Raw genomic sequence first — 72,089 nt, forward strand, 5'->3', positions numbered from 1 at the left:
TGTACTTCAAAACGCTGGTGTCCTTCGATTTATCAAACCCTTCTCGTACCTGTAATAGCGATTAGAGGGACTTTCTAGGTGTGCCAAACATGACCACTGCATATTTTTAAACACAACTCCTGAAAAAGTATTGTCTGTATTTATGTCACTAAAAACACTATTGGTCGAGACATAGATGACCTACAAATTAAGCCTATTAAAGCAGCACTTGATCTTATCTTTTGTTACCCGTTCTTACCCATCTGTTCATTACCTGCTTATCTACGGGAGTTTTCCCAAAAAGAATAAAGCATGCGAGACTTAGTGTCTTACACAAATCTGGTGACCGAAATATCTTTTCTAACTATCGTCCTATCTCGATACTTCCTGTATTATCTAAAGGCTTAGAAGAATTTATATATCAACGTGTCATGTCTTTTTGTGAAAAGTAGTCTATATTATCACCGAATCAATACGGCTTCTGACGGGGCATGTCCACAGAACTGGCTCTCCTCACACAAAAAGAACTCATACTTAACTAATTTGAAAAGAAACTGTTGACACTGAGTGTTTTTATTGACTATTCCACAGCATTGGCCAGAATCAACCACGAAATACTCTGTGCGAAATTCCGTCATTGTGGTTTTTGCGGAACCTCAGTTGACTTTCTGAAATCGTATTTATCACAAAGAAAGCAAACTTTAGTTATAAATGCAGCCAATCCTCCTTACTAACCATGACGTCAGGTGTACCTCAGGGCAGCTTATTAGGGCCCCTACATTTTAATATTGATATAAACGAGATGAAAAGTGTCAGCAAATGTGTGGACTTAATATTTTATGCAAATGACACTAGTATACTTTTTCATGGTAATGATTTGGGTAAGCTTGCAACCACAACCAAACACATTCTCAACGACATCTTCATATAGAGTACTGCAAATTATTTATGAACAACACAAAGAAATTCAAAGCTGTGGTGTTCGCACCGGTTCAAAAGGCTGTCTGTCAGGGTTTGAATATACACCTAAGGGCCGCAAAAATGGAGGTTGTCAAAGAAGATTCATCATTAGGAGTAATTTTAATGAAAATCCTAATTGGGACGAACACGTTAGTGAAGTAACTAGAAATGTGGCTAGGACATGTGGTACACTCTCTAAACTTCGACAGATGTTTTCAGCAAACATTAAACTTTTACTCTATAATACGTTGTTTTTATCTCACATAAACTATTAGTCTAGTGTGAGCAGATCAATGCAAAGAAAATAGGAACAAAATATTTTTACGGCAGAAAAAAGCTATTCATCATATTGTAAATGTACCATACAACGCACATACAAGTGAATTATTCAGAGAATATAACATTTCACCGATCGATCACATACACAGCTTTAACCTTATTATAAAATACAAACAAAGCTTGCTATCAATTAAAGCTTGTTTTCTTCAACTGTCTAACATCAGGAAAACTACTCAGCGTCATTATGACATTCGGAAAAGGCCTTCCTGGTTCGTTCTTTATTCACGAACTAATCATGGTTTGAGAAGACTTGAACACTGTATTGCTGCTTGTTTTAACATGCTTTAAGATAAAAGCATTGCCAATTTTATTACACATAAAAAACAACTTACAAAGCATCTCATCCAGAATGCCAGCGGGTAGTTTAGCTTTTTCTAATTGCCCGGCTAAAATACTATATGTGAGAGAAACACCCTATAATAGTGCTCGTGTGTAACATGGCATCCTATAATGTTTGCTTTCTTTGCCGTAACTTTTCACTCGTCAGTGTTTCCCTTGTACATCAAAACTTATGCTTTTCGCGAATCCAGTGTTGTACACGTTTTATATTAAATTTGTAATACTTTGTTAGCCGTTTAGCAACGTGTGCATCGTTTCATGACTGACCGCACGCTGTTTTCTTGTTTTATTTGTTGTTTTTCTCTCTTTGTGGTTGGCTTATTTTATGTCAACCTGAATCTAATGTAATTTGATGCCTTTTCTTTTTATTTCGTAATATCTTGATGTTCGAAAATCGACGTCAAATTGCTTTTTATGTTTGTGCTCTGCAGATATGTAATGCCAAGTGAAAAAGGGTTGGAGCCTCGTCAAGCTGCTAACATAACAGCTTTTTGCTCTTATTCTTGCGTTTTCTTTCCGCAACTCTGTGAAGAAAATGCTCAATACAACTGAAACTGAAACTGAAATATGCGGCGCCATCCCCTCAACCTCTGGGCGTTAATCACCGTCTTCTGTGCGGAGATTTAAGTATATTTGCGCAAGTATTCTCTGGATTTGCATTGTTGACACTTTACCGAAAAGGGCAAGCGAATCATTGCCACTGCGACTAGATTGTCCTGAAAAGAAAATAGCAAAGGTGGGGCTTGCGGAATACTATCTGGTAAATCAAAACGCTCAGAGAGTAAGCGAAAGCCCTAGAACCGTATCTGCATGTTTAATCGGTGCATTCAGCTATATAAAATATAAAATAATTAGTCTCTTACCTTACCATTGCTTTCCTCTCGGTGCAGAATGATTTCTTTCCTTATTGCAGGGATTTCAATGACGGACATCGCCTGTTCTAGGTGCGAGTGGCCAGAGCCTATGTTCATAAATCCCCACACAGCAGCCTCATTGACTTCTAGCGTCTTCTTATCCGTTAGAAGAATTGGATCTGTTACAAGGTCAGTGGTGACCTTTCTGTTCCCGCCGCATTCAACGCACTTAAACGTATAATTGGGCCGAAAGCCTACTCGGCGCTCTGTCTGCAATTCAAAGCATCCTCCTTGCGGACTGGTACAGCGATGGTGTGAGAGTTCTTGTATTGCCTTTATGAAATGAGTGACCAAGACAATTCTTGATATGTTAATGCACTCCGACGAAACATCATTTGAAGTACTCGTATTGCTGAGATTTGGTAACTGCTCGTTCCCTTCCAGGCCTCCCGAATACTGTACAGAAAATTCATCCCAGACGTCAGCACTCAGTTCCGGCCGCGAAATGGTACACTCATCAGAAGCATTGTAACTATTCAGGCATGTCATAGTTGCTTGTGCTTTTAATTGCGAAGCATTTCTTAGCAACGGTGACTTTGGGTGTATCTATCTATCTAGCCGCCTACGACTTTTAGCTCTCCTGATCGTTTTGATACTGCTATCAATACCAAACTTCGCATGACTCAACATGACTGTATGGAGAACACAATTTATTAGTCACAACATAAAAATCATGATATGTATGCCATGAATGTCAAGATTTACATTTCATAGTGCTGCAGTTCTTGCGGTGGTTTCGTTCGCAGGACGTGTTGGAAAACTTGTATGGTATGACATGATTGCATGACGAACACAAGCGACAGACCCCAACATGAAAATCATGATGTGCATGTCATGTAACAACAAGACTACTTGCCACGCTCATGATGCGCTGACAGCCGTTTCACGAGCTTCACTTATTACTAATTTAGTATTACGGGACGTGAATGGATGGCGAAAGTATGGTACTGTTGCCAACATGAAGACATTAGGTGCGTGCCATGTAACAACATGACTACATGCTACGCTCATGATGCGCTCGCGGCCGTTTCGCTAGCTTCACTTATACGAAATTTGTTATTACATGACGCGAATGGATGACGTAGGTAAATGGCACATCCAAACAGGATAATCACAATATGCGTGTAATGTAACAACATGACTACATACCACACTGATGATGCGCTCGCGGCCGTTTCGCTAGCTTCACATATGCTGAAATTGGTATTACGTGACGCCAATGGATGACGAAGGCATGTGACTGGTGCAAACATGATAATCATGAGATTCGTGTCAACTGAGAACGTTACTATTTGCCAAACTCAAGGCGCCAGTCCATTGCGACGTGATGCTATGCGCGTGCTTGCCGGCGTTCATTTCGTCGCGTCACGTCGGCGTTGCCACGCCAGACGCCGGTCCTGCCATATACTCGCCGGCGCGCGCCGCTCATTGTTGCTTTGACGCATGTGCGTTTCAGCGCGTACGGCGTCCCTCCGTCAAGAAAAGAGGGAGACGTAGTGTTGTCTGGGTAACGCATCGGCGGGAAACGCAGCATGTCGCATTTCGCGCCGGTTTCCGTCGGGCCGCGACGACGGACGCTTGTGGCACCTGGCGTCAGACTATACGGTTCTCGCGTTTTGCTAACGTTGCGCCGCTGTGCCTAACTTGCTCACTCGTCCACGCTACATTAGAGTATATTGCGCGCTTCATGATGAGCTCGCGGGCGTATTGCTAGCTTCATATATACCGAATTTGGTGTTACGTGACGTCAACACATGGCCAAATATATGATTGAAGTAAACATGATAATCCTGACACGCGTGTCATGTAAGATCATGACAACATACCATGCTCATAGCGCGCTCGTGGCCGCTTCGCTAGCTCCACATGTACTAAATTTGGTATCACCTGACGTGAATGAATGACGAAGGTAAACGACACATAGAAACATGACAATCATGACAGGGAAGCCATGCACGTCATCATTTACCTCGACCTCGTAACGTTGTGCTGATCTTAAAGTGACATATCAAGATTTGACATTCGTGCTTCGCATATCATCAATTCCTTCTGTACGTGGGATATGCCACTTTTTTTTGCTCTGTTAAAAGGGTATAACAGGTGTTATATGGATGTTATAAGTATAGATGAAAATTTGTATAAGCATTTTGAACGTTTCTGAAGGGCTGAGCCGACGTTTTTGCCATTGTCATAGAAATCAAAATCTCGCAAACTAGTTTTCGACAGAAAAATAAAAGAAAAAATACATTCCCTATGGCAAGCATAGAAGCAGTACACGGCCTACTACTGCCAGAAAGAAACCAAGGAATGCGAAGCTTACCTTTTCATTGTCAAGACATTCAGGTGCTTTTGACGTTCCGCTGATAATCCTGTTCGCTTTCGCAAGAGAGCCTTCCCGAGCTTCACCACGGTATGTAAGCGCGAATAATTTAGGTGCAGGTGTTAAGGGCAAACAACTCACTGTTTGAAGCAGTATCACGCACGACAAAGGACCTAGATGAAAGGCAACGTTCTATTGATCTACCTCTAAACAAGACTGGCTGTAAGGTGACATTGAAGTTGTGGTGTTGGTTGTAAAGACAAACGCTCGCTTCTTACTGCAGTTCTTGAGGAAAAAACAGCGCAGCGTCTAAATACATTTGTTTGAAAACAAAAAAACACACACGTATACACACGCACATTGGTCCGTCCAACAGCTTTTACTCACACACACACACGCACGCCCTACTCTCTCGCCAACGCACTCACTCACATAATCTATTGTGTCTCAGTGAAATAGTATTGAACAAAACATCAATCAAACACTTTGCATCGCTTCAGTTGAATCGCATGGCCTCTGCTAAAAATATAATTTTGATTCATTTTAGCGACCGTGCCAGTGAATTTTACAGCATTGGGCGAGTGTATGTCTTTTACAGGTGAAGTTGCTTATGGCGAGGTTTGTGCGTCCGTCGTCGTGCGTAACCACCGGTGGCACATACCCGAGAAAGCAGTGCTAACAATGTCCGCTGGATGGCGGTACGCAAATATGATGAATACAATATGAGAAGTTGTGAGATGGTCGTACTTGGAGTGTTCACTAGTTTGACGTACGGACAGATGGACGTACAGACGGACGCACGGACGAACAGACAAAGGGACGGCCTCACGGAAAAACATATGGACACACTGACGGTTACACGAATAGATGGACACACGGACGAACGCATGGATGGATGAACGAACAGAATCACGGACGAACTGACGAACGCTTCGCCTCATCAATCATCATTCACTTCGTTGATATGCTGTGATTTTGTGTGTGTGTGTGTGTATGTGTGTTGCGCACACTGTTAAAAAATATCGTCAAAATGACGGGAAAATTTTGGCAGCTCTATTTCTAAGCGCTTCAACGTCAAAGTGACAGCAGGCCATCATTTTTAAATTACGGTGTAGTTGTTTTCATTTTGACGTCTCCCATGTTAATTTGAAATGCAACCTAGTCGTCAATTGGACAGCATGTTGTCATATAAAAATGACAGTGTTCTTGATCATTTTGACAGCTCGCCATGTCAATAAGAAATACAACCCAGTTGTCAATATGACAGCTTCACCGCTGATCTGACTGCACCAAGTCATTTTAAAATGACGATGTTCTCGGTCATTCAATCATTTTGGTGTCTCGCATGTCAATACAATATACGACCCAGTAGTCACTTCTGCAGTGCTGCGCAATCACATTAACTGCATGCAGTTAATTTCAGATGACGATGCTTTTTATTGTGGCACTTGGCGTGTTAATGTGAAATAAGAACACTGAATATGACAGAGTGATGCTCTGATGTCTGAATGCTTTCTTGTAAATTGCAAAAACGTTTCTGGGTTTGGCAGCCCAGTTTTATCAGATTATATGCCCGTTGGAATTCCTCATTTACTTGAATGTGTCAGTATGGTCCTCTAAAGTGTGTCTCACTTATAGCGGATTCTGCAAAAGATACTGCAATACAATTGGCACATGTACTTGCATATTTATTTGAAATACAGTCGCAGCATTAGGTCACCACCACAAAATGAAGGGCACTGCAGCACCTGTTATTTGAAATACGGTCGCAGCATTAGGTCACCACCATACAATGAAGGGCACTGCAGCACCTGAAAAACGAAATGTAATACGATGATTAATAAAAGCTTTACTACATACTTGTTGAGTTTGCACAAAATACACACTAAGTGCTTTATGTAAGTACAAATAATTGTACTTACATAAACACATAGGGAGCATAAGACATAAGGAACAACGCGATTGCCAATAGCGATCCACAGCTTGTAAGTTGTAGTTGCAGCTTATTTGAAGCAACTTGCGAAACTTGATTGTTAAAGCATTAGGAGCTAAACAAGCTAAACAGGGACATTAAACATGCTACATTTGAAGTATGACATTAAGACCCAGTGCTCATTCATATTCAATCACAAAGTTTGTGATTGACTCCGGCTTATAGATGCTGGTAAATCATTTAAATAAGCGCGGACAAAAAGGTGCTGATGTTGTCTAAATGTTCTCGCGTCCCTCCAGCTTGTACATGCTGCTAGGTCACATTGCTACTAGGTATAAACACGCGCAAGCACAGAGACCGGCAGAACACAACTTCAAGGACATTTGTAATTTCGTATAACTATTTTGTCAGCAACCAACGAAGGTCATTAGTAAATGCGCTGTTTAGCATAACTTTACTACGACTACCGCAACGTTAAGTTTATGACTAAACATGTACGAAAATAAGCGTTTTCGCCACTGTTTAGCCAACTGTACACATCGTTTCACGTTATATTCGTCTCAAAGTCGTTTTTTTACTATAGTACAACTTCGTGACAATTGGCTAATATAAACCATCACGTTTAACTAAATGCTACTTTTCTATAAAAAAATCACCAGTATGTACTATATTGTCCATTAAGGCAGCATAAAAAACCACGGAAGCGTAATAGTTTGTAACACTTATTTGAAGTAAAAACCATACCAACTTTCTACAGGAAATATTTTCTCCGAACCAAATTTAGAAAGAATAGCTTTTTATAACGCGTTTCAAGGTTTCTAGCTTTGCGGAAAAATTCACATGTGGGTTGAGGTTATGAAAAATTGTTTTCACAAGAAATGTTTGGGAGGAGGACTTCCTGCTTCATCTAGATTGTTCTCAATTTCATTCAAGCCAATCGCCGATGGTAAAGCCCCAAGGTTGGGCCAGTTGATGAGGACTGGCCGTATCGCAAAACAAGAATTTACAGTTTTTTGTGCCAAAAAACTGTGCCATTTGCTCCATGCTCTAAAGGTATTCACTACATATCAGAAAAACATATTTCCCTTCACTAGACGCACATTTCTCTGTATTTGCCATTCTGGCGCAATATTATTACAGATGAATAAAAACCTGATTGAAAGAAAGGGCTAACAGAATTAACGAGATTACAGTGACCAACTTACGACCTTAAAATCAGAGGGCTTTAATGAGGCTCAGCAGCGTTGGCACGATACCACAGTTGGGTTCTTTGCCTCGTCTTTTTGGTGGGTTTATCTGCCCGAAATACCTGGAATGAAATAGAGGACAACAGAATACATTTGCCTTAACTATGATTGCCATAAACTCTACCTCCAGATCTGTAAAGCTATGAACGTGTGAACTGCCTATGGCATGTAAAACAAAGTGTTCTCAAGCAAACGGACACCACACATTACCTTTCATCATAACCTGTTGCAAACAATGCTATCACATTGGCTGGCTTAAAGAGACTGACAACTAATTTTTAGGGCACAGATTTTCTTTTGCGCAACGAAAAGTTAACTTGTCAATGTCTAGCCACCGAATGGTTATGTTGAAAATGCCATGAAACATTTCTAATCAGAATTTTTTAATCTTCGGCGATTATGAATTATTATACACACTTTACAGCACATGCTGCAAGCAGTGACTGCGAGAGTGATTTGTGTTTGAGCGCGGCAGTTTACGCACGTGCCACGGCTCTACATGGGCCACTGAAAGCCGCGAAGGCAGCGCCGTTTCTCACCGTGCAACTCCTTTTACCTCGTACACAGTAAACATTTTTACACCAAGAAGGGTGTAAATGAGCTTGTCTCATGGACGACAGGCTAATGTTGTTAATTCAGCACCTTCCAAAAAGGGTGCTTTTTCATGTACCCTTACAATAGGGTGTACATGTAAAAATTTGTGGGGTGTTGCAAAAACACCCTTAAATAAGGGCGCCCTCAATGTCCTTCACTTTTTTAACACCCACTGAGGAGGGTGCGAGAAGGGTGCAGAAGGGTGTTGAGTGCCCATGGCAGGGGTGCCAGTGTTCTTTTAGGCTGCACTAATATATGTCAGCATGCACTGATTACACACTACTTGAAGAAAGTGGTCCTGATTATCAATGGTGCGCCACCTCTCGAACTCCATTCATTGCGTGTGGGCAAAAATATAAACACGTACAATCGTGTATGAACTTCTGCCGTATAGATATATACTTCTCAGTATATGCATAATGCATGTAACAGAAAACTAAGCCTTGCTGCCCTTGCATATTGCATATATTTAATAGGCAAATAAAACTTATAAACTTTTCTTCTGCCACACAACTTTGTCACCAGATGTGTAACATGTTCACGTATACGTACACTACACACGCAACACCTCAAATGTTTCATATAATTTCGAAGTTTCAATTTATTGACAATTCTTTGAAACATAGAATTACACTGGTTTCAGTTTAGTATACTGCTTCAAGTACATAGAGACTATAAATGAAATACACGATATTATATCGCTATACTTTTTTCAAGTATCTAAAATCCCTGTGGTTTCCAGTTTAATACTCCTTCATGTACACAATCGCTTAGTAGGAATGAAATATTGACTTATATTTCTTTTCAATATATACAATCACCAGAATTTCACTATATAGGCCTTGATGTACACAATCGTTCCCAAGAAGTGATGCACACGAAAATATATACCGATAGTGCTTTCAAATGTTTACAATCACAGTTGTTTAAGCTTTGTATTCCTTGATGTATAACAATTGGGTATGAGAAATGATGTACATGCAAACATATATGGGTTTTCCCATATATAATTTATTCGAACACTTAAAAAACCAATACAATGATCAGAAACAAGTTAAGCTAAAACGAACACAAAACTGAGACAGGAAACACAAAAAAACAAACGAGGTAATCCATAATTATGGCTAATGACACAGCCGGGTCATTTTATGCGAAATGTCTCAGTCATTTTGGTGACCATCTTAAGTGTATTCGAAAAACTCGTGCTGCATTGAAAATATTGAACTTCTGAAATATTTAGGAGAGGAAAAATATTTGGTCACGTGGCTGCCTTCTGAACTTCCTGGAATGCCGTCTAGGTGTTGTATGTGAAAAATTTTATTTTAAAAGCGTCGCTCCTTCTTTCTATATGAAACTCAATCTACGTGTTAAGTAACAAGAGTTTAATTTGGGTGAGTTGGTTCATCGCAGTTCTGTGCTAATGACAGCGCGACGACTTCAGGAAGAGACAGAAAAGACGGTAAAGAGCACCGACTTTCAACTGAATTTAATCAATGTGTTACGAGCACATTTATACGGAGTACAAGAACAGTGCTCATGCACGATGACACGTGTGACCACTACAAAATAATCTTAACTGAGAAAAGAATACTCCCACTCGGAAAGAATAAGTGAACGTGCAGTGATGCACTGATCATTGGTCTTCCTGATAAAAAATACTTCTACAAACTTTAAATTGGCATTAGGTAAACCTATTCTCGCGACGAATGGTGCAAGATTGACAATTCCCGTTGCTGTTTAGTACACACACTTTTGAAAGCTTGCGAGGGTTGGAAAACAACATGTCAATATTATATCTGCTGGCTATATTTTTAAATGTGAAACACGTTATGTGGTATAACATGCAAAAATTTTGGTCATTCTATTTTTTTGTTGGTCCTGTCTTCTTTAACTTTAATTTCTGCAGGAGGTTTTCACAAACGGGTGTGATAATTCTGTTGGAGTATCCAGCATCTTTTGTCTTTTAATCTTGTTTTTAAGCCTAACCTCACCCTTGTGCTAACATGACTTCTGAAGGGTGGCCTGAGTACATGTGGTGTCGATTCCTCTGTTTACAAAGTTTGAATGCCTACTGCCAAAAGGCAGAACATTCTTAGCACTCCTGGGCTGATAGCACCAGCCAATACCCCAACAGCATCATCACACTCGTTTGCGAAACCCTCCAGTAGAAAGTAAAGTTAATGGAAACAGGACCAAAAGAGAAACAGAATGACCAATGACCTTGGCATGTTACACGGTACTACGTACATAAGGTGTCTCACAATTTAAGGAAAAGAGCCAGCAGACATGATATTGTTGTTTTCCACCCCTTGCAAGCTTTCAAAACTGCATGTACTTACAGCAACAGGAATAGTCAATCTTGCACCATTCGTTCCTAGAATAGGTTTATTGAATGCCAATCTAATGTGTATGAGATACCACTAACATGTGGAAAAATGAACGTAGGACAAACTGGGAAATGCTTCACTCATTGAGCAAGACAGCATGCTTTATATGTTAAGAAGGACTATAGTAGTCTCATGGCTGGACACCGTAAAGAATCTAATAGCAGTCCTAGGTTTCATGAAACACGGTTTTTGAAAAAAACAAGCAGAAAAAAATGAGAGATTTTAGAACTTTTTTATCGGGAAGGCCAAAGATCAATGCATAAGTACGCCTTCACTTATGTTTTCCGAAAGAGAGTATTCTTTTCTCGGTTAAAATTATTTTCCAATAGTCACGTATGTGTTGTTGCAGATGGGCCCTGTTCTTGAGCTCAGTATAAAAAAAACGGTCGTAGCACCTTCAATAAAATTCAGTTTACAGCACTCTTTCCTGTCTTTTTTGATAATATTTTTATTATAAAAATAAATTCATTTTTTTACACTTTAGGTATGGTGATGAGTTTTTTTTTGTATCACAACATGGAGCAAATTGCATCTCAATACGTACAAAAATCACGATTTTGTGAAATTCGAGATATTTTCTCGTATATTTCAGCAGCTTGAGAGGTCTAAAAATATTTTTTTCCTCAAAATATTATTTCTGTGGAGCTAGTATTCACTGCACAGATATTCATACGAAACGCAATATTGCAATAAAAAATGCAAACATAACACATTTTGGTTGGATTCTTGGAAGCGAATGTGGCAAAAAATTGCACTAATGTTATTGAGCTTCTAATACCTTACACAAGGACATTTACTTAAAATGTAGACCGAATTTGCTTTAGAAGAAATAAGCGGTAGTTTTAAAATGAAATTTTCTTCAAACAGCGCCCAGACGGCATTATGCCAAGAAGTTCAGAAGCCAGCCACATGAACAAAACTTTTTTGGTGAAATATTCTAGCAGTTCACTGTTTTCAACGAAGTAAGTCAGCTATATTTAAGCAAAATAACTTACACAAATAACAAGATTTGTTCATCTACCATGATCACACTAGAAAAGTTGTTCAGGCATTGTGACACTGAAATTTTCAGCGCCGCACTGCCTTAACAACTTCTTCGATAAACTCCAAACTCACGCCGAGAAAAAGCCGCCCTATCACGCTGGTTGTTAAAGGTCTTGCGGCTGTAAACATTGTTGAAAATAAAAAAAAAATCAACTCATCACTGCTGTCTATTCTTCTTCGTCATTACTGACACGAAAGATTTTTCAGTCATCCACGTGGACGTTCAGGAACTAGGCTTGCTCTAGGCTGTGGTCGGGGTTGACTACGCAATGCGTAAGCTGCACCCTCTCGTCCTGTAATAAAAAATATGATTTCTCATAAAATGGTGTTCGTGCTGTTTCGGCAGCACCATATATAAAGAATGTGTAGTGTGTATCCTTCGAAATGACGTGTAATTGGCATTACACTGAAGTTGAAGCATACAACCCATACATTCTAATAATTTCGTATGATAAAAGTAAGATAGTTTTCCAGCTAATCACTGCAATTCTGAATGCCTCAATAAGGGCATCAAATTGAACAATTTTCTCGTTCTTTCTACCCTCACAAGGAGCTCCGTCCACGGCATCTAATGCAAATTTGACGCTGTGCTTCCTATTTGCCTGCTTTCTAGACGTATGGCTGCGAACATGTCTTTTGTGCGCCTAATCTAGCACAGAAATTTGTCATCTGTAATTCAATCACCTTAATTCATTGTTTTAATAAAAGGTGTGATAGCTCGTCCACTCGTTAAAGAGTTGCGCGCCTGCAATAGGCATTGCCTAGAAAGTATGAAAGTATTTCTTTTTAAAAAATTCTTCAAAGCTTGCCTTCAGAAAAAGCGTCTGGCCTATTTTGACAACCAAGCCCATCCTCTGATGGCAATCAGGGGCACGCTATCAGCGATTATTGACCACGGGATTTACAAACGTAACCCGTGTCTAAATACTCAGTTAAACACAATAAAGCAAGTAGGAGCGCTCAAACGACGCCAACGCACGCGGACGCTGTCTACGTTGCAGCAGCCATGGCTTATGTTTGAGCTACCGCACATATCTCCCACAGTCACGTATACTCTCTCAATTGTGTTATAACGCCGAACGTTATCGCAGATGAAAGCAAAGCACGAAAACAGAAAACAGAAACGAGGGAAAACAACGCACGGCGATGGCCAAAATAACGCGCCTTTGGAAGTCTGTTAACTCTTTCCCTTTTGTTGGTGACACGTGTAATAAATAGCTTAAAAGGCCGAGGTGCACGTGCTGGCAGCATCGCGGCATATCAGCACCTCCAACTATACCGTCTTTGGCAAAAAAAAGCCATTTCGTACAGTGTGCCTCTGTACATAAATTTGTCTTTTTTTTCTTTTTTTACGCTTACACCTACAGAAGCACGTTGCACATTTGAGTAATAATAGAAAAGTTATTACGAAGTAGCCTAAAGCGCATCTTGAAACAATATCAATCACTTTGAGCAGTGTAGAGACAATGTGCGATCAGCAACTAATCGCGCCCTTGTTAAGTGATTACATCACTCACTGTATGAGTGATGCAGGCACTTACACAACATGGTGCATAGTAGTGTGAACTTGTTAAGTGACACGTTTATTCGGGCATCTGCAACAGGCCCGCGAACGTATGCTGTCGTAAAAGGCTGGCAGCCTACTTCAAAAGAGCTGCTGCAGGCGCCCAGCTAGCGCTGTATGATTGCTACCTACGAAAACAGTACACTCACCGTTAACAGGCCCACGTTATCCGTGTCTGCCGCCCCATAAATATCTCTTAATTCGAGAGTCATTTCGAACACGGTGTCATGCGTGACCACCATTTAAGATGCACTTGTTCGCTAGAACTTACACAGCGACCAAGACCCCAGACCAACGCTACGCATTTGAAAGACGGATGAGACAGAGAGAGCAACGTTAAGAGACAGAAGGAGAAGGTACTGGCGGCGGCACCGCAGCTGTCGACGCAGGTGTTTGGAGACGCAAATATTTGCTTATCTACACCGCCGTTAAGGGGGCAATGCTGGCCCGGGTGAGCGGGGTGAGTGGGAAACTCGCCAAGAGGGCGCCGAAAGGAAACGCTCTGGCGCATACGGCGGGCGGTGGTTTGACAAAAAGTCAATCGAATTGCGCTTCAAGAATGACTCCTTGAAATGGAAACTCTCCTTCCACCCAGCCGCACAGCGGCGCAGGTTATTTACCAGCCTCGGGTTCTTTGAGTATTTTCACTGAATGCCACTGCAGTCGGTGAAAAATAGTGAAGCAAAATTGCGGAAAAGAGAACACCCTGGAATGACCGGAAACAATAATTACTTCGTCCTCGGTGGCATTAGCGGGAAAGCATCGCTACACCTTTTTTCATAGGAATTTCTTTTCGCATTGTCCGTGCCTGGTGAATCCGCATGTGGTGCCGCAAACACTGAATGCGTAGTCGAAGCTGGAACAAATTAATTCACAGTCGCGGATGTTTAGAAAGCTTCTCACGCACCACAAAATGTGCCGAGGATGTTATAACAAACTTCTTGCTGACAACATGATCAGCACATAATTCCATATGGTTGCCCTATGAGCTAGCTAAGCACCTGTAGCAAAGGCAGGGCACGTTCTTGTTAAATGTTGTTAATATAAACAATGGTTGTGCATAAGTGCAGTGACAGTTTTCCGTGTGAATTGGTCATAGCCCACATTTTCGAGCGTAGAAGCGCTTCAACGTACCTAATCAGCTACCACAGCAAGTTCGTAAGCAATGATGAGGTACGAGAATGTGCAGCTGTTTTCCATGCACTGAATAGTCCGTGTACAGTGCGCTGACCACAGCCATTCATTAAGCCACCTTCCATGTAGACTCCCAGTCTGAACAGGTGTGGAACCTTAAACATTAAGAAGCAGTGCCCCCCCCCCCCCTCGCACACACACACACGCGCGAAATTCGAGGGCGCACGGGCTGATACACACGCATACTTATTCACAGGCGCACGCGCATACACTTATACACACATACGGCCACACACTCACGCGACCGTAAAAGCACGCATGCATGGGCGTACACATGTGCAGAGGCACGCTTAACACAAGCACGGACTCGCAAATGCACGCGCATGCACACATGCACGGGTGTACACACAATCGCGCTTACACACGAACACATGCGCAGGCTCACGCACACACATACATACTCGGGCGAACATTATGTTCATGTATTTAATCCATAGAAAACATGTAGCTTATAACCAACGCTAAGGAAAGCTTTCGTAACATGGATTGTAGTTAATTGCCATTCTGCATTCTGCTGTATTCGGAGAGCACCTTCACACTTTCTAAGTCTAGGCCGTCATTTAACGCAAGGTCCACATATTCGTGCAGTAGCTACGCTGCTCAGCCGCCAATCCGAAGGTCGCGGGTTCGATGCCGGCAGTGGCAGTCAAATTAAGACGGAGGCAAAAAGGTAGAATCCTGTGCCCTGTGCGATATCAGCGCTCAATAAAGAACAACAAATGGTCAAAATCTCTGGAGCTTTCCACTAAGACGACCCTCATAATCATATCGAGGTTTTTAAGACGTAAAATCCCAAATATTATATTTATTTTGCTGCATATTTCTTCTGACGAATTGTCACCTACACCCTTCTCAGTCACAAAAGCACCCTTAGAGCCTATTGTAGGGTGCTATCGAGGCAAGCACTCAAACAAAGGGGTGCTTTTTTTTCAATCGACCATTTATGTGTGTTAAAAGGTCTTGTAAAGAGTGCTTTCCCGTAAAAGCACCCTTTTTACACCTTTTTTGGTCTGAAATTAAGTGCAGAACAGAGCGGGGATAAATAATAATATACATACTATAACTTCGTGGATCAATTATGGCATGCATGACAGCATCAAACTACGTGACTACGTACAACACAGTGACCGACTTCATAATCCACATTCAAGGCTCTTCTGCTAGGCCACGCGACCTACCGGTTTTTGTTACTTTTAAGCACAATTTTAAAATATAAATCTTTCTCCCAATGCGAAAATGATCCTGGAATCTGTCACTATATTTCACGTTATTTTCCTTTCTACTAGGATGTAATCATACGTTCTGCCCAGTTTTCGGTCCCTTGCGAAGGTTCCATGTGGTTGTGCCCGAAATATGTTTTATGAACATAACAAGCACAAAATATGTTTATTGAGCGAGTCTAAGCGAGCTCTACCTTGCATTGCCGACCAATAGTCATATCTACTCGCCTATCGGAATAACTATCAGTCTTCTATCGGTTTACGTTTATACTCAAATTTATTCACACATCCCTCAAGGCACTAGCTTTCATGGTCCACCTCAGTGTTTATTGACAAGAGGTGTGATTGGGGGAGACGTAGAGGGGTGCCATAACCTCGCCCGAAAACTCTTTCACCGGAAGTTCTTGCTATAAATACCTCATATGAGTCGCACATTTCATAAAAAATGTCCTTAGTGGATTGCAGCCACTGATAGCTTGTTTTTGTAGGTACAAAGTCAAAAGGCATCTTGTAGAGCACCGATTTAGAGATGTTGACGTTAAAGAGTTCTTTACATTGCGATCGGAAAACTAATTTTACGCCAACGTACTCATGAGTCGACTCACTCAGACTAACTCAGACTCAGGTCAAGCCGTGAGTCTGAGTCAGTCCGGCTGAGTAATATGTTCCTGAGTTTGAGTCCGAGTCTGGTTCAGAAGGAGTTTAGTGAGTCTGAGTCTGAGTGAGTCTGGTTGAGGAAGGTTTGAGTGAGTGTGAGTCCGAGTGAGCTCTCAGAGCAAAATATCTTTCTTGAGTTAGTCTGAATGAGTCCCAATAATTTTGCCAACCTATGTTCACATGTATAACTATCTTGCGAAACAGTTTTGTGGGTTATTACTAAAGTAGTTAAATTTAAAAAAATCCACATTTATGTCAGTTCATTGTTACTACTACGTAAGCTACTTCCAAGCTTAACGCACGTAGTACTCTCACATCATTAAATGTTCAAGTAGGGGATAGAATCACTTTGTGACAATGTGATCACCAAATTTCTGGTGATGAGAAACCACTTGACAGGGAACGCTGCTGGAGGCAATGATTTGACACGAAGACTTTTCATCACTTTCTTTAAAGCGTTAGTTTCACAGGAACTCCCTGTTCAACAATTTCTCATCACTTCGAGCCTCCATCTTATCTTAACTTCTATCTTGTTAAGCAAACTTTAAGGAAGACAGCAACTGCAACTGAATCTATACAATTAGGGTACACCTTAAACGAAATGTGCTGCTATTCAATGTCACTGGTGAAACACTTAGAGAGATAAACATTTATGAATTATTCACTAATGAATGATATTCACTGGTGCTACCAAGATATGCCTGATGCTCTCAGATAACCCACTAGCCATACCAATGAATCAAAAAGAAAATGAGACTTCAAGAACATATTGCACTCCAAAACCAGATAAAAAACATTCTCTAGGACTGCCTACAGGTACGTTTCCTGTTGCCTGCAGTACTTGGTCACCACACTGACTTTAATTAACATTCAATACTTTACGGGTACTGGCTTTTTTCACTTAATGTCCAAACGTTTTCAAAAGGAGCTTTAATATTTTGCTTATTTGTCTCTGCAAGAACTACATATTTAGATGGCAGCTTGGAGGGTTTGCAATGTTGAAGGTGAAAAAGGTACCAAGCAGCAAGCCCGTGCCCTTCCCCATGCTGCTGGTACTGATAACCTCCACTCCGTCAACAGCAAGTACGACTTTGTTTATGTCGCTCATGCTGGAGCTTGCATGGAAGCAAAATTATTCCCGTTAAGAGTGATGCAACAACTTTAAGGACCACTGACACCGAAATTGAAAACCTCTCGTAATGACTCCTAATGAATGGCTGCTCCCTCATTATACATGGCAAAGAAACTCATTTGCGCCAGCGCAAGACAAATGTTTATTTATAAGCTTGTTTGTTACCAGTAGTGGCAGTTACGATTTCGAAGAGCACTTAGCAGTCACACAACATGCTCAACCTGCTCGTAAGCAAATACTACCACGTGACAGCAAATACCAATGACGTCACTGGCTACATTCTGCCATGTCAGAGCCTTGGAGCAGCCACAGCATTATATGCGCTGGACCATTTTTTATTTATTCATTTGTAAAGCAGCATGTCAAGAAGTGATGATAGAAGCAGTGACAGCAGAACATTGATGCGATCTTTGGATTGGACACAATGCCCATTTAAGTTGCACTTCACGGCAGTTTGCTGCTAAACGCTTGGCTGCTTTTATGCGGTAGCGATAATAACATGTACATGTAAGACACAAATGGCGCGATGCTACGCTTCACTGAATCGTACTTAGGTAGTGCAGCGCTCAGTTCTAAAGATATACAAATCCCTCGTACATACACAAACACTGCATAACACTAACGAAATCAACAAATCCTCACTGGACAGTTTCCTTATACTTAATTTCCTCCACTGTGGCTGCACTCCCTATTTCAGAGAAGTCATCATCGAAAATGTAGTGATGATTTGGGAAAACAAATGAGAAATAACCTATCTGATTAGTCAAAACACTCGTATGAAGCCATCCTATGGCCCGATTGATTGACCGATTTGTGGGGTTTAACGTCCCCAAACCACCATATGATTATGAGAGACGCCGTAGTGGAGGGCTCTGGAAATTTTGACCACCTGGGGTTCTTTAACGTGCACCCAAATCTGAGCACACGGGCCTACAACATTTCCGCCTCCATCGGAAATGCAGCCGCCGCAGCCGGGACTTGAACCCGCGACCTGCGGGTCAGCAGCCGAGTACCTTAGCCACTAGACCACCGCAGCGGGGCCGCCATCCTGTGACACGTGTACTCAAAAAGCTCACTTCCATAAATGTAAAGCTACCTTTCCTGCAATGCAGTTTTCTTAACTAGTGGCGGCTAGTCACTGCAAACAACGTCTTCAAGCGTAGTTTACTTGCGCTATGACACAGGAAAATGTACACTAAGCTCTTTCGACATAAACGCATGTAATAGACAAGCCCCAGCACGTACAACTAAGACCTAATCTCCACTTGAAGCATAATAGGTGCCGCCATTTGTTGGGCGAATATGCAGCACAAGGAACTGCACTTGCACAATGTGAAAAGAGTTCGTTGTCCTTGTCACTGTCAAAGGAAATGAACTGCCTATGCATGTGTCATGCAGGTGCAGTAGTAGTTGCCTAGTATTGTTTGCCATGTTCTACTTTCAGCAAATGAATGTGGATAGCAATGAATGCGGATATTCATTAGTCACAAAGCGTGCCACACGTTTGACTGCTGCCTTGCCTGGCGACGGGTATAACTTCGCAAGTGACGTCCCCAGCACCTTCACAATGTGGCGCCTCATCTGGGGCGTGGGCTTAGTCCATTTTCGCAATCCTTCCTAAGCTCTTGAGGAAGGTCAGTTCAAGTCTTCTGGAATTCATTTATGCACAGTTCCGAAACTGGGATTGATGCTGTGACGGGTCTTTCCACTGCAACAGATGTATTTTGCTGTACTGCACTTGTAACAGTGCTGTTTGAGGACTCACTACTTAAATTGGCCTTCACTCCAATAAGGAGTTTTCTGACATAAGGCATCTTGAGATGGGGTTTAAGGTCCTCTGCCTCGAGGTAAACTAGGTCTTTTGCATTTTAGTAGCCCTCAGAGTCTAGGTAGGTGGCAAGATTTGAGAGTTCCTCATCAGTTTTTCAGGCACCATTCTCCGTACCGCCGTAGTGATTGACTCCATTATCTGATAAAAAATACACATTGAAAGTGTGGCTTCATTTATTTGATACACAAACATTTTAACACAGCAGACACTCTTCACCTAATCAAAAAACTATTAACAAAGAGTCCAAGTATATGCTTTCACACATAAAACACACACAATGAATACACATAGTTCTTACACCCAATGAATATAGTCAACATCATGATTCAGAGTTTAAACGTTCTTACACCCGCAGACAAACAAATTCAAAGAACTTCTATGAACAAGCTGTTCATATGCTACACGCACTGGATCCTCACTGGAGAACGTGACTATCTTTAGCCCTCTTCCGCCCCATTTTTCTATTGTGCAATCTGTTTGTACGACAGAAATGTTTTTCCAACAGACACACAACCCGTTATTTTGACTCCTCTCAAGAAATTATGCTTGCTATACCGGATGACAGATCCAGCTTCATAAGTAGTACCATTCAAGGTAAGGCGACGGCTTAGTTGGGCTGACTCTGGCACTGCAGATTCCACTGCATGTACTATTTTGGCATCTATAATGTCTGACTAAAGTTAGAAACAGCTTTTTTGCACCAGATTGTCAGGCAATAAATTTCCCGCTCTGCAGTATGCCTGAAGCATTTCATGCTTCATTGACATCGTTAGAGTTAAGTTCTTGAAATTTCGAGAGCTTCGAATTATTCGTTTAAAGTAGAAATGCTTGCTCTCAAACTGCAGAGTTGCAGCGTGAGATAGCGGACCATAACGGTAGCAGAGCTTTGGGTAATGACAGAGAAAATTGTGTTTAGGCCTCAGTAGTACATGCGCAAAAATGCGAAGTCTTTCAGAGATGTAGTCATCGATCAGCACTCTGAGGTACGCTACCTGGGTAACTTAGAGTGTGGGAGAAAAAAAATAGGAGCAATCATTTTTAACATTAGATACAAGTTCCATGCCATCGTCACACTCAACTATCTTGTCATGGATGAGGACAGGGAGCAGTCAAATAAAGTAATACACCTCAACTGCCCGCCCACACACTTTGCAGGTTTTGTCATTCACAAGTGATGCTGGCCTGCTTGCTACAACACGATGACACCGAGATATATTTCTTATTCGTTCATTCAGCTACGCAACTGCGAACCGTTTTTTTCAAGAACGATGTGTTTACCAACTAATGTTAAGTAAAACGGAGCAATCCCTTCTAAAATGTCATGGGCAATGCATGGTGGTAGTACTGCTGTGACATGGAATGATTCCAAGGCGTTAAAAGCAGAGTTGACCTTAAGTCCCTTTGCCAAATCATACTGTCTCTGTTCGGCCGTGTTCACGTGATTCCTGTGCTTATCGCGTGAGCATCCTGATTCAATCAAGTGACGATTTCACTTGAACTCAACCTTTTTGATCTCACAATACCGACAAAAGTTCTGTGAAGTAGAAAAGTTTTCGGTAAAGCCACCAATTCCATGGCTTCCCAAACTATCCCCTAAAATGGAAACCAAGACATATTTGAAGTGTTCATTTCCCACATTGATGACAGTGCTTTCTAGATCTTTAAGCTCTTCGACAACTCTCTTCATAACAGCATGGTGGCTCAGCTTCACTAGTGTTGCCTCATAACCTACCATCACTAAATGGATGTTATGCACCTTAGTGTTAAAATGTGAAGGAAGATTCGCAACAGTATAATACAAGCCTATGAATTTGTGCTTTTTTCTAGCCAATCCAAGTGGATTTGAAACTTCAAATGCATCCTGGTACAGGAGCAGTTGAACAGCTGTAGTGTTCCGTTTCAAAAAGGAAGATTCCTTGCAAAGTGTACCATTACTAAAACTAGAAAGATACTCGCTATCGCAAATTTTGTTCTTGGTTAGCTCTTGCCACACCATGTCATCCAAAAAAATAGCTGTAAAAGATTGCCTTATTGGTACATAGTGACAGTTTTGTTCAATATTCAAGCTCATCTCAAGAGGCTCTATCATACTGAATTTTTTCTTATAGAAGTCCTGTCGCATATATTTGGTTCTCAGCACACCATCAACTGGATTGAATGGTGTTTCTTCATTACTGAGTGATGACAGGATTTTGGCAGCAATTTCTTCACCTATGTTGTGTTCTTCAAGTATCTTTCCAATTGCTTGAAGCCTGTGGTCTTGTGACTGGAACTCATGAAGTTGATTTCCTTACTGATAGTCTGTACCGAAGATGACCGTACAAGATGAAATGATTCTAACTTCATTAAAAATAGGGCAGCATTTCTTATCTTCCACGACTACACAACCAAGTTAGGAACACTTAGAGGTAATAATTCAACAGTGGCGCATGGCACGTCCCCACTGGCAAGTGTTTCAAGGTCACCTCTATCAAATTGTGCCTCACAGTGAGCCTGATAGCCACTACTGCCATGATGACGGCTCACATGTGATGTGAACGACTTCGCATTTGTGAACATCTTGCAGTTGATGAAACAACATGGCGTAGCAATGCCAGAGGAAATGTGTCGCTTACCTGTCGAGCAACATCTTGTCTCAAAAGGAAGTGGGCATTAGAGAACGTGTGAGGGCAGTTGAATGTTTCCTTCGGAAAAGTTGGAGGAGCAGTGTTGTGAGGTCCATGAATTCGTGAAACTTGGACGCGTAGTGCAATAAGTGTTCTAAAACACTTAAAACAGTGCTCATTCACACATGTTATGCTAACAATACAAACATGCCAATGGATTCTGTAATCTCTATATTCAGACAAATTTTGCACTGGAGTGGCAACAATAACAAATATACATGACTACACATGAATGTTTCCAGGATGATTGAACGCAGAAACAATACGTAGGCCAGCGCTTTCGTAAAGCTGTAGTTCAGCTGCATGCATTCTTTTTCTGCGCATTAGGTATTTGAGTTACTAGAACGAAATACAATACTAAGGACCTTAGTAAAAACCAGTAGATAATGAAGACAAAGAAGATATAGGGATGTTAACTGTTTTAGGAGTATTATGTTATTGTGATATAGATGAAAAGAAAGTAATGTGAACAGCAAGTTGTCTTTTCATCCACTTTGCTTTCTTTACATGTTCACTATGATACACCTAAAAGCAGTACAGTTTAAAGTCACCTGTACCTTCCTTGGCTTCATTATCTGTTGGTTTAATTTGAGGTATGTCAAAAAATATAGCTCTTAAAATTCTCTTCGTTCATTACTGAGGACCAATATCATCTTCATCAGTAATGCAGAAATAACGCAAGTGTATCAAAAACATGCACAAAAACATCATCCTAAGATATTACCTTGGTAATGAAGCAAGCTTCCTTGTTGCCGCAGCTGCACCTGCACTCACTCCGCTTCAAACTGATGCAGACAGCCTCCAACTTGTGATAATTGAAGCAAAGCAGTACATTACTTCGAATTAAGGCACGTTGTTACCCATGCAAAATAATTTGATAGATTTGATTACAACATTGATGAATTTGTTTTGTGTACCTTTCTCAACGCACATGCATTTAATGAGGCTTCAAACCTCCGTTCACCAGCTCCCCTGGTGATGACGTCAGTGCCATTTTAATGAATTTCGGTGCCTGAATATGCCAAATTTTTCGAAACCAAGATGACCCGCTCACCCCAATGTACATTGTTTTTTTCAACTTCAGAAAACTTGGTTTCTTGAGTTGATTGCTAATATTTTTCGCCACGGTTATTATACGACGTGCACTTTTCATGTTCAACTGTTTATTCCATCACACCCGATGGTAGAACTGTTTGCCGCATGGGTCACAAAGGAAAAACAGCAGAAGAACATTTTCGTCTCAACTCGGCTGAGAACGTCAAATTTATTCTAGACACATATACTGACGGAATGTACACAGTTACACTTCAACTTGTGATTACAGGAATGATAGAAAAACCATTGCACGAGGGCACCCTTCTGTAGACAGCAAATTGCCATGAACATTAATTGCTTATTTTATGCATAGTGTTCTTAGTTCTACTCAACGTGAGCCAACAAGCTTTGTGCGAGTAGCGGCTTTTATTTATTTTCACTGACAGCTCGCGCGAGAACGGTCGTCTTACGCCCGCATCGTTTCGATCGAATCCGTACTAATCAATGCAGCGCCTGCAAGTACAGTACATTCTACAGCACCCGCCGCGGCAGCAAGGCACATTTGAGATCTGCAGACAACATCAAACGAAGAACGTACTGCAATACGAGCATGACAGGCGCACGGCTGAAAGAAACGAGATACGCCAAGCCCGACTGGCCGAGGTACACGCCTAGTATACAAGCGCCACAGAGCCGTCAACTTCCAGTGCCTGGCCAGACTATCCGCTGCGACCAAATTTCCCCACTGAGTTCAGTGATGCTTCGTGTTCTTTCCTGACATCCCCGAAATCTCGATAATTAGGGCACAAGCCCTTTCGCGCCAGAATGGTACTACTTTCTGCAAACCTGGCGCGAGCACGGCTCGGCGCTAATCCCCGAATTTGGCAAGAATGAAAGCATGAAAAGAATACTCACCTTTCACAGGTGCATTAGCTTCGGGGCTGTGCTTTCTGTAACATGGTTTCCACGATGTGTCGCCTCCAAAACGCAAACCAATTCAATGAAGTGAGCACAACCGACAGGCGCGCGCGGTTTCTGCAATACAACGAAAAGACAGGCAAAAAAAACACGCGGTAGCAATGGCGGTGACGGCAGCTCGGGAAGAAGCCAGAGAGAGAGACGGCACGCCGACAACCAAAACATGTGTTGAGTGACGACCCGTGACGTATCCTGTACGGAAACCAACCAGAGCACCCGTGGGTTCTTGCTCACCTCCTCTTTGCTCTCTCTTCACTACTATTGACGGTGGTTTTGCTGTTTTCTCCATGTTACACCTGCTGGTTGTCAAAAATGATAAAGAAATGACCATCAAAATGACGAGTAGTTTTTACAGAGCATGCTTTTGCATAATATAATAGGAGAAAAAAAAGATTGCTGTACATTATAACCTTACCATTCGAATGTTATCTGCGAAATTTCACTCTCTCCAATGGTCATGAAGGGTTACCAAAATAAAGTGCATATTGATGATTAGTTGGACATACCACTAATTACAGGAGTTTGAACCCCTTCTAGAACACATTCTTCTGCTAAAACATTTACGTGAGAATCCATAAGTTGTTTGACGCTGTTTCCCGTCTTGCTTTCACCATCTTTGGGCTAGTGCCTAACTTATGGTATAGTGTTCTAGTTCACTATAATAATGGTAAACTATGCTCCCACGAAGTTTGTGCTTCAGGAAATTCACAGCCGCTCGCCTGTCCTAGCTCCCATAGAACCAGAGTTATTGGATGGCCGTCACCAGAACTGACGCACCTCCCTGTGTTTCTTTGTCTTCTTAGAAAATTTTGCTGCCAGTCGTTTTTGGGATGCGATCAAAGCACCCGAACACGCAGTTTTGCAATTGGCGGCACGATGTGGCCCAGCTTCGTCTTTAGTGGCAGGGCGAGAAGGAGGCAATCCATAATGGCAAATTATAGGTAGTAGAGATGGCCCCAGTGAGCCTTCATAGAAAACATACTCAAAAGCGAAACTTCTGAGCACATGTGTTCTACGAATGTATTTTCATCATACTGTCACGGGGTCATGACGTGGTTTAAGGCAGGATCTGCTCTACACATTGACTAGGCAGCGGGCATACTTTAAGTCATGTAAAGGGGGGGGGGGCGCAAAATCCGCCTCATACACTGAATTATTAGTTAGGGGGCGCACTGCAACAAACCTTCGCCCCCCTCTCCCTGAACGACAAGCACACCTATGGGCCTACCCCCTTCTATGCAGACCATTTCGCCGTTCACAGTGAGCTCGAAGTGCCGGAAGATGTACATACCTCTCGTCGAAGTGCAGCTCGCACACAGCCAAGTTTTCTTGAAGCAGCTTGTCAGCGCGCGGGATCGCTCTCCGCCACTGCGCAGAGCTTTGTTCCCACTACCGCCGAACAACCTGACTTGTAGCCTGTAGTGCACCCCGGGACAAAACAATGACTATTTTCGTGCCATCAGAGTGCATACAGAAGAATTGGTGTGAGTGTGCAAAGGAATAAAAAAAACGAGGACCAACGTGCTCGACCAACCTGTCGGAAACGTGCAAACAACGTATAAAAACGACTGCGCGCGCCCCACACGGCTCCTCCTATGAGGCCTCAGTGCGCTCCGTAGGCGCTGCTTGCCGCTCATCACACTTCCCTATCTAGCCACTGCACCTATAGTGCGCAAGCACGTCGTGGTACGTGGCAGGACAATTCTTCTTCATAGCTGTCGGCGCACCTCTGTTGTCTCACGTCTTCTGCATCAACTTCAGTTGCTGCAGCAACGGATTTGGTGGGGCTGGTAATTTTGGCATTACCAGTGCCTGTGGCCACCACCGTGCCTCGGCCGGTGCTCCTCCCAACCACGGTGGCGGCTGCTTCCTGGGTGGCTGCGTCGCGGCGGGTAAGTTGCCTCGCAACGAGGTGGGCACGCTCGTTATGGTTGGGTGGGATGCCGGTTAGTCTTTGGCTGTTGGTGTTGTTGCTGCTAGTTTTACGGCTGTTGTTGGTAATAGTTTCACTGTCCCCCATGTGAGCGGGAAACCACTTGAGGGCCTTGTCAGTAATCTTGCCTGACCCGAACTCCCCAGCTCTGGCGTTAAGCATGCGTGCCACCTCCTCGGACACCCAGCCGTTCATATAGCTCCGAATTGCTGATTTAGAATCGCTAACAATCAGGCTGTCGTCTGCACCGCTATGGAGTAAAGCTAAGGCTATGGCCATTTCTCCTCCAGCTTCAGATGATGGCAGCTGTGCTGATGCCGTGACCCGAACCTTTCTTGTTGTATCCAGGAACGCGATAGAGAAAGCATGTCCCTCCACCGCTGACCGGACTCGCTGTTGATGTTGCCGCTGTCGCTGCAGTCGTTGTTGCCGTAGCAGTAGCAGTGGCGGTAGTGTTAGCACCTCGACTTCGCCACGCTCGTTCACGGGTTGCGATGGGGGTTCCGAGCGTCTTGATCGCCGCCGCCGGCTGACAGTGATTACATGGCCGCATCGACGAAGAGGACACCCTCTTGGCTTCCATGCGCCTTCAGGATTGCTGCAGCTCTGCATTTGCGTCGTTGCAAGTCGTGAACTGGGTGCATGTTCCAGGGGATGCTTTCTGTCAGTATGGCGTCCCTGACTTCCAGTAGCAATGCTTCCTTCAGTCCACACGGCTCATGATATCTAATCCCAAGCAGATCGAGAATGCGTCTTCCCGTTCTTGTGCCAGACAACCTCTCGAGCTGCGAGATGCTCTGCGCTTCTGCTATCTCGTCGAGGGTGTTGTGCTCACCCAGCTCCAAAAGCCTACGGGTTTCCGTGTACTGGGGCACACCCAGGGCTACCTTGAACGCTCGACGAATTGCCGCGTTCAGCTTCTCGGTTTCGCTTCTGTTCCAGTCGGCATACGCGGCGACATACGCTATGTGGCGAAGTGCATACGCATGTATTAACTTCGGTATCAATGTATTGGAAGCGGTTTTGTTGGCGGATCTAGCTAGACGGTCCACCACAACGTTGTCTTGAATTTTGCTGTGTCCGGGCACCCAACAGACCATACATGCTGCTTAGATGAGTAGACTGTGCATAAGAGCGAATAAAGCGAGACAAGGGCAGAATTTTCGTGGTTTTCTTTTTGGAAGTTTTCAGAGATTTTACTCCTCTAAGGGAATCTGTTTATACTATTGCCTTCTGTAGATTTAATTGCCTAATAAGTTTAACGACGGCAAGTATCGCATAGCCTTCGCCATTCAAAAGGCTTGTATCAGAATGCAGAATGCCGGCTTCCTAAAAGGATGGGCCGATGGCGGCGTACGAGACAGAAGTGTTGGACTTTGAAGCATGCGTAAAGAACTCAGAAAATGTGTATATCTTTTGTATTTCTAGGAAGTATGTCTGAATATGTGCAATTGGTGCATGCTTTGTAACCTGCAAGAAAGACACGTCGCAATATATCACCTGCCATTGCCACGGTGACAGGCATACTGCGGGAGCCATCAAATAGTGCTCAAGTGGCACACCAGTTTCTTTCGCTAGGTAACTCACACGGAGTTAGTAGGTTTGCCTCACAGAAGGCCATTTCTCAAACACAGCAAGGCTTGACATGTCACAAATTGTAGAATGTTATGTGTGATACTTGTCTGCGTTTACACTAACGTAATTTTTAAAAGACTTGTGACATCTCTGAAGGTGGAGCGATTATTCGTTTGATTTCACGTACAGGCTTTCCACGGGGCTATTGCGAGAACCACCCGTAGACAGCTGGATGCCTAGATGATGAACAGGATCAAGTATGTTAAGGGCAGTAGGTTTCGTAGACTGATATGCTATTGCCCTATAGTCTAGGGGGTACGTATGATGCTTTTATATATATTCATTAGACACTTCTTGCCGTTTCCTCACGTAGTACGTGGCAACGCTTTTAGAACATTCATGGCTTTTATGCACTTGTTTTTAAATACTTGATGTGTGGTATGAAGGTTAGCTTGGTGTCCAAGATTGGGTCTAAAAATTTGTGTTCGGTATTAACTGAAAAACGTTGCCCATGAAGCTGAATATCGGGTTAAAATTGAATGCCTCTCTTTCTGGAGAAGAAGACGCGCGTGCTTTTTGTGCATTGAGTTGAAACCTGTATTCTTCTGCCCAATGGAAGACTGTTCAAACCAAACTGAACCTTCCGCTCACACATGGCCAGATTGCAAGATCTGAAGCCAAGCTGGACGTTGTCGACATATGTACAATAAAACATGTTATAACAGATGGACAAGCGCAAATAATTCATTTTGTCAATAAAAAGTGTGCACATAAGTACATCACCTTGAGGCACGCCTGTTTCTTGGACAAATGTTTTGAAAAGAACACTGCCTACTCGAACGCGGAATGTCCGGTTTGACAAGTAACTTTCGATTATGGTAAACATTCTGCTTCGAAGGCCAAGGTGGGAAAGTTCTCTTAATATTCCAAAGTGCCACGTTGTATCATTTGCGTTTTCGATTTCAAGGAACACAGAGAGAATGCATTGGTTATGAACGAAAGCGTTTGTGATCTGTGCCTCGATACGATTAACACTTCCTACGAACAGTTGCCTTCCTGCTACACTACCAACCATGTTCCAGACTTTAGCCTCCTGTGTGTATGAATCGATCCCTGACAAAAACTTCTGCCAGCTTTTTCTTTTGGCCTGCCTTCGCGCTCTCCTGCTTTGATACTTCATTTTCTTAAAGCTGTCAAGCCTTTCGGCTTTTGGTGAGTTCCCAAGCAACCTCCATGCTGTTTTGCTGTTTCTGCGCGTTTGGGCATCCAGAGTTCCACCACAGCACACGTCGTTTTTCAGGGTGTCCATTCGTTTGTGAGACGAATTTCGTGGCAGCGTCAATCAAAAGCGCTGTTCAAAAGCATGAATGCTCAAAGTACATATATCACTCAAACTTAAACGAGCGATTGTAAAAAACTGTTCCCAACCGGCTCTATTTATTAGCCGTTTAGAGCCAGTAGTGGGCACTCAGTTACCTCCCGTTGCAATTATTGATGATTAACCACTACAGTAGAGGCAAGGGAGACGAAGATACTTTGCTTAGGTCTATAGAGGAGTAGGTAGTATAAGTGAGATTTTAATAGGTCTTTTTCAGGAGACGCGCTTGGCGAGAGAAGGAACTGTTCGATTACTCGGCCTCGCGCATCGCAGCGAGAGACACCCCATTGCCTGCTATGCACATTCAAGTCTCCAAGAAGAACATAAGGCTTTGTAAGTCTGTCTATTAGGTATTGTAAGTTATGTTTTTGTAGGTGATAGCTCAGAAAACCTCAAAGAGAAAAAATTGTGATCAGTTTGTTTGGGAGTGCAGCTCGAGCAGCCACTGCCTCAAGAGATAATCGTAGTTGAAAATGTGTGCACGCAGTCCCTTGATTCAATATAATGGCAACACCTCTGATTGACGTCGCGGCATTATCACAGTCCCTTCGGAAAATAACGCACTTACGGAGAAAGTTGGTGTGTTTTCTGTTTAGGTGTGGTTCCTGCACACAGAGCACTTTTGATGAGTGTTCGTGTAAAACGTCTTGGACGTCGTCAAGGTTTCTGAGAAGGCCCCTGACGTTCCTATGTATAGTTTGAGTGTTCATCGTGAATGTGAAGTAGTGCTGTGTGTACAAAAAGCGAGAGGCTGTTTAGGTGGAGAGGTTAAATTCAAGTAACAGGGCCATCACCAGTCCCTGTTATCTGCTTTTTTTCTTGGTTCGCTCCTAGGATCCACGCTGCTTTTTCGGCACCAAGGGCTCCGATGTATCTATTGCATCTTCGGAGGCACTGGATGCACGCACGTGTGAGCTGGTAGTTTGAATTCTGGGCCTGACCTGAGAGGCGAGGTCCTGAAACCTGAATACCATAGAGTCTCTGGTCTCCGTCCGCGAATAGGTGGAGTATTCTGAACTACAGCCGCTTTGGGGCCAGGTGCCACAACAGCCGGCTCACTATGCGTGGGCCAAAAGCGTGACGATGGCGGGTGCGGTGGTGCCCCTTGACGCACCGCATCAGCTTATGCAGGCCCATAGAGCGGTGAGACCCTTCACTATGCTTCCTTAAATGAACTGTTCTCCTTCACCTTCAATGTAATTACCTCTTTTTGTTTCTTCCAGTAGGCGCAGGAGCATAAATATGCGGCATGATTTGCTTCATAGTTTACACAGTGTGGCGGTTTTTTGCAGTTTTCAGGCACGTGGCCTACAACTCCACATTGTGCACAAGTCTGGTGACCATGACATTTTTTTAGAGACATACCTTGCGCATTGGAAGCAAGGACGAGGGTTTGGTATGTATGGCCTGAGAGAGGTGGAAACACATGAAAGAGGGTGTTCAACGGTATGCTCAGTCTTGTCATCAATGTCAGCTTCACAAAGCCAAGTACCTTCAGAGAAAAGACGAGATGATCGTGCCTCAACATTCCGACGTACCCTTTCAAGTCATTCCTCTGGATTTCGCAGAGCTCTTGAAGAAGGCTGCAAGAGTAAGAAGGACGCAGCCTTTCCTAGTGGCAATAGACCAGCGCAAAAGAATAGTGGCTGCACGGCCGGGAAGGGAAGACGCAAATAGTGCTATCGCTCTTTTGAGTCCAGAGATGTTAAGGAATACGAAAATAGTATTATCAGACAACGGGCCAGCGTTTCTCGATTGATTTGTCGGGTTTAACGTCCCAAAACCACTATTTGATTATGAGAGACAACGTAGTGGAGGACTCCGGAAATTTTGACCACCTGGGTTTCTTTAACGTGCACCCAAATCTGAGTACACGGGCCTACAACACTTCCGCGTCTATCAGAAATGCAGCCGCCACATGCGTTTCTCAGTCAGCGTTTGCAAGATTGGGTGAAGGGACGAGGAGTTGTATTGCGACGCTGCGCTCCATATCATCCTGCAGGAAATGGCATAGATGAAAGAATCATTCGGGATTCGAAGCAGTTCATTTCGATGTATCCAGGTTTTCACGGTGGATGGAGGTGCTGCTTGGAGGCAGCTGTCGCTCACTACAGTCAGTCGCACACTGCAAGCATCGGCTGTAGCCCATATTTTGCAGCTTTCGGAAAGGTACCAGTGCTTCCTGCTGATCAAGAACTTTGCATTGCAGACCGCCTGCAATTGTGCGAAAAACGAAAAACTTAGGAAGGCTACCAGCAAAACCGGGAAAGTATGAAGAGAAACTTTGACCGTCGGCACAACACGCGGATACCTCAGGTACAACTGAATAATCTGGTGCTTGTCAGAAAAGGCCTTCCCGGCACAAAGCAGGTGTACATAGGACCTTATCGCGTGTTGCAGAGCGCAGTGCACCATGGCGTTCTCAAAAGGGTCGGTTACACCAACGATGATGGTGTGCAGGAGTTTGCGACCATTGGAAACGTTTTCATGTACCACCCCAGGAGGGATGAGTCTTGAAAGAGGAGGAGTGAACGAGGACGTTTGGCAGGATTGGAGGGAGACAAGCAGGAAGAAGAGGTTAGAAATAAAGAAGATGGCTCACACCCCAGCCTAGTACTGTGTACTATTACATACAGTTTCAAGGCGCCGGAGATATTTATTGAAACTCGATGAAAACACGATGATGTCGTTCAAGTACGCAAGGCAAGTCTGCCACTTCAATCCTGCCAGTACTGTATACATACCACTTGTAAAAGTGACAGGCGCTGCGCAAAGACCGAAGGACATCACCTTAAACTCGAAGAGGCCATCCGGTGTTATAAACGCCGTCTTCTCTCGGTCTCTTTCCTCGACTTCGATTTACCACTAGCCAGTCTTGAGGTCCATTGACGAAAAGTACTTTGCGTCATGGAGCCGATGAAGGGAGTCGTCTATTCGTGGGAGAGGATACACGTCCTTTTTTGTGGTTTTGTTCAGGCGGCGATAATCAACGTGGAAACATAGGGTTCCATCATTTTTCTTTCCTAACACCACACGGGATTCCCATGGTCACTTGTACGGCTGGATGATGTCATCCCGCAGCATTTCATCAAGTCGTCTCTTCATGGCCTCGCATTCTCTCGTCGGAACCCTGTACGGACTCTCAGGGAGTGGGCTGGCATTTTCCTCGGTTAAGAGTCGATGTTTCGTGATTTGGGTCTGTCGAATTTTCGATAACGACGAAAATAAATATTTTTATTGCAGGATCAGGGTCTTGAGCTGTTCTTGCTTATAGTTCAGAAGTCTGGGATTGACGTCGAAAGCTGTGGAAGGGGCTTGGTACCTCTGAGAAGGTTCCGCAGAATCGGCAAGGACGAAGTCACTGGTGGCGTCCACAATTTCTTCGATGAATGCCACCGTTGTTCCTTTGTTCACATGTTTTACTCATTGCTGAAATTCGTCAGCCTAACCGTTCGTTTACCTCCCCGGAGCTCTACAATTCTTCTTGCGACGCAAATATTGCAGGTGACCAAAAAATGGTGACTGCCTTAAAAGATGCCTTCCAAGTCAGTTCATTTAGAAGCGCCAACTGAAATAGTGACGCTGGATTGAGGCGGAATGATGACTTATTTTTTCAGCACATTCAAGGCGTCATTTGGTGATGGCGTGCGCGGCGGTAGTGCTTCTTCTGTGGATAAAGTTATCGACTTTGTTCTTACGTTGATTACAGCATCATGGAGGCATAAGAAGTCCATGCCAAGGAATACGTCTCTCGAGCAATGCTGTGGGACTACGAAGTCTGCAGAATAAATACGCCCGTTAATGATGACTGTCGTTGTGCAGATTCCTGTCGACGTTGCGAAATGACCTCGGGCTTTGGGGATTTCTTGGCCTTCCCAAGCTGTCCTAACTTTCTTCAACTTCGCGGTGAACGACCCACTGGTGTCGGAATAGTCGGCTTTAGTATCGATGAGTGCGGTCACACTGTGGCCGTCGATAAGAACGTCGAGGTCGCTAGTTCGCCATCTTGCATTGCAGTTAGAGTGTGGCGTTAGGTCACGGATGCGTCGGCTTGTTCCGGTGCTTCCACGTTGCGTGGTCAGGTCCCCTTTGAGTAACTGAGGTTTCGTCGTCAGGACTTTGCCTGGTTGGCGTAATGTTCAGAAAGCTCCCTCGTGGCGTCGTCATCGTCGGAGGATCTTTGGTAGTTCGTCACACAGGGAGCACACCTCCGTCGGTTGCTGCCCTTAGGATCCCTGATACGGGCTACGAGAGCGGCCCCGCGTTGGGCCAGAGTACTGCCGGTGGTGCAGTGACATGCGGCGGCTGGGCGACGGCGAACGGGAAGGACTTCGTGGTGTCCAGTGAGTTCCTGTCAAGTAGTCGGCGATGTCTCGTGGCCGTTCTCCTGGCTGCGGAAGTGGTGCATTGGCTGCGAAGCCACGCAATACCATCTGCTGGTACTGACAACGGTGGTAGGTGTGCTCGGCCTCGCCGCAGAGGTAGCAGAGCGGTGGTTGTCAGGTGCACGCCACATATCGATTTTCCTTGGCGCACTGCGCTGGCCCGCTGGTGAATGGTAGGACATCGGTGGGGGTGATGGTGGCGGTGGAATCTGTGACGGAAGTGCAACGGGGTCGTGTTTTGGTGTGAACGAAGAGGAACGTTGTGGCGCAATGCAGTGGCGTAGCTCATAGTTTCCGGCTCGGGCAGCAGTGCTTGGCGAATTAGAAGCGATTGCTGAACTTCTTCTCGTACAATATCGGTGATCGAATCCACTTTAGGCTGCTTTCACGGCAACAACTTGCGCAGCTCTTCCCGCACGATATCTCGGATCGTTTCACGCAGGTCTTAGGAGTCAATGGCATCAGCAGCAGCGCAGTCGCGAGTCAGGCGACGATTATAGTCTGGCGCGCATGTCAAGGGCTTTCCGATACGAGTTCACTAAACACCGTCCAAGAATTCCAATAAGAATTCTTGGACGGTGTTGGTGGATTCCTCATCTGTCCCGCGAAGAGATTTTGTTTGACCCATCGCATGAGGAAACAAACTTTCATCTCCTCAGGCATGTCTGGGTCAGTGGGATGAGATAATCGGGTCACTTCTTCTGTGAAAATGGTGTCATTTTCATTTGGTAGCTGAACGCGTGTCTCTAGTAAAGCAGCGGCCCTCTCCTTGCAAGCGACGGCCGCGAACGTTTGCAGGAATGCGCCGCAGAAGACATCCCACGTTTGAAGCGCAGACTTCCGACTTTCAAGCCAGGTCCTTGCGGTGTCTTTCAGGTAGAAGTACACACGACGGAGCTTTTCTTCAGTGTCCCAGTGGTTGAGGGCTACATCGCGGTCATTTGTCTCTTGCGAGGTCTCCGAGTCTTTGAACGATGACCCACGGAAAGTTGGTGGTTACCTGGGTTAATGCATGACGATCGCGGGCTGGGATGCTGAGGTTGTCATTGTCGCGGCAGTACAGGTCGTGGCCTTGGTCTTCCGTACCTTGTCTTGTAGAGGCCCGTGCTCCGGTGGTAGACCTTGCTTCTAGCGGCTTGTTCGCAGCTCCTGGTTGGTGTCGATGACTTCTCCACGACGTGAGCTGGGTTCACGTCTTGAAGGGGCATCCGGTACATGAATAAAGCAGCACCTCCACCAGATGTCACGGGGTCGTGACTTGGTTGAAGGCAGGAGGCGGAATGGTCATATCAAACTGTTTATTTGGGCGAAACTGTGACCGCTAATTGGAAAGACGTGTTACGGTAGCACACTTTCACTGATAGTGGTGCATGCAGCTCAGCCATTGATCAACTGACAAGCAGCGAAGCGCGTCGGCATTTATACACTTGCCATCCAGTGTTCTATCGTTATCGCCAGTGGTGATGTAGGTTCCAGAATATTTTGTACAGTTCGTAGAGTTGGCGTGATCTTATGGAAATGACCAACTACAGTCCTGAAGCTTCTCGAAAACTGCTGGCGCGCTTTGCGCTGAGCATTGTGTAGTGTATTGGTGTGATAACAGAACTTGGGAAAATGAACGTGGCAATGCATAAGGTACAACGCTGTGGAGCCCAGCGAAACGTCTTAAAATGAAACATTTGCATGAGGAAGAAGATGATGTTTGCATGTGAGGCATGATTTTTTCTCTTGCGAACACTAACAAACCAAGACTGCTTGTGCGTTGGAGATCAAGACACCTCGTTTTTTCGTCTCTTTGTTCTCATTTGTAGCCTGTCGCGACGCAGTGCAGGCGCGTTTCTCGTCGTCTTGGTCTGGCGTTTACAACGATGAAAGCCAGGCGCAAGACGCGCCTAGTCACACATACTGGTGACTGAACTTCTTGTATAGCTTCCACAGCATTGCATATACTGTATAAAACTGAGTATAGGTACATCAGCCAGTGTAGGCGTGCACACGAGGACAACGGGTGTCCCCCTCCCCTTAGGGTAGAATACAATAGGGGTAGAATACAATATTTACTGGTAAGAAATCAATCGCTATAGTCGGTGGGCCTCCTCGTCTGGAACACCATTGGCTCTTGCCGCCACCCGGGTGCGGTCAACCAGGGCTTGTTGCTGCTTCGGGTCAGAGCTGGACAGGGTCAGGTCAGGAGCTTACACGACTGGTCATGCAGGCTTGAACAGAATCTAGTTTTAATTTACATAATCCGTGCTTGTTCTATAAAAGCAGGAATACACTTATTTGTTGTAGAAGTCTGTTTTTTTATTTTGCTTGACAGACACCATCGAAAAGTTTCCCATTTAGGTTGTCGCAAAAGTTTTTCACCAAAATGTTCGTCAGTGACAAATGTATCGTCACTGTTTTGTTCATGTAGCCGCTCTAACGTGCATGTAAGACAGGTTATTCGTCGTTGACTAGACATTGCACTGTCTGCCTTGTACTTTGCTACCAACCGTTGTTACTTGATCATTAGTAACAGTTCTGACTGCGCTGCAAGCCGCTTTACGACAAAGTAGCAGGGCGCAACGGCGTTATCACTAGGTAGAGTAGTCCTCCTCAGTCGAAATACTTTCCAACACCGTAGCGTCCATTAGCGGAAGAGATTGTGATCGTCTTATACGAAATGAGTGCTTCTTTTCACAAAGCAAATATAACTTTTCCGGGGTCCCGCACATTTAGTATCCTGGCACGTTGACTTGAACGTTCTGCATCTTCAAGATAGTCTCGCTTCTGTCACATTGTTGCATTTAGAATGTGATTACCTGATTGGATACAACTTATCACTAATGGTCAGTGGAAGTTGTCGGCACAGTGCTCTACAGGCATACTTTGTAACTTCCGGCAATGACAAGCTTTCATATTATTACCATCATGTCCCCTTTGAAGCGGCGCTCCGCACATATGATTCACACGGCATGTCAGCATTCTTCCTTTCAAAATTTCGAACCTTACAGGCATGGAAACACTCAAAAGAACGCTCATACAACGAGCAGCTGAACCACAAAAAGATGCACATTACTAAAGACGTGCCGGGGACTGCTGGATCAAAGAAGGCGTGACGAACACCGAATCTTCCTTTGAACCGAAACCACTTGCCGCTTGATGAGACCGCCCACATGCTGACGTGGTGCGAGTGGAAAGGGTTCATAACTAAGCCTTGCTCCTCTTACGGTTGGTGTTAGTTACGCGCGGCGACTGGACTTCACAAGTGAGGGAAACTATGAGGCCTGGAGATATAATTATTGCCTGTTCTACCCGTTTTATTATGGTTATTTTACCACATTTGGCGAAAGTTTGAACTCGCGTAAAACAACTGGATATTTCATTACGTAGATAGAGGTACCAATAAAAACACCTGTGAGACTTTTGATTCACTTAAATTTATTTTTGCAGCACTGATTGATCAAGTTAGTGAGCAAAAGTAGAATAAATACACAATTTGCATCTACTAATGTGCAATACTCGTTCGCAATAAGTGTCTAAAAGAAAGAAAAACGAGTTTCTACGGGACAGGCATGCAGGAAATTCACGTCATTTCACTGCTGTCTTGCAAGTTTCCTGATAAAGATAAAAAATATTTTCTTCAAAGATTCGTTGAAAAGACCTTGCTGATTTATTATGCAGAAGGTCACAGTATCATCTTGCATAGTTTTGTCGCTTCATCGGCAATGCGCGACCAAGTACAGCCATAAACTGATGCATTGACCCAATAATTCGTCGACTTTTCGTCAGAGCGCAAAGCAACTTCGCCTAAAAAGTAGCTGTATTGTAGTCTACATAGCCACTAAAAATTAGTATACTGCTTTGAAAATAAAAAAAAGGTATTCTCACACAAACTTTCTGCACTTCGACCATATTCATTGGAGCGTAAATAAATTACTATTGACTCTACATTCAATATCTTTTCATAAAAACCTTGAATAGCACATTATCTTAAGACACAGTAAGTTTGGTTTTGTTGTGTTGATTCGTTTCAACGTACTCGCCATACAACGAGGCTTGTACAACGAAAACGCTTTTTGTCACTCACACTAGTTTCATTACTATTAGGTAACGCTTCAAACGAGGCACACTGCAAAACATTTTACAGCCTTAAAGGTGTAAATTGAGTGTGCGCAATAAAAACACCCATATAAACACCTTTTTGATAATCCAATTTTAAAATTTGAGGTTTTAATGAACAAAGTATCATCAAAACACCCCAATTACACCCTCATACTCGTGGTGTTATGAACAAGACTACAAATGATTGATTGATATGTGGGCTTCAACGTCCCAAAACCATCATATGATTATGAGAAATTGATATGTAGTGTTTAACGTCTCAAAACCACAATCTGAATATGAGAGACGCCGTAGTAGAGGACGCCGGAATATTCCATCACCTGGGGTTCTTTAAATTGCACCCAAATCTTAGCACATGGGCCTACAACATTTCCGCCTCCATCGGAAATGCAGCCACCGCAGCCGGGATTTGATACCGCACCCTGCGGGTCAGCAGCCGAGTACCCTAGCCACTAGACCACTGCGGCGGGGCATGATTATGAGAGACGCTGTAGTGGAGGGCTCCAGAAATTTCGACCACCTGTGGTTCTTTAACGCGCACCCAAATCTTAGCACACAGGCCTTAAAGGCTACAAATGCCCGACATTCTCGGGCAGTTTTGCTTATATTGTTAGTACACGTTACCATCTTGATACCAGCAAGGATCCCACGACTAGCTGCTTGCGGGTGTAGTAATGAATCGATGCAGGAGGTAATGTGACTGAAACACAGGTTTCATCGATAAAGCACGCAAACTACTATAAGACAGAAGATACAAAAAGAGCGCTGCTTCTTCAATATAGTAAGGGCCAATCATCTTGTATCTGTTCCTTTTATCTGTGTTGTTTGCGTGATTAGTCAACACTCGCAAAGTGCACTAACTTGCCTGAACAAGGTAATGTTGCGCACACTGGCATAGCCATGGATGGAACAATCCCTCCTTCCCCCCTCCCCCATAAGATTGAAGCTTTTAAAGCTGGAGATAAAACGTCTGCCGCCTGCAAAAAACAAAAACAAATTCACAGTTGTTTACCCATAACCACCACGTCAACGGACCATCAGGTCCCTTAAAAATGAACGTTGACGTGACGTATTTTTAGCAGAAACGTTTTATTTTATTACTGTAGCGAATGTTCCTCTTCTTGTGTCCTTAAAAGTGGGTCATAAAAAGTAGAAAGAGGGCACCGACCTCAAAGAAAAATGCAGAATAAAGACATTTCGGCGACCTTGATGCAGCCTTGCTCACAATGACGGGAGCTTTGTTGACTAAATCACGAACGAAGCTCTCCTCGGGGGAGCCGAAACGCATACTCCAGTTCTCTCCCTCTCTCTGTTTTTTGTGGGAATTCCCTTCTTTAAATCTTTGTTACTTTCCCAGCAGACGTGCTTCGATCAAAGCCTTGACGCTGTAGGCAGTGAAAAATCAATATTGATGGAATATTTTCAGCCGTGGCCGTAATTCGAGGACTCTAAGCTAAGTATAAATATATTGTAGCGACGTGCAGACAGAAGTATACTATTTAACAGGTTGAAGAAGTAGTAGCAGGTCAGTATTTTTATTTACTGCACGCCATAGCGTTCTTCTTCTTTCTCGTTATTGCTTTCTGCATAAAAGCGTGCAGATGCGCCTACGCGCTGTCTTCGTATTCCTCGCAGCACGCACGTGGCAATATGTTCCCATCGAATAGTGTGACGGCCGCTGCATGCAATATTGCGAGGAGCAATGCCTTTACTGAAATGAAAGTGCTGATAAATATCCCCTGCATGACTCTGATTGCGCAGTCCCTGAAGACCCATAGAGCAAAATAGAAGCCATCAGCTTAGCTTTTTTACCAGTATTCACTACATTAGGTCGGTGAAGGTGCGCTAAATATTACTCCTGAATATTACAATTGCGTGTTCTGACAAGCAGCTCGCGCTGGCCGCAATGCACCATCACAATGTTCACTGCAATTCAGATGCACTGATAAAGAACCTGTATAACGCGCCAGATCACTGCCGTAAAAAAGGGATAAAAAAGCAGTGCCTGCGCAATCAGTACAGGATCGGAGCTAGCGTTAAACCGCATATAGCCAGTTTGAGAGCGCCACCGGCGCCATCAAGTCTTGTCGCCTAGACAACCTCGGCTTCCCGGGATTGCTGCGCGCACGCAGTGGGCGCTGTTATGCCTGCGGGTCCACAGCAAACGTCCATGCAAAAAGGCAATCTGTGTCAAGGCCAGCCCGCGAGCATGCCTAACGCGAACAACTCAATGGCGTCATCACGTGGTGGTGCCTTTCTGCCGCGCCCGCACAGTGAGTCACCTCAGCCAGCGAGCCCGTCGAAGCAATCGGCGCCTTCCTGTCTGGCGAGTCTGACGCAATGCGTGGCGATATCACTCGTCCTTGTGTGCAGCCACGTGCAGCGCCGCGGCTCCAGAAATATTGAAAATGACGCGGCCCAGCGGCGACCCCATTGGAGGATTCTGAACTCACGACCAGCGGTGCTTCTGGTTGGACATTTGCTTACTCAAAGAATCCACCCGGTGCATATAAAAAAGCCCTGTGGCGCGTCAGGAGAGGTAGACATATGGGTCAGAGAAGGGAGCTCGGCTCTTCGAGTCTCTGTCGGCCCCAGAGCCGTATTTGTAACGCCTCTGTATATAATCTCCACATAAACCTTGTTTAACTCACTGTCGTCTCGTCCGCTCGTCTATCCGCTCTGCGCAGAAGCAGTCGCAAGCTGATAAACCTACGCTACCAAACAGCTGGTGACCTTACCGGCGGAGTGCGAAGCAGTGGTGCCTTCGGAACCGTGTTGGCGTCACCGTCTTTCGTAACAGTGAGAGCAGCGGTGAGATTTCGTGGCACCCTTCGTAACGTCGTCGGAGGTGCGCTTCGCGACAGCGCAAAGCGCGCGAAAGGGGCCGGCGTCGACGCGTCGTCTTACAAGTCGCTGCGTGCGCTGTCGAAAAACCCTCCCGTCTGTGCTTGTGTTGCGTGTGGTTTCTCGATCGGTAGAGGTTTTTAGTCGGTGTTTATTTTGACATGTGCTCACGCTCTGTGCCCGACCTGTGTGTTCTGTCAGTGCTCATTATTGCGAAGATGCACCATCCTGAAGGCTGGACCTGCGGATTTATATTGTGGAGCCCTCGAAGTAAAATAGTCAGTACCACTCTCACGTTGTTCAGTTTAGCGCTTTATTAACTACGTGAGCACGAGAATAACGCCTTCAAACAATTTCGTTTTCAACTAATTGATGACAAATCAGCATTTGTTTACTTAGCGAGAACATTTGTCCAAACGAATTAATGGGGATGATGATGAAGTGTGATTGTGGGCAAGTTTTTTTTTGTTTCTTTGGTTTGTTTGGAGAACAAAGCTGAGTGAGCATGCGCGGCTGTGGTTCAGCAAAGAATTGAACAGATTTTTGGGTTGCCCTTTGTTGGCAGTCATGTTTAACAGGGCCCGTTTGTGATGAACATCAGTTTTAGTTTACTAATTATTACAAGTGTGGGGATGGCGTCTGTGAGGTCTAAGAATCAACCGTATCTATTACGTATATGCTCAGGCGTGTTGCTAGTTCATTTTCTCTCTCTTTTTTATTGCACATAAAGACCGAGAACGGAAAACAAGGGCGTGTTGTCCATGTCGTTCTTTTCGGTCCTTTTTCGTTTTGTGTGCTAGTCTAACCGTGAGCCCCGCCGCGATGGTATACTGGCTAAGGTACTCGGCTGCTGATCCGCAGGTCGTGGGATCGAATCCCGGCTGCGGCGGCTGCATTTCCAATGAAGGCGGAGATGTTGTAGGCCCGTGTCCTCAGATTTGGGTGCACGTTAAAGAACCCCAGGTGGCCGAGGTTTCCGGAGCCTTCTATTATGGCGTCTCTCAAAATCTTAAGGTGGTTTTCGGACGTTAAACACCACATATCAATCAATCACTATTACCGTGAGAACTCGGGTATATGCATCGGGTGCCAACACAGCATATTGCTTCGCGTCAGGTGCGCTGCGCAAAGTTTGCTTACTTGTTAATATATTGCATTTCGTTAAATTCGTCTTCACCGGTACTTTCGCTCACCTACAACGTAGCGTGACACTGCCGGCAGCCGTGCCTGTGTGGCCGATCAACCACTGAAGCTAGACTTGTGTTTGAACGGATATTTCATCTGTGTGTGTGGCCGAATCGCCTACTTGAATACTGCACACGCTTGTTTGAGCATAACTGCTAACGTTCGAGCACATTTTATTTTATTCTGCTTGTTTCCATCATGTCTAACTTTCGTAATATTGTTGTTATTCTTAGTTATATTGCCCTCATTTCGCTTTGGCGTTTGAATTCGCTATAGATTTTCAAATGTTAAACGTATTTTCGCTATATGAAGCATATATTAGTTTTTTATTGCACAAAACACACTCTAACGTTATACATATGGCACGGTATCCAAGCTTGTGTTGCAGCGAAAATGTAAGACTGGGGAGCATATTTAGCTGGGAACATAACACGCACAGCCACTGAACAGCCTACCCTGCATCAGGAATGAGTTATGCTCTCTCAGCCTGCCAGCATGATATAAACAAATGGCTCTAATTTAGCAGTATGCAATTATCATTGATTGAGAGTAACAAGATCACTTTACTCCAAATTTCCCAGCCGATTCGGCGGCTATGAAAATTGTGCTGATTTGATGTACTGAAGAAGTGAACTGTTAAAATATTCACGTGGTTGCCTTTGAAACTTTCCAGATTGTTGTATGAGTGTTTTTTGTGAATAAAAATATTCTACAAGAGCCGCTCCTTCTTTCTATACCTATTCTGGAACATGTTAAGTAAAGACGCCTATGTATGGTGTTTTAAACTCAGTAGTATTGCCACAGAAAATTGCCATTGCTCTGCGCAACGCGGACGTCGGGATCGAAGAGTAACGCTAACGGCACAACTACGATCAATGAAGCCAGCCGCAATGCACGAGCCGGCCCTGCATGCGCACGGTACTCCACCGAACAGCCAACGTGCGTGATGAAGAAGAGAACGAGGGTGCTCGAGGCGGAGGCTCACGAGGACTACTGACTTTCAGATCACCTTTATTGCCGTGCGTCGTTCACTTTGGGCACAAGTTCGGCCGTAATAAACCGTGTAAATAGAAGATCCTTGTCGTGAAGCTGCTACGTTTGTTACATCTTCTGGTGGAGGTGCTGGGTAGAGTATTTCAAACTTCACAAGAGAGCGAAGTCCAAGCCTTGACCATCCGCAAACCGTAGAGCGTAAGCCGGTACACCAACGGACCAGTCGCCGTATTCGAGGGGATCCACCTGAATTTGGACCACTTCCACCGTGCTAAGGGCATCGGAGACGAAGACAAGGAACGCCACCACCATGACTAGCCGAGTTGCACCATCACAGCTCGTTGTCAGCCAACCCGTCATACCGAAGGTGTTCCAAGGTGACCCCGTTCGAGGACGCCAAAGACTGCTTGGATCATTTCGAGAGTGTGGCGAACATAAACCAATGGAACGACTTGCAGTTCTGACTTGCAGTTGGTAATTGCCGGGCTATAGCTCATGGTTTTAATCAATACCGGTGCGTGTTACTCTGTGATAAGCTACAATTCAGTGAAGTGCCTCAGGAAAGTACTGAACGAATGGATTTGACCTCAAGTAGGTACCGCAGGCGGCCACCTTATTACGCCTCTCAGCAGATTCGCCGGAAGAATTTCGATACGAGGTTTCACTTACGTTGGTGACTTTGTTGTCCTGCCCGTATATTAGAGAGAAGTTATACTCGAAATGGATTTTCTGCGAGCAAATGGTGCCCTTACGTAAGAATTACAGAGGTCCAGCGTATCATTTTTGGTGGAACAAGCTATAAAGGTCGCTAGAGCAGACGAGCAATACACCTTTCAACTGCGCATCGTCGATCATTATGTGACTGTACCGGCGCAGAGCAGTGCAATGGTTCTAGTCAGAAATGATACGTCTGGTCCCTACAAAGTTGTGGCATACAGCAACATGGATGTTTTCCCGAAAAGATGTGTTTGTGTGGAATTAGGGATTATCCATTAACGAAACGGGCAGGCAGACATTCTCCTGACAGATTGTGGGAACGAATTCCAGCACATCGCTAGGAGACATTCATAGCTTTTCTTCAGGAGTTTAGCGAAGCCACAAAATATTCAGCCTTGAAACAACGTCAAAGGATATGAAACAACATCTGATGTCTGCGACGTAATATATGTAAATTCTAACCTTTCAGTGATCCAACATCAACAGCTATACGACCTTGTACGGGAATTCGGCGGCTGTTTCTCGAATGGTTCAAATGTACGACGCACGACCATTACGAAATACAGGATCGTAACGGACGAGACAACCAGGCTGGTACACCAGCACCAGTACCATGATTCACAAAAAGAAAGGGAAGTTATCAAGAATCACGTACACGAGATGCTTGAAGATGATGTTATTCAACCTTCTAGCAGTCCGTAGGCATCTCCAGTAGTACTTGTCAAGAAGGATAACGCGCTAAGATTTTGCGTCGACTACCGGAAATAAATGCTGTGACTAAACAAGATGTATATCCCCTCTCGCGTATGTACGACACAATAGACCGATTTCGGTGTGCCAAGTTTTTCTCAACACAAGATCTGAAAAGTGGATACTGGCAGATCGAAGTTGATGAACATGATCGCTGCTTTTGTTACCTCGGATGGACTCTATGAATTTAAGGCTCTCTCTTTTGGTATTTTTTGTTCGCCGGCAACGTTCAAACGCATAATGGACACTGTACTTTCTGGATTGAAGTGGCCGTGTTGCTTAGTGTACCTTGACGATGTGGTTATCGTCGCCGCAACATTCGAGGAGCATATGAAGCGCCTGCGAACAGTGTTAGAAGCAATCCGTTTGGCAGAATCAAACATCAAGCCAGAAAAGTGCCAATTTGGTTTCGAAAAGCTTTGATTCCTTGGGCAGGTTGCGAGTGCCTATGGTGTCCGCGCTGATCATGAAAAGACAGCCGCTGTTGCAAGGTTCCCGGTTCCAGCATACAAAAAGTCAGTACGGAGATTTCTAGTTCTGTGTGCTTACTCTAGAAGATTTGTCAGAAATTTCTCGGAGATTACAGAACCCTTGACGAAACTTACGAGAAAAGAGGTATCTTTTCAGTAGGAAACCGAGCAACAAGGCGCCTTCAACAAATTGAGAAAACGGTTGCAATAGATCCTAATCCTTTCTCGTTTCGTTGAAACAGCTGACACGGAAATACACACAGACGCCAGTAACATCGGCCTTGAATGCGTCCTAATACAATGGCAGAATGGTGAAGAAAAGGTGATAGCATACGCCAGCCAGACTCTAAGGGTACGCAAACACTAGCGGGAAGCGTGCCGGCGCGGCATGACGCGCGTCTTCGCCGCCGAGTGGTGAAAAGCGGCACGCTGGCCACATCTGCGGTAGTCACGTGACAACAGTCTCGAGCGGTCTCGCAGCGGCTCACGAGATTTCACGCGCTTTTTCGTCGTCTGTTCTGAGCTCTCCGACTTTACGGTGCAATCGTGCGAACAATGGCCGGCGACGACGATCTCCTCGCAACGCTCAACGTTACCATGATTGCGTGTCTGCTGTTGCTTCAGCGTCGCCGCTCTCGAAATGCGCCGCGAAGATATTGGGTGCATCCGCTTTGGAGGTACAGAGATACTGAAGGACAGGCCCACACACTGCTTCCCCGTCTGCGAGCAAGGGATGAAGTCTATTTCCGAGAGTAAGTAATTTATATCATTCAGTGTTTAGTGCTGTTAAAATCAGTTGACGGCAAATTTTTAGGAGCCAAGAAGGGGCAATCAAAACGAGGTTTGCTGCCTCCAGCTTCGCCAATATAGGCATAATAAATTTCTACATGAATGCAAATCTTTTCAAGGGTTGTACAGGTCACGCATGACATCGCATGGCATTCATGGTCGTGTGCACGAGGGGAAGGGAGTGCGCGGAAAGTCTGTCTCTTTAATTAACTGCGTTATGGCCACTCAGGTTTGTGATGATAATGGTCGACAGGCAAAAGTCCATGAATGAGACGGCGGTCCCTTGGCAGTTTACTTCCCGTCTTTACTTCAGGAACACTATGGGCCGAATAGTCTAACGAGGTCCCCCTAGGTAACTGTACGCCTATGCGCACATTCACTTTTCAATGGCCACTGTTGATTACCCGAGTATTGCGTATGGTCAAACATACATAAAGAATAATACTTGAAAACTTGGAATACTGATTCAGAAGCACTACTTCATGTCTTACTGATGCGATGAATTAGGAACAAATTAATTCATTTAAATACATACAAAACAATAGGTTCAAGAGACAATGATTTATTAATAATTAAACACGTTCTTGTGTGAGAGCTGTTAGGTCCACACTGGCGATTTTTGTGTGCACAATGACAATATTCGAATTGAACAGGGCATTCATCCTAACACTGCCTAATACAGCCCATTTGATGTTCAAAAAAATACGTTTGGTGAGCATGAGGAACGTAGCCTAGCAATCTCTGTGAAAATTTACAAAACAATAGGGAACCGCCACTATTTCCCAATTTAATGTTGTGCCTCCCATCACTGAAAATAAGTGCATACACTGGTGAAGTATGCACAGTGTTAACAGATGCTGTTGAAGTGAAGTTGTATTAGGGGACATTGAATGACTGAACCTACACTGGGGTCCCAGAGTGCTGAGGCTTAAGAACTTCTGTAGCTTATTTAGGAACAGGTCTCTAGTTCTTGTCCAAGACCCACTGTAACTTTGCACATGCCCTTTCAGGCACTGGTCATTCAGGAACAGTGGCTATTCTTTTCTACATATATACTGTATGCAATGTTTGCAATTGGAGTTCCTCCACAATGTCAGAGTTTCCTGGTACTGTTTGTGAAGAACATGTAGATTTCGACGCACAAGTAGGCAACATCTCCTAGCAGGCTATCCACAAAGAGGGCAGCTTGAGCCTTCTTGATAATAGTTCTCTCGACACCTGAAAAGCTGTTAATACTTACCGTGATGTCTGAAGAGTTGCAGCTATAATACTCAAGAGCTTCTAGGTATGCTCATAAATGTTCGATGATGGGTTCTGACAGAATGGTTCCATGAGGCAGCTTCTCATCAACTTTTAGCGTACTCTTAAACAAGACAGAGGACAGAATATGCTTGCTTTACAGTGTGCTAAAATAAAATATATTGTAAAATGGATTACTAACATCTCCAAGCCTATGCTCTGTCAGGTTACATTCTCGTTGTATGAGCTCGCATGAGAGGGTGTCCTGAGAAACATGGCCTTGTCCTGGCAAAGTAGTGTTCGTAAGAAGACATTTTTCATATAAAGAATCGGTGAATAGGGGTTGTGTGCTCGAGTCGATGTTTTGACAAGCAAACTTGCTTTTTTCAAGGCTAGATTAGAACAGTTTCGGTCTAGTCTTGAGCAAGACAAGTCCACTTGTCAAGTAGTCGGCTCCAGCAAAGTACCTCTGTTTACTGATTTTTCAATTTTTTTCTTTCCGCCATTTTCATGCATTTAGACAAAAATGGCCATATTTGGTATTTATATACACCATAAAAACTACAGAAAAACCCCCATTAGCATCTAATTTATGATCTTAAATGAAAGCAGCACGATAGGAGGGCAAGGAACAACAAAAAGCGACACCCTAAAATCTGGTTTCTAGTAATCAACCTCTTTTTTCAGTTTGCTCCGAATGCCACCAAGGACTTTTGACACATTGCTCAGTCTCGTTGGACCACTGATCGAGAGAAGAGTGACGCCGTTTCGGCTGCCGATTTCTGCCCATGAAAGGCTGACGATGACCCTGAGGTAAAGCAATCAAAAGAAAAGTAATAATCAAGTAACACGTTTGCAGCTCTGTACTGCATGCCAAAGCATAGCTACACCAACATCTATTTATACTAATATAGTAATATTAGCGCTTTCTTCTCAATAACATACACTCCAAGTTAGCACCATAGAATAGTTATTAGGTGATGGTCTTAAAATGAAAAAAAAAACAGTTCCATGTTTATGTAACCTAAGCACATAGCATAGGTGGAAAACGACACCACTTGCCGAACGCAGATGAAGATATTCTGTCGTCATCTCTGTCATATATTTCATGCCCATTCATCTGTTTATACACATTCTTTTTTGTTTCTTTCATCTTTATTTATCTCATTACGTATTGCCCTCTTCCTTTTCGTAGGCGTTGAGCCGTGGTCCCTATCAGGCTGTGGAAATCAGGCGCTTTCTTCTTCTAATCATGAACACCTTTCCTTTCCCTCTTGTTCACTCAAACATCAGTCTGCTACACCCACAGTCACTTTTCGAATCCCACATTTACACTAGGTTATGTGAGGCTATGCCATACTCTATTGTCGTCCCATTTGGCTTTACTTCCTCCTTGCTTTTACAGCACTTCTCCTCAGTCAAGTAAGTTTTCAGGAATACTAAATGACAAAGTTTTTCACATGTCGTTTGACACCAAATGAGAACATACACTGAAAGCTTTGTTGAGATCACTAGAAAGAGAAAAATCACTATTTTTTTCGCTTGGGGAAGTGGGAAGCCTGCATGACCTGCCTCTCTAGTTCAGCATTGCGATCGCTGTTTTGAAGCAAGAGCCATTCATTGTCTTCAGCAGCATTAAGCATCCAGCTCAGTGCAACAAAAGTAGATGTGTTGCTTTAAAAACATTTCTGTATTTTCAGATTTCTTGCTAATGGAGACACCTTCCGAAGTCTGTCATTCAACTTTCTGACAGGACGATCCACGGCAGGTGAAATAGTAAGGGAAACAACGGCCGTGCTGTGGCATCTTCTCCAACTACTGTACATGAAGTTTCCTCAGACAAATGGGGAGTGAAAAAAGGTAATGGGAGGACCATCCATACTAGATTTTTTATTTTAGTGGCTGATGTGCATCAGTGGCATATGAAGATTGCTGTGGTTTCATCATTTTTCTTTAAAAAATACATTCACAAGCAACTTATCTCATTGAACTTTTCATTAAGTACATTAGGTAGTCTAAATTGAGTGCTTTTTTTTCAAATAAAGAAGTCAGTGTTCCTCAAGGCCATGTAACGTGCTACAGTTACAAAAATAATCAGAAATAAGTTATTCCTCTCAGTTCACTGGAATTATGCAAGCAGTTGGCCACAGCAAGGAGAATGATAAAGTGGTTGCTTGGTAACATTAAAACATCAGCAAATGAGTGGCTGGCAGTGCACTCCTTTGTGAAATGACAACAGGAAGTATACACTCAGGTTGCAGTAATCGTAAAATAATTTGAGCTCGGCTTGCAAAGTATTTCATCTTCAAGAGTAGTACATTGTTACTTGTCGAATTCATTTAAAAAATTGCTTTAGAAATCGCTTGGTGCCCAGTCAGGTAAATGACTCTGATTCAGTAACTGCTTTTTGAATATTTAAACATATTCAAAATATAATTTCATTGGTTCTGTGCTTGTACGTAATATGTTTCAAGCAATTGGCCTATTTTAGTCTGACAGTGTGTGTTGTAATGCTGTTAATGCTTCAATTATCTGCAAGCCACAACTTAGCTCCAACTAGGCATCTGCATAACTTTATGTTTAATTGTGATATTTCATGTTGCATTCCAGTGTTTATCATTGAACAAGCATTTTGTTACACTGAGTTCATTTATATTGATTTTATTTTTTGTGGCTCTTTCTTGATGGATCTAGATTGCTGCAGATATGGAGGAATTTTGGAATTTTCCTAATTGTTTGGAAAGCATAGATGGAAAACATGTCATCAATGAATGCCCAAGGAATACCGGTTCAAGGAACTTAAACTACAAGAAAACCTTCAGTGTTGTTTTCCTTGCAGTGTGTGATGCACATTACAGGTGAAATTCTTTTTCTTACTGGCCTTCTCAAGTAGTATTGACAACGAATAGGCAACATGGTTGAATTTCCTCTCATGGTAATTCTTGACTTAATCATGTGGGCTTAAGATATCATAACAAGCAGATTGTCATACTCATTCAAAATTATCTTCAATGGTGTTACAGTCACTTACGTTCATGCTAAACTGTGGGGTTCCACACTTGCATTATTACTTACACTCATAGATATTCATAACGATTTCCATTTGTTCAGATAGACTTTATTAATAGTAATACTGTTATCCCTTCCCTCTCTCTAGTACTCATTACCACTGCCACTGGCATGCCTTAAAACCTGTCGCCAGAAAGCAGTGTTGGATCTACGACAACACCATCACTCGCTCTTTTTTACACCTACCGGATGAGTGAGCAGGAAGTGAAGTCTGGGTGGTGTACTGTATAACTATGTCTACTAGATTTTCTGTTTGGTTCTCCCACTGTGTGTTTTTTCCTTTTTAGCGTGAACATGGCAACAATAATGATGAGGAAGTGAAGCCTTTGGTGGGGAGGCTATGCCTCATTATAAGACGTGATTAAAAGAGAGCAAAGTAGGCACAGACCAGTGTCGGATATCACACGTCTAAGTGGAAGGCTTCAAAGTTTCGCTTGCTTGGTGTTTAATCTTTCACATGCCTTGACATCACACAGACACATACATGTAGCGTTTCACTTACATCAAAGCACTGCGACCACAGCCCTGGTCAAACACATGACTTGTACGTAAACAGCCACATGTACCAAAAAGGTGGATCATCTTGCACAATATTTACGGTATTCATTTGCGGGGTGACCACTAAGCCTGATAAACTTTTCTTGTACACTGTATGCTCATTTTTGGAGGATAATTACATTTTGCAAGTTTTTACAGATGGCCAGTACATGTACTACTGGACTCGCTATGGAAAACCAGTCCTTTGCACAAAGGCAACAATATGTGTTCTCATACAGCATTACCTATCACTGTATTTCAGATTTACATACGTTGACATGGGCCACTTTGGAGGCGAAGGAGACAGTGGAATTTTTTTAAGGTCCCGTTTTCTGGATTGCTTCAACAGAAGACTGTTTGGAGTTCCCCTGCCATCAAATGTCGGAAGCATAGGACTTATACCCTATGTATTAGTAAGGGATGAAGCCTTTCCCCTGAAGGCTTTCATGATGCGACCCTACCCCCAGCGAGGAAAGTTTAGTTGTGCATGTGCAGCACAATTTCTTTCTTGATGCTGGACAATTATACAAATACAAAGAAAATTCTTATAGAAGATTCTACAATAAATAATATAGAAATAGAGTTAACAGCTCATAGACACTACACAAGTTAAATGGGAGTAGTTGCACTACTGAGGCATATAGTTACTGTAAACTATGCGGAGAGATAGGAGTGTCAAAGGTAGCGTATACTTCGGAACTGTGCAACTATGCATACCAAAGCAGACTGCAGGAGCTGAGTGTATTTGTCATGTCATTGAGTGGCTCTGCAGAAAGGCCTCCTACATTTGTGTGGTATCTTAATTGGGCTGTATTAAGCAGATGTTGATGGTAGTGTTGTTGACATTGTCAGTGCAGTATTAAATTTTGGAAAACTGACTTGTGTTTAGCCATTTCAATGATATACGCAACATTTTGACCTTTTAGCTAGTACTTGTGACATATAAAAAGAACCAATTCTTGAGAAAAGGGGCGGTGCAATCAAATTTCGAAGGTAAAACAAACATGTTGTGGCAAAGCATCGTCCGAATGCTTTGCCAGTTGGTATGTGGCAGAGGTTCTGGAAAGTTCTCGTTTGTTTTGTAGGTGCTTGTATGACGTGTGTGCGAGAAAGCCAGCGAGAGCAGACGGTAATCAGCATGACATGCTTCACAGCCTTGTGTAGCCATGTGACCAAGCTACACAGCCATGTCACATGCTAATTCTGCGCCTAGAAACCGAAACCAAAAAAAGGTCCACATAAAAAAATGATATTATTCTATTTAGCGAGAATAAATTAACCTTGATGAGTATATCATGCTTGCTGGAGAGCAAACAAAGCGCAAGCCACAAAAATGGTGCCAGCAATGCAGCTTCTGCGTACTGCTTAACTGCTTGCAATATCGCAGCCAGAATATTACATTACACGATGACACTATGTATAAAACTCATGCCGAGTTCTTACATTCAGCGCTTGTGCTACGTACACATACACGGAAAGTTGTTTGCACAAACATAAAGCTTCTCCTTCGCACTCCAATACCTGCTGTAATGAGTAATGATAACTCATTATTTTTTGTTTGATGTTCTTACGTGCGTTTTTTTGCTTACTTAATTTTCCTTAGAACTTCAGAAGCACCGGAGCAATCCTGCACAGCGTGCAGAGTACCTTCAGAGGGCGACCTTCAATTACAGGCTGAGCCGCGCACGCCGCCTCATTGAAAATGCATTCGGCATTATGTCAAATTGGTGGCGGATTCTCCGCAGAGCCTTTAGGGCCTCAGAGACCACCACCGAAAACATCATCCGGGCATGTGTCGTGCTGCATAATTTCATCCTCCAGGAGTCGCCACATGCAAGGCTCACATATAATTCACCTGGCTATGTGGACCATGAGGACTGGCAGGGCAGCTGCATGGAAGGAGCTTGGAGGGACGGCGACGATGACCCCTCTATATTTAGGTAGCCCACTGCGTCTGGCTGTCACTCCGCTAGGTAAAATTTTGAACGCCCTACCCTTTATCTTTTATACGTTTGGCATTATTATGTGCAATTCATTTTCTCAAAATAAGGTTTTTGCTGAAAGGCATCTTGCTGTCACAGTCACACTCTTTCTTACATCTTAATTTTAGAAAAGTACTGCCATTATTTTTGTAGAACTCGTGTTCTAATTTGCAAATGACAGTTCTGAGCAAATGTCAATAATTCTGTTCACTTTTATATTGTGTGCATCTACTTTGCAGAGTGGCAATAGATGTCCGGGAGAAGCTCGCCAAATTCTTTATGATTGAAGGCCAAGTTCCGTGGCAAGAGCACATCGTCATTCGGGCAGGTCAGCGGGTAAACTGAAGCCTCAGTAAAGGCAGATACCCTTTATATCACTTGTTGTTCAAATTGTATATTCAGTATATATTGTATTGTTCCTCCTTTAAAAGAACAGGACAGCGTTATAGCCTCAGTATGGAACTGGCATCAATCTTGATTTGCTTTATTCCCAACTTCATCCTTCTTTTCTTTCCTGCTCCGGATCTCGTGCTTTTTCTTCTCCTGTCTCAGGGCTCGTACCACTTTACCTAGGGCTCATACCACTTCACCTTTTCTGGTTTCTTGTAATTACCCCTACTGGGGTAATATTTGCAGACTTTTCTAATTGACGCATATTCAACCGATCCACGTTCACCAGTGTACCAGACAGTCTTCAAAATTCCATTCTGGGTGGCTGTCTTGGTCACAGAGTAAGGACCGCAAAATTTGGCACTGTCATCTCTTATTCCTTTCCTCACTAATACGAGGACGGTGACTTGAATGTCTGGCATGTCTGCTCGATGCCTCTTGTCGAAATTTTTTTTTTCATTCATTTTCGGTATCTCTCCTCCTGTGATTTTTCTTGCCTCTCCTCAATGATCTTGATGTTTTTTAAGATTCCCAACTCACGGTCTGCCTGCAAAATAGGGGTTTATACTGAAAAAACGCACTGTAGATTGCACCCAAAGCCACTTGTATAGAATCGATTATGATGTATCACGGCGGCTTCCAAAGAACATTTCCATCCACCAGGAAAACTATCGTACATCTTGATGTACTGTTTCACGTCCCGTATGGCACGTTCTGCCTGCCCATTCGCTGTGAGATGGTGTGGAGCACAGAACTTGATCAATATATTGTGATCCCGAGCCCATCTTGCTAGCTTTTCGCTCTTGAACGCAGGGCCCTTATCGCATACTATTGACCGCGTAGTCTTGAACATGCCTTTTTCGAGGAGGCCTATGACGCTATTTGCATCTTCTTTTCCTGCTTGTGCCACGACCATCCTCGTGTATTCATCTATGGCCAGAAGAAAAGCTTGCGTTTTATTGACTTCACCCGTTTCTTATTTAGTTTGGCAAATCCAGGTGAACTACTTTGAAAGGTACGTTCGAGTGGCAAGGTAGTATCATAGCATCCGTGGGCTGTTTATACTTGACTTTGTGTATTTGACACACATGGCAGGAATGAACGTACTGACTGACATCTTTCTTCGTGTGAGGCCACCAATTCGTTGTAGGTGCATCGAAATCCGTTGTGTCCTCCAGATTCTGGGCTATCGTGGTACAAACAAAGGACTCTGGAAACAAGTGTATGGGACTTCATAACAACTTTCAGTAAAAACCAGTTGTCCGGAGCCTTCCAACAGCTTCACTTAATTGATTTGTTTGATGTTTTCTGTGCTGCTTCGTACCATCAACCTTGATAGAGCATCTGCATCGGTTAAAAGTGGCCCTGATCGGTGCAAGATTGTAAAGTCGAATTGCTGCAAGTAATTCACCCATCTAGCAATACGTCCTTTAGTTTGGCTCATATTCAAGAGATTAGTGAGGGCCTGGTGATCGGTGAACAAGGTGAACTTAGTACCTTCCAGGTACAAACGGAAATACTCAGTGGCCTTCAGAACGGCCAGGACTTCCTTTTTTGTAGTCGTGTAGTTAGTTTCAGATGGCTTAAACGTGTAACTGTAGTAACCTACTACAAGTCGCTTTTCTCGGCTGGATGCTTCAACATATTTTTGATACAACACTGCTCCAGTCCCATAATGTGAGGCGTCAGTGTTCAATTCAAAGGGTAATGTGAAGTCTGGTAGGCATAGGACAGAGTCGAAAGAGATTCTGAGCGCCAAGTCACGGTAGACTCTCTCATTCGTAACTCCATTCAAAGGGAACGTCTTTATGTGTTCAAAATGCGAGACATCTAATTTTGACAGCAAAGTCTTTTATGAAAGTTCGGAAATGTATTGCCCATCCCAAAAACACACGCAGTGAATGGACGTCATATGGTTTCTTCAACTGGGAGATCTTCTCAGCGAACTCTTGTTTTGTGCTTTTGGTGTTCTCATCGAAGACTCATTTAGGAAACACAACTTTTTGTTGAAAGAATGCACTCTTCTTAAAATTTACCTTGAGACGTGCCAAGCACAAGGCGTTTCACACCTGAGACAGATGGTCCTGATGCTCAGCCTTTGTTTTGGAGAAGACTATTATGTCGTTTAGACAGAAAACACCAAGGAATAGCTTTAGCACGTCATTCATGGTCTTATGGAACCATGCTGGCGAGTTTTTCTAACCGAAAAGAAGCCAGTTATACTCGTAGAGATCGGATGATGTGATAAAAGCTGTGCACATTTCTGTTTCTTCGGTTAGTGGGATCTGCCTTCCGAATGCGGTCAAAAGTTTCTTCTTACACTGACTTCAAATGCCACCACTGTCTTCCTGAATGCACATTTCATACCACTTGAGCACAACACCTCTCAAGTAAAAACGCATGTTAGTGATTTTATCATCATCAGAGAGCCACCTGTTTTTTTAGTGGCATATTCATAGAACTCAAGCAAACTTTTTGGATTTGAAGCGATACCGTCGAAGGCATCAGGCTCTACGAATTTAGGCTCCGGTTTCTCAACATTCAGAGAGGTTATAAAGGATGTCATTATTTTGTTCTGTTGCATAATCGGTTCATGTTGCCGCTGAAGAGCCCTCAAAACGAGGCTCACCTCTTTCGTCAAAGACCGTTATCCTGAGTCTCTTCGACGCGCTGGTTCAAGAACTAGGTTGTAGAAGGTCGCCACATGCAAGTTTACTTTTACAGCACCTTTTCTTCCTAGTTCAGTAGCGTCCACAGCTGCCTTTCCCACAACCAGGTTTACGAGTTCTTTCGAGCAGAGCTCACGAGGTAGGTCCACCGCTGTTTCATCTTGAACTTGGTACTTCGAAAAGATGATCTTGTCCGTGGAGGTCTTGTCAACGAAGAACGTCACCCACAAGTTGGCTTCGATGGCCCGCTGCGCCAAAATAATGTAGTGTTTCAACTTAAAAGAATGGAGCAGCATTATAGCCTCAGTAGGGACTGGCGTCCATCATTCCCAAATTCATCCTACTGTTCTTTCCTGCCCCAACTTTTGTGCTTCTTCTTCTCCTGTCCAAAGGCTCACACCGCTTTATATATATGTACCTGTTTTTCTTAGCTAGGATCCTTTTTTTTGTTCTTTGTTGCTATGTTGTATGTAGCCATATATATGCTTGTTTTTCCCAATAAACTTTATTTCTGAGTCAGCTCCCGTACTGTGTTTATTGTCGTTGTTCTGTGTGCGCTGTATCAACCAAAATTAACGCGCACCTCCTCACTCAAGCTTTCATTCTTATGAAGATGCAGTTGTTTTATTCAAGCAACAGTTCTATTTTAATAATTTGCATGCTCTGAGAGTCTACATTGTAGGTTCACTTTGAACACAAATACATGATACTGTGTTTATCATACTATCCTAACAAAGTGTCTGTGCTAATGTATATCGTAACATAGTATCTTCCAGAGCTAATTGTTATTTATATACAACGTGACGGACGTATCCCAAATAAGCATTTGAGAAGTGCCGTTGATACTGCCTATCCATGCTCTGGCAGCTCATTTTAGTGTTAATCGGAGACTGTTAACCAGGAAATGTCCGGGCTTGCCTTTCTAGCCACTCACTGCCAGAAAGGCAAGCATGGAACACATTTTCTGCCTGCTGGTATCATGTAGCACAATAGATATCTTTTTTACCAGCTGGCAAGTGACCAATAAGCTCTCACGCACTACCTTAAAGAATGAAGTCTGCCATAACTAGACCTTTCCTACCAATTATTGCGACAAGGAAAACTTTAAGGGATCAATTTTTATTGTGTAAAATGTATAGAAGCATTTCAGTGATGGAGTAGTGAAGTATATGTATCAATGGTTCACTCATGTCTGCTGGTACTTTGTTCTTAAACATGTCCTTCTCCGCATCAGTAGCGCTGCCACATTGCTTTGACATGAAGATCAGAATGTGCTATATATAGGTTTATGAGTGCTCCACCAATAGATATAAATGGTTTACTTGTGATTACTATGGCTCACCTTCTCTGCTATAGAAATGTTTTGCACAGGGACTAATTCACAACTCAATTTTGCAAAACATCAATATGTTGAATTTATTCATATGTGAGAGAATCCATACGAATATTGAAATGAAGCATCAATCAGACTGCACAAATACAAAATATTGCACTGAAACACAATTGAAATCACAGAAATGCAAATGCTGCACTGAAACATAATTGTGACTGAATAAATACAAAACATTGCACTGAAACACAAATTTAATAAGATACAATGTGAGCTTTTTGTACTTAACATTGACACAAATGGCATACGAAAGGAACAATACAGTATTTTTATTTTACCTCTGACTTTTTTTTGTTTGCGTGCTTTAAGTGCGACTATTTGACCATACAAATTCCAAAAGTGCCCTGAAAAAAGAGACAAAGAAATGCGAACATTGAACTGAAACGCAAATGAGCATACACAAAGGCAACTAATTGGACAGATTTCGAAATCGTATCGATGTTGATGTTCCATTCGAAGCAGTTCCGAAGCTTGTACTTTCCATGATTCCCGGGAGGGGTACAAGCGCTCCTGAAGAAGCCCGCGTAGACACTAGTGCCAGATCTCCCTCTAAATATTACTACGGAACTCTCTGGTAGAGTACAACTTAATAAATATGCAGAGGCCTCATCTCGGTCACCAAAGCACAGCAGCTTACCATCTTTACCACTAAAGAAGCAGTTGTTCTCATGCACTTTTCATTTTCCGAAACCGGGTATCCCGGCCATCCAACCCATGACATCAGTCTAAATTTCACCCCCATTGGTGAAGGCTTGTGGCCTTTGAGGAGTAAATGCTACAGACATCTAAAGCTGTACCGGACTATATTGTTAGGGCTCTGCCTAAGCTTAGTGATGAGTGTACTGCCTGTGCAACAAAAAAGGTCCCCATCGAGGAAATCATTGACAGTAAACTCTAAACGGCTTATAAATAAAGTACACGACTTTTTGGAACGATTTCAATTAAAATACCAAACACGCAGAGGGACATCCATAAAAACAATATCGCAACCTTAAAATGCAAACTTACATTCGTAGTTCTTTTGAAAACAGACAAAAATGCCCGTGGTTTAAAACACATCTGAAAAGGAAGGCTCCTCACCAGGAAGAGGCTTCATCACAAATCTAATGGGACAAGGAGCTTCCATCAGCAAAATAAAAACAAGAACCCATCGAGGGAAGTATTCACTAACTATAAATTATGAATTGCTTTTAAACAAAGTGGGTCACTTTTGACAACAATTTTAGAGAACATAGCAAACACTGTGGAAAATCGATAAAACATAAGGAAACCTTGAAAATTGAATCTATACTCGTGATTTTTGTGAAAACAGACAAAATTTACCCATGGTTCTCAAACGACAACAGATCAAAGCACTTTTGCAAATCTAGTAGGACAAGCAGCTCCCGCTAATCATAAAATCATTATTGCCAGTGTGTGAGACGAGCAAAAACTGGCTTCTTCTAGTTTACTCAGCACTGCATACAAACCCTAGACAATTCTGGAGTGTTGTTGTAACCGATGGTTGCACACTAAGTTACGCTTATTAATGACGATATTGACATAATGAGATTTGAGCGATGCATAACAGCCACTGATAATTACTTCTTGACTGTTTTCACTGTCACTATCGGCTCTGAGTTTGTTTTATTCCTACATCTGAAAACTAAATAAGTGTACATATTTTATCAAAACTTATAGATAAGCTGCAGGGGTACTGACACCTTTTTTGGGAGGCAAGTTTACTCTGGAATACAAATCTCCTGTGTACAGAGACTGCTCTGAGCAAGTGTCACACTCAGCAAATGCTGATAAAATATTTCATTTTCATGTGAAACTTGTTTTTCTCGTGTCGAATCTACAAACATTGACACAAACTTGACGTCGAGCTACAGTACTAATCCTGGTGACTTTACGTAGCAGTGTGGCTAGTTGTGATGATGTCGAGCACCAAAACAAAACAAAAAAGCTAGCTTCTGCCTCACCTTCTCAATCACCTGCTCGCGCCTTCCAGTCACTATCATTCAGCGTACCTGTGAAGCCAGCTAGTGGACTCTAGAACAGGGTATGCGCACGCGAACGCAAGATATACGCTTAGCAGAGGCCAGAGAAATCGTTTGATTTCGAATTGCTACGACAGCTGTGACAGGTGCAGCATACAGCAGACGATTGAAGAAGCGATCAGCATACAGCAGACGATTGAAGAAGCGATGTGTGGACAAGAATACAACGCAAAAACGTATGCACGCATAAACCGCCTGGTGGCGCTGCTCGTACTATGCTATGATGCCAGGGTTCAGTAGAATCAAAACCAGCTTTTAAAGGCCTGCTGTAATTAATTTTCCGGGGCGCACTCAAGCTTACCGGTACATTTCCTACGCTCTTGGGGTGTTGGCCTGTCATTTGACACATAAAACAATAGACACAAAATACCGTGTCAGTACCCCTTCAAAAAGATACCATCATCAGCTTTTCACCAATCCCTTCATTGTTTATAACCCTGATCATTAACAAAAGAAGGAGAGTTAAAGGGCTAGTTTTTTTAACGGATAGTATAGGGGAGATTTTTCGTAGTAGTTACAGTTAGGTGTGACAATAAAAGTGGACAAAAAGGCAAGTTGCTGTCTATAGCAACCGAGCCTGCAACCTTCGAATAAGGCACCTGGTGTTGTACCACTTGAGCTAAGGCAGTTGCCCGTCGGGCCATTCACTTTATCAGGTGTATCTCTGCATGTAAACCTGGGATTGCTTGTCAATGCTGCTCGTACCGCGATGGCGACGGCGTGGTTTACAAGCACAGATACATCAATAAAGAGGACGGAAAAGACGGTATAATGATTTGGTCGACCTAATTGACATTAGGTTGACATAATTTCGACAGAATCGCTATATGATGTGATGAATGATTTATAAATGTACGCTTGTCCAAATTTGAAGTAATGCTAGTCTCATTAATATGTACTCAAATTTCAATCCGAATCCTCTAGACATTCCATTTCGGCTTCATGTAGAAGCTTGTGGATCTCAAAAAGCACCTGTGAGCGCTTTCTCTTTGGTAATGCCTTGAGTTTGACAGCTACAAGGCTTCCAGCTATGTCGCACTCGTCGGGCTGCAGTGCTTCTTTTTTCTTTGCGATCGCTTGAATTGAGGTGGAGCAGCTGCCAAGAAGGTCTTTAATGCTCACATCCACGTCCTCACTGCGTGTTTTTCTCTTCCTGCAAAACAAATTTACACTTACCGCTAAGTGCCATCAAAATGTTTGCAAAAAGTGTGGAGGGTGTAATTACCGAGATGGTGTAAAATCTGTGGGTTTCCCGGTGGGCCTGCAGAAGAAACAGAAACAAAGCACAGATTAGAAAAGCTGTCGTGAAGTTCATATGCAAGTCTTGGCAGCTTAGTTTCACGTGTTGGCACAGAGAGTGATGCTAAGGAAAGGGAAAGAAACTGATTATTGCCAAGTGAGTGATTATGCCTGTAGAGTATAAGTGTACTAGCAACACATTAACAAAAACAGACAATTAAGTTGAATTGTGTGAAGCAACCATACATTGACAGCAATACTACAAGCATGTGATTGCCAACCTGCAATAGGCAGAGCAAGCAGAGCATAGATGACACCTGTCGTACGCAAAAAATTGGAGGCTGCTCATGCAGGATGACTAAAAAGATATGTCCAAGCTGCTATTCATTTGTACAATCAAAAAAAAGAATTAAAATGTGTGCTGCCAGTGTATTGTTATCATTTTTCTTGTATGTTATCTATCTCTTCTGACATCAAAAATTTGTACTTGTTCAAGCATGATGATACCTCTAGCTTGAACAAAGCCTAGCAGATTTAATATTCAAAGTCCACATAGGCATTCTTACATTGAAGGCGTGGTTGGTGGCACAGCCGAGCAGTTGTTTATTGTCGTAGCCTGCGAAGGCCTGTAAGAACAGTAATAATGATACGTCAGTGACATCTCGCATACTGCATGAAGTCAAACATGAACTAGTACAACATGAAAATGTAATTATTAGAAAAAAGAAACAAACATTGCTAAATTTGCAGTGTATAAAAGAAACAAGAAAAACACTTATCTAACCCATGTGATTAGATATTCATGAAAATCAACATACCGCAACTCATACAGTGACATATTTGAGCATCATTTTCATAAATTAAGAAAAAGTAGATGTATCACTTGCATTTATATGTTACAAAAAACATGGTATGTCACACAGCCTAGTCACGCTACACTGTGGCTTTGAACATTCGCTTAGCTGCATGTAGGCTGATGCTCTTATGTGCACCACAATTACTGTCCAAGATTACAGTGTGTTGTTATTATTTCTTCCCAATATATTCTGAGCTGCTTACAAGATAAAAGGAGTTAACACTGTAAATAGTCGCTGTGTTTGCGCCTACTAGTGGAACACGTCAGTTATAGTGTATGCGGCAAAGGTGTAGAGATATGCAGGCAACTGCACAGCACAAACTCGAATTTCATTATTGCATTTACGTTCTACTGCTTCCAGCATGCATTTGGCATACAGGTCCCCGTTACCACTGAATGAGAGATTCTGATAAACGCGGCACATTGTTTTCCATGTTACCATTCCACAATTAGATACTGACTGGTAGGCTTTCAGTTGCACTAAAGAAAACAGGTACCAAAAGACTTCCTTGGCAGTCCCTATAAAAGAGTTCTAGCGCATATATTTGACGTAAAAGAACATGCTTATAAACTACTCAATGCTCCTCTCAGCATGTGGACCAAATATAGCACTTAAAACAGCAAGGATTCACAATTATGAGCAAAAGACAGCCACGATTTGCTTGCTGTGCCGTTAGCAAACTATGTTAGAGGTACAACTGTCACAGGCAGATTTTCGAATGCTTGTTTTGATTGGATATATAAAAACAGATAACACTTCAGAAATGTGGCCTACCCTTCAGGGCATTCTTCTTCAAGGCACATCTCTCTAATAAAAAAGAAGTAAAAGAGTCAGTATGTGCCACTAGTGAAAAAGCATCTGTGCGTGTTGCTGGTTCTTTTTTGGCATACAGTGTGGGAGTATGCAGATACTGTTTTTACAAATAAATATTCCAGATTTCTTCACGTCATTCTTTGAAATTTATGAAATGTCACAGGATGTCCAAATATCGCAGCCTACTCAAGAAGACAGCCGGCACTACGTAGTTGTTCACATTCACCTGTTGAACAATTATTGTTCCTTAAAACTTCAGACAAGTTCAATAAAAGCTATCCTGCGTTTAGGTTAGCAGCTCAAAAACTTTACTTGTGAGCTGTGCCAACAGCACACAGGTTATAAGACAGAGAAAGCAGTTCTATTTCAATGTGCTTGGATTAGTAGAGAACTGCTTTTGAACACTGAAAAATATAAAAAGCAACTCACGGAGAAGCATAACAGAAGGATTCTTCACCCTCATTGGCACTGGCATAGCTGCATGTTCAGAGCCAAAAGTTAGCATATTTATAGCAACATAAGCCTGGAGACCAAACTTGGCCCACTAAGAAAACAACTTAAGGCACTTACATTCCGTTTAAAATGCCTTGTGCCATTTGTGGAGCGTCTTGACTGCTGCAAAGTAGAGAATGAAGTGTTGCAATGTCGCTTGGCCTGCTGCTGCTAGAGTAGCATGTAAGCTTACACCCATGCACACAACTCACAATGTCTCTTGCAGACACATAAATGTAAAGACTGTCTTATTATGCACGAATAGAATATGTATTCATGATAACAAGAAAGAGTGGATGAAGTTTATATTTACCAATCTTCAGACACCTGTGGCGTGTTGGTTACAGTCCTGAAAATGAGCATTTGCTGCATCAGAATTGGCACACATGATGAATTATCACATTTTTTGTTTATTATAATTTACTTTCATTTCCTAAATATGATCATAACACGAGGGATATAAACAGTGTAGTTGGTACATGGGCGACACAGGCCAGTTCTTAAAAGAAGACATTTGCAATGCTGTCCTGACATATTTTAGAGTGAAGTAAGCTGTCTATTTATTGGCAGTAAAGCAGATTGGCAGTAAAGCGTGATTAGCGCTATTTATTGGCAGTAAAGCGTGCTCGCTACACTCACTCACAATTATCAAATGAGATGTGCTGTGTCTCGCGACAGTTGGCGTGCCCTCGCCGCCATTGTAGGCCTCACCGCATGACCCTACAGTAAGAACCGATCTGTAGCACGAATTCATTGCAAAAAGTAGAATCGATAAATCAACGTACAACGCCTAATTTACGTAGAAGCACTTTTCATGGCCTGCGGTGTTTGAAACAGCATTCGCACGAACGGCGGGGAAAAAAACGCTCGGCTATGAGTCGTAAATAGTTTTTTAGCAGCACTTCTCGTGTCATTTCTCGTTCGTGTCTCCGTCCTAACGCTGCCCCATTCAATTCATTATCAACTAGGCCAACTTTCCTTATTCAGTGAATAGTTTTCTTTGAGCGACAGCTCGGGAACGTGCACGTCGACCCGGAGGGTCAGTCAGTATTCAGGAGTCTCGCAGCAAAATCAAGATAGTCGGCAGGCATGAAACAGGTATCCTGCGTGCGCTGCAATATGAAACGGCACGTCATTGATCACTTACTTTTCCGCATAGTGAGGTGTCTGCCTCAGCATGCCATCAACAATTGCGAACAGGGGCCACTGAATTTTTTCATGATTGCCTGGCGCACCACTCCGAGTGTTCGCCTCAATTCCCGACACGAGCTTCATCCACCGGTCCCTAATATTTTTAAATTTCATCATGGCCTGTGTTCCTGCACAAGTGAGTGAATAAAACATACAATTTATTCGCGCTCAACATGCAATGAGCCACGCAATCGCCACTTATCTGTCAATCCAAACATAGATCCTATAATATCCCGTCTGTTCATTTTTGCTTGCTTGTCTTTATAATCGGGCATCATTTTGTCGTAAAAAAAGGGGTACAGTCTGATCTCCTCTAAAAGCGTTCGGTGTCCATGGTGCCGTTGTCAGCGTGCTTCAGAAAACGACGGCGCGAGAAAAATGACAGCCGGAAAATAAAAAAGAAAACAAGCTCCATGCGTTGCTATGGCGACTACCACGCACGTCGCTGATTAGCGCTTTGCTTGGGCGGCGGCGGCAGAAATAGCGCAAGGAGCGATTGAGTCGGCGGCAGAAATTCCTCGACGCTCGGTGGGAGAAAGAGAGAAAAGCGGCGCCTCGCGAGCGGCGCGCTGCAGAGCGCGGCGCCACCAGTGTGTTCGTGCCTTAACAAAGGCGGAGACCAAATATTCGGCCACAGAGAAAGAATACCTTGCCGTCGCGTAGGCCATCATAAGTTTCAGCTTTACTTGTATGGCAGACCATTCAAGGCAGTCAGCGATCACCATGCCTCCTGGCTCGCCAACCTCAAGGACCCATTCGGACGACTAGGAAGTTGGTGACTCAGACTGCAAGAATTAGATATAACTGTGGTATACAAATCTGGCAGGAAGTATACCAACGCCGACTGTTTGTGACGGGCACCTGCAGGCGCAGCACTACCAGAAGAAGAGGACTTTCCATTCGTAGGGGTTGTCGAGACTTCCGAGATAGGCCAATTTCAACACGCTCCCGCTCATCAAACACCTGGAAGGAGCTGACATACAAGTACCTCGTATATTTACTCGAGGCCTCACATTGTTCTGCCTCCGAGGAAATGTCCTCTAGAAGAAAACTTTAAGCCCAACCGTGAGAAGTTCCTGCTTGTCTTTCCTGCAACTATTCAGCAAAAAATATTAGAAGCGTGCCACGATGAGCCTACGTCTGAACATTTGGGGGTAACTCGAACGCTGGCACGAATCAGTCTGCATTATTATTGGCCCAAGCTATCGTAGGAGGAGGAGGTAAGTTTACTTACAGAAATGCAGAGAGGTCGGCCTGAGCGATAGCTTGCTCTAGCCTGCTACTCTACACTGGGGGAAGGGAAAGGGGAAAAAAAGATCATCGTCTTCAGTACAGCGCTATGTTAAAACATGATGCGAGTGCCTAAGACGGAAAACGCCTCGTGCTAAGCCAGCGGGCTTTGTGCACCCGATAAACTTACCGAAAGCACCTTTCCAACAAGTTGGAATGGACCTCCTTGAACCATTCCTAACATCTTTACTCGGCAAGAAGTAGATCGTTGTAGTTGAGTTGAGTTGAATAAACTTTATTTGCCCAACAGTTGTTGCTGTGCCTTGGGCGAGGCTGCCAGGGACACATCGTTCGAGGAATATCTTTTTGAGGTCCTCGGCGACGGCCCTGGCCCGCTAGACGGCCCACACCTGGTCTTCGAGGGCCTCGCTGAGAAGGGTGGCTTGCCATCGGTCAGCAAGGTGCCCCATTTCGGTGGGTCCCTCGGTTGACGTCATCCCATCTCGTGGCCTACTTTCATCTCTTTCGCATTGCCAAAGTATATGTGCCATATTGGCCCGTTCATGCACGCACCACGGGCAGCCAGGCGACGGGGTCAGCGTGAGCCATAAGCGGTGCAGATGGTAGGGGTTGGTGAACGTGCCCGTCTGCAGCCTTCTCATGTCCACCGCCTGCGACCTGTCCAGGCGCAGGTGGGGTTGCGGAAATTTCTTCCGGTTTTTCCTATAGTACAGTGGCTAGAATAGGGAGGTACGATGAACGCGCCGGCTAGCGCGTAACGTCTTGGGAGGAAACGGCCAGATGGCGCTGGCACAAGTTTGCGCGTTTTTTTCGTAGTGCAGGGCTCGAGTTTAGTAATTATCAAGTATAGGGACAATTGGTGTCAGAAAGGCAAGGTTAAAAAGACTGTAAAGTGTTCAGGATGTGGAGTGGGTTTGAAAGTGGACCCAAGCGTAGAAGCGGGTGGAGAAGAGGCTGACGCGAAGTGTAGGCAATGTGAGGTCGAGAAAAAATGGAGAAAATGATGGTTGCCCAGAGTGAACTGCTGATGAGAATCGCCGAGCTCGAGATGGAGTTGGCGACAGAGCAAGAGAAAACGAGGGCAATGGAACAAAGACTGAAGTCCGCCGAGGAAGCGCTAGAGAAGCTGAACAAAGAAGCGACCTACCGAGAGAGCAGTAGGGAACCGGCAACCGGAACGGTGGAGAAGAAAGAGCGAGCAAGTTTGGAAAAAACAGGTTTAGCCGGTTCGACTGTCGCAAGGCCCAGGTTCAGCGAGGTAGTGGTGGGGCAGGGAGGGAACAAAGCAGCCGGCGTCACAGGTGCAAGTAGCCCCCAGGTGCAGAACGCTCCAGCTAAAAAGTCACAGCATGTGATAATCGCCCGGGACTTGAATTTACATCGATGCACAGAAGCCATCAAAGAGAGGGTAAGAGGTGACAAGAGGGTTGTAGCAGGGGCGTTACCAGGACGCAAGCTGGAAGCAGTCATGAGGCAAGCGAGCGCAAAGCTCAAAACGACAGCTGATAGACGAAACCTTGTGATAATTTCAGGCGGTTTAAACGATGTCCTAAATGAAGATGCAGCAGGACTAGCAGCCACACTGTTGAAAGGCGTCGATGACATGCGCGCCACTTCTCCTAAGGTACAGGCAGTGATATGCACAATACCGGAGGTACCGGTGCGTGATAGCAACCTGCAAAGAGCGGTGGTCAACGCAAACCAAGAGATATGGCGGATGAGTCTAAAGAAAGGTTTTGAGGTGGTGGAAATGAACAGAGAGGTGCATAGGTTTGGGGGTTTTCAACGAGACAGAATTCACTTCGATGGGCGGCTAGGTCATGAGGTGGGTTGGCGACTTGCAGGACGCGCAGTCGCTTTTTGGGGGGGCAAGCGAGCCCTTCGGGGTGAAGGATAGCTAGTAACAAGGAAAACAACCAGGGAGACTCTTCGACAGGTGGTATGGACAGATACGATTCCAAAGTGGCACCAATATTTAAGATAGGTAGAGTCCGGGGCATAAATAGACATAGCCACGAGCGGCGAGCCAATACAGACATAGGGTATATTAACATGGAGGGTGGTAGAAACAGGCTGAAGTGGGAAGAGATAGAAGAACAGCTGAGAGAAGAGAGGCCGATGGTATACGGTTTTGTAGAAACACATCTCAAGGACATGGAACAACCTCCGAACAATCCGGACTACGCGTGGGAATATTGTAATACAACAGAAGGCAGCAGAAACGGGGGTGGTATTGGGGAATTCATTCATAAAAGTACAGACTGACAAAGGGTCAAGCAGGAATGCAAGGAACATTTATGGCTAAAAGGGAAAGTGGCAATTCAAATGACACTCCTTGGTTTCGTGTACTTGTGGACGGGAGCAAAGGCCAGAGAGAAAAACCAGGCAATGGTAGAGTGTATATCAAAGGACATTCAGTGGTTAGGAATAGAGTGCGAGATAATTATACTAGGAGACATGAATGCACACATAGAAGATATAGATGGGTATACCAACCCGACAGGCAAAATGATCATAGAGATGTGAGAAAGGCTTGATTTAATCATTTGCAACAGTACCGAGAAGTGTGAAGGGCAAATGACATGGGAGGTAGGAAGGCTTGACTCGACGATAGATTGTGCACTGATGTCACATAGGACGTATGATAAGCTCAGGGGAATTCACATAGACGAAGGTGGCTCCAGAAGTCTGGGTAGTGATCACAAACGTATCAAGCTAAGTTTTGGAAGAGCAGTGAAAGTGGGAAGGAGACAAGATGAGCAACTACAGGTAAATTTTTATCCAGAAAGGCAAATTGAAATAACCACTAAACAAATTGAGAAAGTAATCACGGAGGATAATAAGACAGTGTGGATATACATGAATCTAATCAGACTCTTTCAGCTAGAGCTTGCTAAGACGCGTGACAAGTCATCCCGGAAAAGAAGACACAAACCCAAACGTTGGTGGGATCAGGAAGTTAAGAGAGCCATAGCAAAACGCCAGGAAGCCTCTAGGGAACACAGACATGCTAAGCATCGGGGTGAAACGACAGATGATGTTGAAAGAAAATGGGCAACCTTTCTAAGCTGTAGAAGGAATGCATCCATTCTGATCAATGAAAAGATTAGAATGAAGAGAGCTCAGTGGCTGGCAGAAGTACATAAAAAGATAGAAAGGCAGCTGCGAAATTTTGGAACCATCTAAACTCCCTAAGAAATGAGATGAGCCTAGACCAGATTTTTATAACTACAGCCCAAGGTGCTAGGCTAGAAGGGGACGAAGCCATTGAATATATAAGAACAAGGGTGACAGAAAAATTTCAACAAGAAGTACTTTATGCACCACAATAGACAACGACGAATCAAGTGGTGCAATGGCTCCATTTTCACAACAAGAGTGGGAAAGGGCTGAGAAAAGGGTTCCTAGTAGTACATCAACAGGCCCAGATGGCATTCCAAATAGGCTGATAAAGACATTAGGTCCGAAGTCTAAGCAGGCTTTGAGAGAGGCAGCGAGCACAATAATAATCGATGGTGAAGTTCCCGATGGGTGGAAACTTAGCAGGATGAGCATGATCTATAAAGGAAAGGGGGACAAAGCTGACATAAAAAACTACCGTCCTATAACAGTGACATCAGTGGTCTACAGGCTGGCGATGCAGATTATAAAGGAAAGACTGCAGGTGTGAATAGAGGATGAGGGGGTGCTGGGGGAACTGCAGAATGGGTTTCGGAAACACAGGAGGTTGGAAGACAATCTGTTCTCACTGACGCAGTGCATCGAAATAGCAGAAAAGGAACACAGGCCCCTGTGCCTAGCATTTTTGGATATCAAGGGAGCGTATGATAGCGTGGTTCAAGAGGAATTGTGGGGAATACTGGACACACTAGGCGTGAAACATGTAGTCATGAATCTTTTAAAAGGTATCTATAAAGGTAACAAGGTAGTTATAAAGTGGGAAAAACATGTATCCAAGCCTGCAGAGGTAAAACGGGGGCTTAGGCAGGGGTGCCCCCTGTCCCTCTTATTATTCATGATGTACCTACAAGGATTAGAGGCAAAATTAGAGGGAAGTAGACTGGGCTTCAACCTCTCTTTAGTCATACAAGGAAAACCTATTGATCAGGCACTACCAGCATTAATGTACGCAGATGATATAGTGCTAATGGCCAACACCAAGGAAGATTTGCGGAGATTGATGGACATCTGCGGTAATGAGGAAGATAGGTTAGATTTTCGATTCAGTAAGGAAAAATCAGCAGTCATGATTTTCAATGACAACGAAGGTAGTGAGCTTAGAATACAGGAGTTCACGCTAGAGATAACAGATAAATAGAAATATCTGGGCGTATGGATAAGCAATGGGACTGAGTATCTGAGGGAACACGAAATATACGTGACGACTAAAGGTTACAGGAATGCAGCAGTCATAAAAAATAGGGCACTGTGGAATTACAATAGGTATGATGTTGTGAGAGGAATATGGAAAGGGGTCATTGTTCCTGGACTGACGTTCGGCAATGCGGTCTTGTGCATGAGATCAGACGTTCAAGCAAGATTAGAAATTAAGCAACGTGGAATAGGTAGGCTTGCTTTAGGAGCTAACGGGAATACACCAAATCAGGGAGTACAAGGTGATATGGAATGGACATCATTTAAGGACAGGGGAACTAGCAGCAAGATAAATTTTGAGAAGCGATTGAGAGAAATGGGGGAAGAGCATTTGGCTAGGAAGGTTTTCAGCTACTTGTACATGAAGAATGTCGATACAAAATGAAGGAAGCGAACCAGGAAGTTCGTGAAAAAAATTCCCCGCAGCTTCCCTCGGGGGAACACTGACGAGGATGCGGAGCATATAATTGGTTAACGGGGTGTTAAAGTGCGACTTACTTGGGTCGATGGCTAAATTGGTTAACGTGGTTGTGAAATGGGGTGTTAAATTGCGACTTACTTGGGTCGATGGCTAAATTGGCTAACGTGGTTGTAGGAGGGGGTGTTAAATGAGTGAACACGTACACACGTATGCGAAAGGGCGGCGCTGGTCGAAGGGACGTCGATCATTGTGTTTGTGGATTCGTTGGAATTCATTTCACCGCGACCTTGTACGTCGACGTGCCGTACAAACCAACCGACGAGCGGCAACTGAGCGAGCGAGCGCCGACCTTGAGTATATATACAGCACGACGGCGCATGCACTGTCAGCTGTTGAATGTTCTCGAAGCGCGACGCCACATGCGCGTCCACTGGAGAATCAGGAGAATTGTAGATGTCGAACGCGGTTTGTAGAGGAGGAAGGGTGCCCAGATGGTGGAGGAGTGAAGCGCGCGCGGTGTGTAGAGGAGGAAGGGATGCACAAATGGTGGAAGAGTGGGCGACGGCGCGACGGCGCATGCGCGCGCGTCAGCTGTCGAATGTTCGAGAAGCGGTGCGGACGGCGCGGACGGCGCACTACAAGGCGCGAGTATAGGATGCTCCGCATCTAAAAAACGTGTTCACTTGATTGGTGAGGCTCGAACTATGTTGTGTGCAGCCCAGTGTGACATCTTTGTTTTGTTTTTTTAATCAGAAAAAAGGCTCTTGCAAGCTATCACTGTGAAGCTCGTTGTAGCAAAACCACTTAGAAAAAGAGATTTCAAGGGCGTCTACAAACACGAAGAGCTTCACCGAAAAGCCTACATATAGGCGCCCGCACAAGGAAGGCAAAGGGTGTGAGCGGCCCCCCCCCCCCTAGTCACCTGTGAGGGTGACGCTAAATCTGCTCTACACATTGACTAGGCAGCGGGCAGATTTTAAGTCTTCTAAAGGGGGGGGGGACGCAAAATCTGCCCATACACTGAAATAATAGGTAGGGGGCGCACTGCAACAAACCTTCGCCCCCTCTCTCTGAACGACAAGCACGCCTATGGGCCTACCCCCTTCTATGCGGACCATTTCGCCGTTCACAGTGAGCTCGAAATGCCGGGAGATGTACATACGTCTCGTCGAAGTGCAGCTCGCACACAGCCAAGTTTTCTTGAAGCAGCTTGTCTGCGCGCGGGATCGCTCTCCGCCACTTCGCAGAGCTTTGTTCCTACTACCGCCAAACAACCTGACTTGTTGCCTGTAGTGCACCCCGGGACAAATCAATGACTATTTTCGTGCCATCAGAGTGCATACAGAAGAATTGGTGTGAGTGTGCAAAGGAATAAAAAAAAACGAGGACCAACGTGCTCGACCAACCTGTCGGAAACGTGCAAACAACGTATAAACGACTGCGCGCGCCCCACACGGCTCCTCCTATGAGGCCTCAGTGCGCTCCGTAGGCGCGGCTTGCCGCTCATCACACTTCCCTATCTAGCCACTGCACCTATAGTGCGCAAGCACGTCGTGGTACGTGGCAGGACAATTCTTCTTCATAGCTGTCGGCGCACCTCTGTTGTCTCACGTCTTCTGCATCAACTTCAGTTGCTGCAGCAACGGATTTGGTGGGGCTGGTAATTTTGGCATTACCAGTGCCTGTGGCCACCACCGTGCCTCGGCCGGTGCTCCTCCCAACCACGGTGGCGGCTGCTTCCTGGGTGGCTGCGTCGCGGCGGGTAAGTTGCCTCGCAACGAGGTGGGCACGCTCGTTATGGTTGGGTGAGATGCCAGTTAGTCTTTGGCTGTTGGTGTTGTTGCTGCTAGTTTTACGGTTGTTGTTGTTGATAGTTTCACTGTCCCCCATGTGGGCGGGAAACCACTTGAGGGCCTTGTCAGTAATCTTGCCTGACCCGAACTCCCCAGCTCTGGGGTTAAGCATGCGTGCCACCTCCTCGGACACCCAGCCGTTAATATAGCTCCGAATTGCTGATTTAGAATCGCTAACAATCAGGCTGTCGTCTGCACCGCTGTCGAGTACCGCTAAGGCTATTGCCCTTTCTTCTGCAGCTTCAGATGATGGCAGCTGTGCTGATGCCGTGACCCGAACCTTTCTTGTTGTATCCAGGAACGCTATAGAGGAAGCAGGTCCCTCCACCGCTGACCGGACTCGCTGTTGATGTTGCCGCTGTCGCTGCAGTCGTTGTTGCCGTAGCAGTAGCAGTGGCGGTAGTGTTAGCACCTCGACTTCGCCACGCTCGTTCACGGGTTGCGATGGGGGTTCCGAGCGTCTTGATCGCCGCCGCCGGCTGACAGTGATTACATGGCCGCATCGACGAAGAGGACACCCTCTTGGCTTCCATGCGCCTTCAGGATTGCTGCAGCTCTGCATTTGCGTCGTTGCAAGTCGTGAACGTGGTGCATGTTCCTGGGGATGCTTTCTGTCAGTATGGCGTCCCTGACTTCCGGTAGCAATGCTTCCTTCAGTCCACGCGCCTCATGATATCTAATCCCAAGCAGATCGAGAATGCGTCTTCCCGTTCTTGTGCCAGACAACCTCTCGAGCTGCGTGATGCTCTGCGCTTCTGCCATCTCGTCGAGGGTGTTGTGCACTCCCAGCTCCAAAAGCCTAAAGGTTTCCGTGTACTGGG

At 44.1% G+C, this 72,089-nt stretch overlaps 1 long non-coding RNA gene and 1 pseudogene across 1 annotated transcript; one reads left to right on the forward strand and one right to left on the reverse strand.

The window, feature by feature from the left end:
- Nucleotides 1-6,530: 6,530 nt before the first annotated feature.
- LOC142771449 (uncharacterized) lies at nucleotides 6,531-24,383 on the reverse strand. Its single transcript, XR_012885926.1, has 6 exons — nucleotides 24,271-24,383; nucleotides 23,045-23,125; nucleotides 22,270-22,338; nucleotides 12,248-12,349; nucleotides 7,990-8,093; nucleotides 6,531-6,662 (listed from the first exon to the last, which is right to left on the reverse strand). It is a non-coding gene; the product is annotated as an uncharacterized LOC142771449 (long non-coding RNA).
- A 20,790-nt stretch (nucleotides 24,384-45,173) lies between these two features.
- On the forward strand, nucleotides 45,174-52,631 carry LOC142772334 (uncharacterized; annotated as a pseudogene).
- The last annotated feature ends 19,458 nt before the right edge of the window (nucleotides 52,632-72,089 follow it).

Source organism: Rhipicephalus microplus, chromosome 9, assembly GCF_043290135.1.
Source record: "Rhipicephalus microplus isolate Deutch F79 chromosome 9, USDA_Rmic, whole genome shotgun sequence".
NCBI lineage: Eukaryota > Metazoa > Arthropoda > Arachnida > Ixodida > Ixodidae > Rhipicephalus > Rhipicephalus microplus.